The sequence below is a fragment of the Psammomys obesus genome, unplaced genomic scaffold, assembly GCF_907164565.1.
Source record: "Psammomys obesus unplaced genomic scaffold, mPsaObe1.curated_primary_1811, whole genome shotgun sequence".
Lineage (NCBI taxonomy): Eukaryota > Metazoa > Chordata > Mammalia > Rodentia > Muridae > Psammomys > Psammomys obesus.
Window position 1 is genome coordinate 37,153 of NW_026593895.1, and position 71,129 is coordinate 108,281.

General features: G+C 45.9%; 3 protein-coding genes and 1 pseudogene across 3 annotated transcripts in view; 3 read left to right on the forward strand and 1 right to left on the reverse strand.

Moving 5' to 3' along the window:
- Gkn2 (gastrokine 2) overlaps positions 1 to 1,490 on the forward strand; it is a 5,992-nt gene extending 4,502 nt beyond the window's left edge. The window contains exons 5-6 of the mRNA XM_055617426.1: positions 410 to 569; positions 1,411 to 1,490. Of these exons, the coding sequence (XP_055473401.1) occupies positions 410 to 569; positions 1,411 to 1,490 (240 nt within the window). The remainder of the gene's footprint in view (positions 1 to 409; positions 570 to 1,410) is intronic.
- A 2,682-nt stretch (positions 1,491 to 4,172) lies between these two features.
- On the reverse strand, positions 4,173 to 39,191 carry LOC129684310 (gastrokine-3-like). Its single transcript, XM_055617428.1, has 9 exons — positions 39,113 to 39,191; positions 35,434 to 35,475; positions 34,554 to 34,753; positions 9,604 to 9,675; positions 8,206 to 8,259; positions 7,894 to 8,028; positions 6,286 to 6,393; positions 4,970 to 5,111; positions 4,173 to 4,267 (listed from the first exon to the last, which is right to left on the reverse strand). The coding sequence occupies exons 1-9, from the start codon at positions 39,189 to 39,191 to the stop codon at positions 4,173 to 4,175; spliced, it is 927 nt and encodes a 308-aa protein (XP_055473403.1).
- An 8,183-nt stretch (positions 39,192 to 47,374) lies between these two features.
- Positions 47,375 to 52,955, forward strand: Bmp10 (bone morphogenetic protein 10). Its single transcript, XM_055617434.1, has 2 exons — positions 47,375 to 47,710; positions 51,301 to 52,955. The coding sequence occupies exons 1-2, from the start codon at positions 47,377 to 47,379 to the stop codon at positions 52,248 to 52,250; spliced, it is 1,284 nt and encodes a 427-aa protein (XP_055473409.1). The 5' UTR covers positions 47,375 to 47,376; the 3' UTR covers positions 52,251 to 52,955.
- An 8,319-nt stretch (positions 52,956 to 61,274) lies between these two features.
- Positions 61,275 to 62,715, forward strand: LOC129684311 (huntingtin-interacting protein K-like; annotated as a pseudogene).
- The last annotated feature ends 8,414 nt before the right edge of the window (positions 62,716 to 71,129 follow it).

Genomic DNA, 71,129 nt, shown 5'->3' on the forward strand with positions numbered 1-71,129 from the left:
TCCATGGCTACTTAACAAACTACAACCAACAGCATCCAACCACCAACCAGCCACACCCATTGGAGCCCTAGCATTTATCTACCCTCTGAAAAGTCCCCAGAATTCCAAACATCACACACTTGCAGAAACTATCTGAAGCTGGCAAAACCAAACACACCCCTACCAGAGCACGAGGCAAATCATAGTCAGCTGCCACAAAACAGCACCATATCCCATACCTGGGATTAAAACGAAACACAGTCCCATAACATTTCTATCTTTTAAAGAAACCAAAATTACACAATTCTCACTACATCCCTGAATGTCCCTTATTTAACCATTGGACAGAAAGAGCCATTCACAATTTAAAGGAAGGTCCACCAGGCTTACCAGTTTCTTCTACACTGTTCTGCTCTGTCATGTCATCTAGACGATGAACACCATGGCCTCCAGAGAGTACACCTGGGTCCGGTACAACCCTCTGAAGTCCATGCTCATGAAGGTGGACTGGTTCCTGTTTGGGTCACCTATTAAAAAGCTGTGCAAGGACATCCCCCTGTATGAGGGGGAGGTGGTTACAAAGCCGCCAAGTGAGTACCAACAGAACCAACCTAGTTCTGGAAGCTGCGGGATGCCCCACTGTCGGGAGGGGGCTGTGTGAAATATGCATAAGTGAAAACATGACTTAGTTCAGTTTACTTCAGGAACTGGCTTTCTACCATTTGCCTGGATCGTTAGAGACATTAGGAATACAGAAATAGGCAAAGCTCTGCCCCTCTGGGGTTCAGTGCTGTGGGAAAGCAGCTGAGGGAAAGCGAAGGATACGGTCAGAAAGGGTTCCTGGGAGTCAAGAAAACCCCTGTTATTCTGTTTTGTTTTGTTTTTTTCATACATAAGTGCTCCATGTAGAAAATCACTTCCAGAGCATCTTTCAAACAGTGTTTTCTGGAAATGCTAAGAAAAGCTGCCAGGATCTGGCATAGAGTGAGTGTCCCAGGGAAGAGAAGGCAGAGGACAGCAGCCCGGTGTTACCAGTGATCATTGCTGAATCCTGCACTGACTGTGACAATGAGGCCAGGACCCGTAGACAATGAACTCAACAAAAGGCATTTGTCAGGGTAGTAGGAGGTAAGGAGGAAGGTGTTAGCATTTGCTGTGTGTTAGCCTAGAAAGTCAGCATTCCTAATCGCTTAGAGAGGAAGCAGGGCAGGCCATCAGCACAGAGCCATAGGGCATCCACCAGACCAGCGCCTGCAGAGCCGTTGGTCTTATGTAAGTTAATTTACTACTCCAACTACACCTAAGGCTAAAATCTTGGGTGCTGTGAAATTATAACGCTTCCCCTACCACAGTCAGGAAACCTTGAAAATATTGTTTTTTTTTTTTTTATGCTATTTCTTTACTTTTTTTTTTTTTTTCTATTTGCAGAAGAGGCAAATACTGGAGCCTGCGCAAAGGTGGGGCTCCTGGGGCTGCTGGGATTCTCCATCTGTGCAGGAATTCACATTTAGGATGTTGCATCTGCTGGCTTCACCTTTTCAAAGAAACACACCTGTGGGTTCCACTCAGAAGCCGAACTAAATTCTTCCCAACATTCCATCTACTTATGAGATTCAATAATAACACATATATTTACAGATCTCTCTGTCTCTCGTGTTTGTTCCTTTCATGGGCACAGTGGAAAACCAAGCAGTGTTGATTGTAGGGGGAACAGCAAAACAGCTTTAGAATTCACAGGACGAGGTCCATGCTTTAGACAGCCATGATGTGCAGCAGAGAGGCAGAGCCCCGAGGAGTATGTCTCGATGACCTCATGCTGTTATGGAGCATCTGTCTGCTGGTTGCCCTCACCATCACTACCTCCCTCAGAATCTAGGAGTTGTATAAGAATCCTAAGGGGGCTCTTGGCCCCTCACTGGGCAGTTTCACTGGCACTCGCAAGTATTGCTCCTGGGGCAGATTAATGATTCATTCGCCACCCTCAGAAAGAGCTTGGAGTTGTAGATTTTTAGCAATGTCCACCACCCTTAGAAAGAATTTGGAGAAGCAGATTTTAGGGAACTTATATTAAGATATTTTTTGTTGGTGGCTCTGATGTAGAAAATCGTGGGGAACAATTTGAAACTCAAAAAGGCACACTATTAGTAATTGAGGTAGGGATTTTTTGAGGCCAGAGAACAAGAACAATGGCAGCCTGATTAGCACTGAGCTAATTAGTCACAGGCATGACTATCTTGCTAAGGTCGGGCTGTTGATCAAGATGATGATTAATTTCTCATACCCATTTTTGAGCTCAGCTTCCTGATACGGTGTAATGAAAATTGTTAGTGAGTAGATGAGCATGCTGAGGATTTAAAGTAGAAATTACTTTTTTTATATAAAAGTTTAGATTTGTGATTCTTTTAAGGTTTTTATAAGATTACTTTTTAAGATAAATAATAAAACAATTGATCCTTTCTTTGGAACTGCAAAATTCAGCCTGCCAGCAAGAGAAACTGGCTGAGAAAATTGGTCATCTATAACAAGTTGCTTAGTTAGGAATGTATGTGGGTTCTGGAAGCCCCATGTGAAGATACTGGGGAACACACTGTGTTTTTTTTTTTTTTAATAATCATTCACAGAAGAAAATAGAATGTAATCACATTGTGATTTTTTTCTGTACTGCTTGAATTGTTTTTCTGGGAAAAAAAGAAACAACATTGTTAGAGCCTGTTGGAGCTTTTCTCCACCCACAAAAATGTGTGTGTGTGTGTGTGTGTGTGTGTGTGTGTGGTGTGTGTGTGTGTGTGTGGTGTGAGTGTGTGTGTGTGTATGAGTGTGTGTGTGTGGTGTGAGTGTGTGTGTGTGTGGTGTGTGTGTGTGTGTGGTGTGAGTGTGTGTGAGTATGTGTGTGTGGTGTGTGTGTGTGTATGTGTATGAGTGTGTGTGTGTGGTGTGTGTGTGGTGTGTGGTGTGAGTGTGTGTGTGTGTGTGGTGTGAGTGTGTGCCTGCCTCACATCATCACCCACCCCGAGTCCCCTCCTTGAACACACTGTTGGAGATGGCCTTCAACGGTTGACCTCAGGATATAGAAGGACTTCAATTAAGATGCACAATGGAGGAAAATGTCCAGGTGATGGAGGTGAGCCGAGTGCAGCCTAACCATGGGGACATGGGCCTCTGTCTCTCTCCACAGCTGCCTGCAGACCAGCTGTCCACCTGTGATGTCAAAGCTCAGACAGTAGAGTTGAGTGGGGACTTTGGCAGCTTTGATTGGGAAGAGGGTGGGCGTTCTATAGCCCCAGTACTTTATTACAGATTTACCTGTCAGGGTTATGGACTCAGTGAAAGAATTTGGCATTATTTGGTCAAACATAATGAATGCATTGGTGAGCTAAGATAACTGGTGAGCTTTTGGGTGTCTGATAATGTAGAACTGAGAGGTAAGTCCAGCTTTCCTACCATGAAAGCAAATGCACATGAACGACATAGGAAAAATGGCTTGTACCACACGGACTGGTACAAGGGCCACGGGGAGACGGTCTCAGAATGAGGGCTGAATATCTGGATCCTCATTGCCTCGCAATGGGACACCTCTCTAAGGGACACTGCTCCTGCCTTAGAGTTCTAGAGGGAGGCACCAGGGTCTCTCCGTGGGTTGTCACTGTGTGGCTGGGCCACATCCCGGGACCTCAGTCCCAGCTTTCAGGAGGCAAGTGTAGTCTCAGATCTGGCTGTCCAGACTGGGCTCCATTGCTGGTTTACTCGTTTGTGGCCGACAATCCTCAGGGGATACCTGAAGAGACTCGGAAATGAGAGGTTCTGGAGGAGCCAATTCCACGCTGTAGGATGTTCTGGGAAGCCCGGGACTGGGAGTGCACAGAGAATGAGGGGATTGAGAGGATGAGGGAACCTGCAGAGGATGAGGGCATTGAGAGGATGAGGGCATTGAGAGGATGAGGGGACCTGCAGAGGATGAGGGGACCTGCAGAGGATGAGGGAGCCCAGAGAGGGTGAGGGAATCCATCTGCTAGACCAGTGACGTGAAAACTTTATTCTTTCACAGAAGGTAGAAAATGTACTTATTCCCCCCACCCTACCCCCCAGACTACAGGGCTGGGTGCTGCGTGGGGAGCCAGAATGCAGAGGACTGGAATCTCACAGGCAGAGGCTGGACCAGGCACGTTCAGTCTTCACACGGCTGACTTAGGGGTTCAGAGGCCAGGGATCTCACCACAGATGGACAGTCCCATGAAGGACAGAAGCTGGAGCTCAGAACAGGAGTCTGGGTCAATCGCCAGGGCTGTGCCTTCAAGAGGAAGGACCCACACTTTAGAGACAAGTTCAGAGTCAACAGGTACCTCAGGCCCCTGCGTTGGATGAGCGCTCAGGTCCGCCCAGGCCCGGCCCCTCTCACCAGCCCCTGCAGTAATCACCTCGTTCTCTTTCACTGTTCCTTCATTATCCCTCTTAACCCCCAGCCCTGCGTGCTGTTTCTCTCCTGGACCTTTGTGTTTTGAAGAACTCTGGCTTGTGGGGAAACTTAGACCAAGGCGTAAGAGAGGAGCAACAGCCATGTTGTTGACTGCTTTTGGGCTCACAGGCAGGTCTTGGAATCTTAGCTTCTAGCTACCCCAGCTCTTCGGGTCACTGATCCCCCTCACACCCCGGGCAAGACTACCGGCCACCAGCTGCTCTTCATAAGTGCCAGGCTCCAGGCACCTTGAGAAAGACTAGGACCAAGGACTCCCCCTTTCTTCCACTACGGTGGGCGTGGCAAAGCTTGAGTCAGGGCAGGGTGTCCACCAGCCAGGAGATGACTGGCCTTGGCCTTCTGATAAGGTTATGGCTGCTTCCCTCCTCTATGAGCCCTGCAGGGAATCCCCCTACATCCCAGGCCACGTGACTTTTCTTCCAGCGGAGAAGCAATGGAATCAGCTGCCATTACAGTTTGCCGATAGGTCCCGAAACTCGCCCCGCGCATCTTTTGATTCACGCCTAGTGAACACACCTTCTTTTTGCTGCCGAGCGAAGTAGGCGGGCACCGCTCGGCACAGGTCCTTGACCGCCACTCCGTATTGGGCCAGATTTTTGACTCGGCTGGGTAAAACCGTGTAGGTCAGTCCGCGGGTGGGTGGGTAGTGACCGGAAGCCTGGGAGAGGAGGGTGTCTCAGATAGGGCCTATCCAAGAAGGGCAAGTCGTGACGGTGCAAGGGCGATTCAGTTAACAGCCAGCGTCTTGCATTCCGGCTCTCTCTAGCGGCAATATTTGATCAAGCCGCAAGAGGGCGAAAGCGACTCTGACAAAACTGCGTCCCAGCGGCTTTTCCCACGAGCCTTAGGCGCTTTCTCCTCCAGAACGCGACACAGAGCACTTTAAAACGTTTGCTGTGCTTATATTTTGTCAGTTTAGGTGAACGGGACCCTTCAACTTCTCTGTGAAAGACTTACGCAGTTTGATTTGATGTGTGGGAGTGTTTAACTGAAGTTACAGGCTGGCGTGGGCCACCCCGTGGTGGGCTGGGAACCAAACCCGGACCTCTGCGAGAGCAACCTATTAGGGGCCTTGGGTCGGGGCGTGGGAGGAGCAGAGGGAGGAAGGGCGGGGTTAGGAGGGGGGAGGGGGCTACAGCTGGGCTACGAAGCGAACAAACTGTAATGAACAAAAAAGCGAATCAATTAAAAATATATCATCGCTTTAACTCCTTCCGTTTCTTTGCCGGAGTTGGTACCGCCCAGGCCCTGAGCGCTGTCCGAAGGCGTCGCTGTCTGAGCAGAGTCTGAGTAGATGCCATGACTTGCCAAGGATCTCCTCCTGGCTTTTAACTTACTGAAGGTCCCGGCTCGGTTGAGAGGGTGGCCAGGGGTTTCAGCAGTCTTGGGCTGAACTGCAGTTAAGAGGTTGGTGATGGTAATGGTAACGGCGTGTTTGGGCGAATGCCTGAGTGTGCGTGTGTGTGTGTGTGTGTGCATGTGTGTGTGTGTGCGTGTGCGTGTGTGCGTGTGCGTGGGTATGTGTGCGTGTGTAAGTGTGCGGTGTGCGTGTGTGGGTGTGGGTGTGTGCGTGTGTGCGTGTGCGTGTGTGTGCGTGTGTGTGGAGGGCAGGAAAGACAGGAAGGAGAGAGGCAGGGAACATGAAACATGCAGTGTTTGCATCCAGCTGCTTGTGGCCTCTAGCACAGCCTGAACCCATTGGGAATGCCTCTAAAGGCATAGGGTGCTGACTGACTGGCTGGTGATTTGCCCTGAGTGGGCCACTGGTGTCCTCCTGTGAGTGGAGCACGGTCGGGGAGACGGGCTGCGAGCTGGAAATCCGACCCACTCACCTGTTCGCCCAGGGCCTGGGTGATCTCATCCAAACTTGGGAAGGCCGCGGGCTCCATCTTGGCCAGGACACAGGCCATCTTATTAAACAGCTTAGCCGCCAGGAGGGCCTTAAAGTAACAGAGCGGAAACGCGTCGTGTAATCTGTCTCAGTGCGAGGGCGCTTGCCCCCCCCCCCCAGGGGTCCACCCTGGGCGAGTCTGACCGCCCAGCCGCAGGGCTGCGCTGCGGGGGGCCGGGGCACAGGTGAGCGCGGAGCCGAGCGGCAGGAGCCCAGCGCTCCTGTCTCCTCCGTTGCTCCGGAGAGCTCAGACAGTATGGATGGCCTCAGTGCCCGCCTGATACCCAGCGGCTCCTGGGGTCCCCAGTGACCTCACGGAGCCTCAGTTCCTTTAATGTAAAGCAGGAGGAATGCTCCTTCTTCATGGCGTAGCCAGGAAGATGGGGAGAGCTGAGACCCTCCCTGCCTGGGAGAATGCTGTGTGAGCGGCAGAGGGCTCTCTGAGGACCCCAGAGCAGTTAGGAGGCCCGTGTCAGGACTTGGAGTCCCGAGCTGACTCTCTCCTGGATGTTCCTTCCTTGTGGCTTGTTGTTTGTTCTTTCCTGGCTTGGATCAGAGTTGCAGTTTGCTGCTGCCGTGCTGACCGAGCCCCCGGCCCAGCTGCGAGACACTCAGCCTCTAGATCAATAGTTCTCAACGTATGGGTGGAGACCCCTGAGGGGGTTCAAACAACTTTTCATAGGGTCGTATATCAGTTATCCTGCATAGCACCTATTTATATTATGATTCATAGAGGTAGAAAAATTACAGTTATGAAGTAGCAAAAAAATAAAAAAATAAACAATTTCTGATTGAGGTCATCCCAATATGAAGACGTGTATTATAAAGCCCCAGCATTAAGGTTGAGAACCTCTGCTCTGTCAGTAATTCTGCTTTCTCTGCGCCACCTAGTGGTCGACTGTGGAGTGTCTCGTGGAGGAAATTTTTACTTGGGTTATAAATAGTCTCTATCAGAGGCAACCTACAGACTGGGAGAATTCAGGGAATCTCCTTGGAAAATTAAAACTTAGGAAGGTGAAAAGAGAGAAGGTGTTCCAGGAGGAGAACATGGCAGGCACAGGGAAAGTGGCGAGGACACCTGGTGAGATGTTTGTTCTGAGTTATCCAGTGCTGGGAAGCAGGTGACGGAGGTGGGTGGAGAGAGACTGGCAGTAAAGGGCAGAGCGAAGAGTGTGGGTGTGGGCTACATTTCACCCCTCAAAGTCCCACTAGGTGCAGGAGGAGCTGCTTTGCAGATATGGTAACTGAGGCACGGCAGGCAGCCAAAACACTACGCTCACAGAACTTTTTTTTTTTTTTTTAAGAATTTGGCCAACGCACAAAGTTTCTTTGTCTGTGTGTCATCCTAACGGGTCTTGCTATTGAAAGAGGTGGCAGTTCACGCCAGATTCCTTTAGAAGTCAACATTAAAATATGGAGTCAAGACAAAACAACAAAATAGCCTGCCCCAGTCCTGGGAGAGGACAGTGAAGACGGAAAAGAACTCTACTTCCATTCGGATGAGACAAGAGTGCCTTTGGCCTTGTAATAAGTGAGTTTCCCGTCTTACATTCCTGTAGTCCATGATTCCATTCCATTCACTCAAAACGTTGTTGTCTTGGATGCTGACCATACGTTGAGAGGCATCAACACGGATGGTCTGTGTCCCCACAGAGCCAACCAAAGAATGGCTGTCACTGGTGTTCTAGAAAAGATCCATCAACACCGAGAAATGTCAGTGGCCTCCAGCATCTACTTCTCCACTTCCTGAGGGGCTAAAGGGAATCCGTGAGAAACTATGGAAATGCCACTCTTGCTTATTAGCTTTGAAATGTTTCTGCTATAAGAGTTAGGAAGACTGGACACTCTTCACCATACTCACCATGAGGGCCAGAGATGGAACTAGAAAGATGGTCACAAGAATGGAAGGTGTTATCTGAAATGGAACAAAGATCAATGGGCTTTGTCCTTAGCCTCAGATGAGTTTGGACCCCTGGGTCTGCCTTGCTGGGGTAGGTCCTTCTGACAAGGGTCTCAGCTCTCCCCCTCTCCCATCCCTGAGGGCCCCTCAAAGAGGCTATAATTTACTGTGCTCACACAGGGTGTGCCCACTGCTCAGGAGGCAAAGCTTTATCACACAAGGATGCCTCCTTTGTCAACCACAGGGAGAGGCTGGGCCTGGACCACTGCAGCGTGGGTCCCTCTCTTCCTCTTTGCACCATTCTCTCTGCTTCTAGGGCTGGGCACGTCCTCTGCTCCAGCTAGCTCCTCATCCAAACCTGAAATCTCAAAGTTGGCTCTGCTCCACCATCTGCCCACCCTCCACCCCTCTGGAAACAGAGGTCCCCCCAGGTTTCCTTTTCTCCTTATTCTCTTACCCTGTCTAAGAAGGGAAGATACTCACCATTTTTTTCCACACTATTTTGGGAAAAAGTTATGTTAGAATGTACCTAGGCCTTCAAATATTTCATTTGCTCCATTTCCTCAGTGTGCCATGCCCTGTCCATTGGGGAACTTTCTGTGTCAGACATTAATGGAAGCATTAAGGGCTGCAGTAAAGCTATTCATAGTTTACCAAGTGACCCATCATGTCAAGGTAAACTGACAGGATCTTTCCGTCTCTGCACACCTATGTAAAGTCTGAATTCGAAGTGAGCTACACCTCAACGGCAAAGGAAATGGCTATTCTACACTGTTGCCATCACCACAGTGCAATGAGGTCTGCCACAAGCACAGAGCTGCAGAGGGCGAGGCTGCTTTATCAGACCATCGAAAGCTGCATGTGGTCCTGACTGCCTTCGATGCCAGCCCTGGGAGTTTGAGGAGGAGTTTGAAAGGCTGAGGCTAGTCGCGGTGGATGCAAGGCAGCCTGTACTACAGAATGAGGCCTTGTCTCAAAAAACCCAAAGGAACAAAAACACACCATTCCGGTCGGCGGCGGCGCCTATATCTAAATCATCCCCCCCCCATCCCCACTAGCAATTTGTGAGTGAGAAGAACCATTGACGACAGGACTCTAAAAATATGAGTATCTACCTAGCCCCCAAAGAGTCTTGACTGTTAAGAAATTACCTACTGATTCCATAGAGAACACTGATCATTCAGATTCTCCAGAATAGAGCATTGCCAACAGAAGATTGATTACACACCAAACCATGGTTTGAAATTTTCATTTGGGCTGAATGTGAAGATCGTCTGGGGGAGGGGGAAACCAGACCTCCTGGGCTGTTTTGACTATGCGAATAGAACCATCCACATTCAAAGCTAAAAATGTACTCACAAGGCGTTTCATGTTGTCTCTCAGGCTAACGCGACGGCATGCATAATACGATTTTCTACGACCCACGGACTCCTAAGTTCAGTTTATATAGCCCTCAGCCTCTCAGGTCTCACTTTGATAAGGGACTCTGCGACCCAGAAACCATTAACGGGGAAAGCTAGTTATATGATTCCAGTTATCATTTCCCTCTGTAAATCTGAGTGTTTTTCTTTCTCCCATGAGTGCTCCAGGTTCCAAGGCAAACACTGGATGACAAGAGGTCTTTGTGGCTGGTGTACTCATGACCTCAGCCACTATGCAAGGAGCAGATTCCACAGAAGCTCCCGATACAAAACCACAGCGAGTGCTGCCTTTACTTCTTGATTTCTGAAAAGTATTTTGTTTTCCTAACACTGAAGAAACCTCATCAAACCCCAAGAGAAAAACTGAACTACAAGATTGAACTGATTGACAAGCAGTCTGGCCCCTTCTTCATCCAAACATAGATTACACCCTTTGCTCTGCACTGCCCTCTGCCTCCGTCAAGCTAGCCTCCGTTCTTCTCCTGGGACCTGCCGAGCTCAGGTCCTAAAGAACTCTCTGATGTTTGGTCCCTCTAGGTGGCTTTTCTTCCTTTTCTCTTCATTTCAGGGCACTTTTCTACAAAACAAAACAAAATAAACAAGCAAAACTACTGAGACATGAGGAATATGAGGAACCCTCGCACCGTTAATAGCAAGTCAACACCACATCCTCTCAGGCTCTGATTGGTGGTGGCTCAGATGTCCGGATGACATTCAAATTCCACAGAGCCAGCGCAAGTCAGAGAGGTGGATTACACAGATGACCCCGGGCACCAGCATGACCAGAGGAAGGGAGGCAGGCATCTCAGTCCTGACTGGGATCCCTGCAATTCGGCTGTGGGAACAGCAAATAGACAGACGTTGGGAACTGCCAGGTCAGCCAGGGCCGAGATAACACCATAATCTTATCTCCACAGAACACAACACCTAGCCGGAGTACTCAGCCACCACTGTATCTGTAAAATAGGTTAAAGAAGGTTAAAAGGGCATATAATTACATGTGTTTATAAGCACCTTATAAATAGAACTCATAAATCACCATCACAGTGATTTCAGAGTCTTATTGACAGCTGTATGGGTTAGGAGGAACAGTACAATCAGCCATTTTGCAAATGAAGACAGACTAACTGTGCCAACCAGGTTCAGCTCCCACCTCTGCACAAGCCAGGTCTGTGACTGCACAGCTAAGATCTGAGCTCAAATCCTTGGGCTTCTAAGGATCAGGCTATATGTGTTTCCTTCCAACTGCCTTTTGGAGTTAATTTATAATCCAGCTGCAGTTTTAAAAGGATAGGGTCCTGCTTCTGTGTCACCATCCAAGGTCTTCTGTTTTTCGGTTGACTATGTGAACAACTCATTTTATTGGTGTATCTCTTCCTGAAAATGGGTACCAGGAGCCGTTCAATGGACAGCTAGGTACCCCACCTCTTATGCTAAGGAGCAAAGAATCCAAACTCCAGGCAGCTATGTACTAGAGGAAGAAGCAGGAGATGATCCCAAGGGTCCATTCTGGAAAGATCTGTGAGAATTCACCTAGACAGGGCTCCAGACAGAATGGAGACGCTTGTCTATAAAGAGGTGTGAAGAAACGGTCTCAGGGAACCAGAAAACCACGCAGAGTTGGCACCCCCTGTCCTTCCCCAGCACCCATCTCGAGAGGGGCCTGGATATGGGCGAATCTAGCAGTCACTTTGCTTTCTCCTCTAATGCTCAGTGAGAACGATCTGGGCTTGTGCTCCCTAACTGAATGGAGTCTCTGTTGACTGAAGGAACAAGGTTGTGAGAGCTTCACAATAAAGCACCTCACACAAATGGAGTTCATATAAGCGTGTTTGACTGCTAGTTAAATGCTGGCATTTCAGCTGGTGACTAAATGAGGATCTACCCACATTCAGTCCTACAAAGGCCAGGAGCCACATGTCTGGAGGAGCGGCCAATCCATTCAGCCACAGCCTCTTACTGAGCTGTGATGCCCACTAAGATAAGTTTAGAAAGTACCTCTTTTTAAACTGACATAAGATCTCTTGATGTGCCTCAAGCTCTTCTGGACCTCAGAAGGATTTGTCTACTGCTAATCTTTGCCTCCTGTCTTCAGCCTCTTTCTAGATTTGCCCTAGCCCTGCGGAATTTGAATTTCAAATGAATTTAGCACACACTAAGCATATCTGGCCCTCTGCCTTCCACATGTGCAGCCCTGGCTTTCCTGACTCACCCTTGTTCATGACTGGAGACCCTGATTTCTCCCTTCAGTGCCTTCTTCAATGCCAACTTTGAATACTGTTCTTTCCTCTCACCTTCCCTCATTCCCAGCAAACATCTTTGTGAGCATGGTTCTCTGCCTGTGACCCTTGCTGTGTATGTTTCCCCTGAGTTTTAATTGTCTGTAGAGTTGTGTGACCAGAGCATTAAATTGTACACCTGTGTCACTCGACTGCCAGGTCCATAAGTTAAAATTTTCATTTTGTTTTCTGCTGGAGCTGCAGCATCAAATGTTTAGAGCAATACGTACCCCAGAGAAGGCATTTGGGAATCCATATGCTAAATTGCTGCATAAATAGATTTTATTCACCTGTCCTGGTTAGTTATTTTTCCATTTATTTCAGTATTTATTTATTCACTTTACATCACAATCATAGACCCCTCATACTCTCCTCCCAGCGCCACCTTCACTCCCTCTTCCTACTCCCTCCTCCCCTACTCTTCACAAACGAGGAGCCCCACCACCAACCCAGGAGAGCACATCGTCCTGTAGACTGGCCTGGAGGCAAACCCATGGAGCTTTTTTAAATCAGAGATTGATGTGGGAGGGCCCTTCCCCTTGCGGGCAGAGCCACCCTGGGCTGAGCAAGGCCTGGACAGCAAGACAGTAAGGGGTCCAAACTCCTCCATGGCCTCTGCATCAGCTCCTGCTTTCGGGTTCCTGCCCCATCTGAATTCCTGCCCTGACTTCCTTCAATGATGGACAGTGATGTGTAAGAACAGGGGAACAAACCCTTTCTTTCTCAAGTTGCTTTTGGTCACAATGCTCTTCTACAGCAATAGAAGCTCTAAGGCACCATCGTTATGTCTCCTGGAGTTCTCAGCAATGTCTGGTAAACAGTATGGAGCAAATATTTGTTTAAGTCAATGGCAAATAATGAAATCAATTCTTTAATGACAGTGTGAACAAGGAAGGCAATTAAAATGTGAATAGAACAGCCGCTCTTTGTAACCCCCAGCCACAGGTCAGCTTAGGCTATCTGAGAGACATCCTTAAGACTTTTGTGTGTGGACTTGTGGGTAGGTGGTGAAGGGGAAGGCCAGGAAGGCCAGGCATCCACAACACTGTTTGCCTTTTATCTTGCATCCTGGAGCCTTGGCAGGAGCCAGATTCTTTTTGCCGGATCCCTAGTCCTGTTGGCGTTTGATCAGCGCACTTCGATTTTCTGCTCAATGCACACACTGCCTGCTGTAAACCAGAAACTTTCCCGTGTGCTTTGCACTCTGCAGCTTCAGTCTGGAAGCTGGCCTTCTATTCTGATCTTTTCACCTCTGCAAAGCCAAGTGCTCATCACCAGTGAAGGCTTCCCTGTGCTGTCCATGCTCCCCAGTTCCTATCAAGGGCAGAATGCCAATCTTTAACCCTGCCCTGTCACATGGCCACCAATCCCCAGAGGGCCTGTGTTCCGTATGAACCTGCTCTTTCCCACACACAGTGGGATGCACAGTGTATCTGGCCTTCATACATTCGCCACTTGCTTTCTATTCCAGTTTCCATTAAGCAGTCGCTCCTCCTCCCTCTTGTCCGGAAGCCTCTGGTAACTGCAAGTGTTTTCACCAAAAGGGCTTGACTTGTTCAGGATATCCAACAAAACTGGGACCCTGGGATCTGGGACTTCTGTGTCTAGAGTCTTTCCTGCTTAGTGCATTTTCAGTCCATCCATGCTAACATCCACCAGTCCCTCATTTCATTCTGCAGTTAATATTCGTCTGCATCCACAGATCACAGTGTACTCCTCTGGTGATAGGTATTGGATTACTTCTGCCTTTGCCTTTGTGAATGGTGCTGCTATGAAGTGTGGACACATGCTTCTTAGGGCATTTGCTTGTAATTAGTTTGGGTTTGTACTCAGGATTGGTTTTGTTGGGTCATATAGTAATTTTGTATTTGACCGCCCGAGAGAGGACCAAACTGTTTCCATGCTGCTGAACACCTTTGTGTTACCATCAGTAACAGATCAGGGCTTCTGTTTCTCCATATCCTCTCCAACACTTGTTTGGTTTAGGGTATAGCCTTTCTAATACCTGTGACCAGATGACAGCTTTGGTTTCCATTTTTGCAATGATAGAATATATTTAAAACATTGTTGTTCTGTGCGAGCACTGAAACACTGGTGTGCACAGTCAGGGATTTGCTCATTCATTGAACAAACATTCTCTGAGCATCTTCCCCATCATGGGCCCTGGGTACCACAAAGGATGTAAGAAGAAGCCATTCACTGAAAGCTTTCTGCCAGCTTGAAGCAATGAGGTGCTTCACTCAGTATGAATTTGTGATCTGTTCTATCGTTCCTGTTCTGCAGAGGGATAAGGAACATGGAAATACACAGAGACACTGACACACACACACATGCACACAAAGAGAGAGACAGACATACAGACAGACACAGACACATATACCCACACAAACACACACACACACATGCACACACACACAGACAGACAAACAGACACAGACACACATGCACGCATGCACGCACATGCACACACACCAACCTGCTGCCTTCAGTCTTTTTGTCTCCAAGCAGATGAACTATCTTCCATTCACTCAGGCAATGGTTTGGGTCCTGTGGGTGGGAGTGTTAGAGGGTGAGAGGTAGAGAGTTGGGGTGAAGAGGTGATAGTATGGAGTTAGAGCTGGGAGTGGGAGTTGGGAGAGCCCTTGCAAATCTATTTTTCTACTTTCATGTAAGGACAATTTGTTGGAGGTGGTTTGGTGATGATCATTTTCCATTGTCAATTCTGTTGCTTTAAGGAATGCCTAAGACTTTACGGAAAACACACTTCCGGGTGTGTCTGGGGGCTTTTCCAGAGAGTATTAACTAATGAGGAAAACCCTAAGTTGAGTGTGATGACACCATCTTGGCCTATGAGCTGGAGTCCTGGACTGAACGAAGGAGAAAGAGAGGGAAAGTGATCGGCCGTAGCTGGCATGGCTCTCTTTCTGTTTCAAGACACCTGAGCAAGCAGCCTTATGCTCCTACCACCACAGACCATGTGAGCCACAGTGCCGCCCATGCCACTGAGCAGCCTCCACTCCTGTCTTTCCTGCTGTGATGGATAGGATATCCCCAAACCCTGTGCCCAAAAGAACTGCACCGTTGTTGCTTCTCGAGCTGTTCACCACAGTGAGAAAAGTGGCTGCTCCGGTGTGAAAGTGAAGCCCGCTGTCTCCAGGGGATGCGTGTCATGATCCCAGTCTGGGTTTTGTGACCATCCAGGCTGAGGCTTGGAAATGGGTATGGAGGTTAAGTTGGTGCTGCCTGGCCTTGGAACTAGACAGAGGCTTTATTCTGTGGATACAAGCAATGCTCTGGATGGCCAAGCAGCTGAGCCTGAAGTGGGTTTTGATAAAGCAAGAGCTTGCCAGAGGGGATCTCTGAGCTATTTTCCCCATCAAACCAATAGAGGTGTTAATCCTCTACCTCGATAACAGACCCTGGCACTGAACTCTGAGGCAGTCAAACCACCATCAGGCAGGCCTTGCTGCTCAGGAAATGTCAGAATCATGCAGGAGGGACCAGACAGCCCAGCACTGGCTCCTCCCCACCAATGGTGTAGAAGGGACCATGAGGGCTCTGAGTATTTTATCTCCCCATCCCTGCTGCCTTCACATCCCAAGACAGTAGCAAGAAATCGTCCTTGTTCCCGATCACAGGGTGGGGTTTCCTCACTCTGACTGTTGAAGGCAGAATCAGACAAACAAGCAAACAAAGCAATCCTGTGATCGAAGGAAAGAGAAGAGCTTTAGATAAGCATCATCAGTGCATTTTTTTTCCCTTTTAAAAATAAAAACTCCATGAGTTCAAGTCCAGCCTGGTCTGCACAGAGAGTTTCAGAACAGCTAGAGCTGCATAGAAAGACCTTGTCTTAGAAGTTAAAAATAAATAAAATAAAAGCTTGGGGCTGGAGTTTGCTGCCAACCCTGTAGATCTGAGTTCAAGACCCAGACCCAGATGGTGGAGAGAGAGAACTGACTCCCACCAGTTGTCTCCTAATCTCCACGAGTGCCGTGTGCATACTTGCAAAATGTGGACACACACACACACACACACACAGAAATAAATTTAAAAATTTTTTTAAACAAAATGATGACATTACTAAGTATCTTGAGGCCACCATAATGCTGTGGCTATTCTTACATAATCTTCCTTTGTATTTCCTAAGTGACTTACTCCATCAGTATAGTTATGAGTGTGACATCACAATGAACATCTTTGTGTGAAAATGAAACTATGGGCCATGGTCCTTGCTGAGATGGATTTCCAGAAGTAGATACAAGTCAAAACAGATATAGAGTGACATTTATGTACCATACACTGACAACTGGTTTGTAAAGTATGGGTCTTTGCTTTCAATCACGGAATATTAATATAAAAACTTTCTCTAAAAACCATTTTATATTAATTTTTATTTAGAAGATAGAACATCATATCTTTCTATCAGTTTTATTTCTGTTAGTATAGTTATGATTTTCATATAAAATGTCTTCTCAAAAGGCTCAGGAGTTGGAGGCTTTTTCTGTAGCTGTTGGAAGCTTCTGGAAGACTTAGGAGGTGCAGACCCAACTGGAGGAAGTGTGCCCCTGGGGAGCCTGTCATTCCTTTGGAGCTGTGTTCTATCCCTTGCCAGATTCCTTCTCACTCTCGCTTCCCTCCTCTTCCCCTTCTCTATCTTCTCTCTTCCATTCCTTTTCCTCTTTCTTCCTCCCCCCCTCCTTATCCTCTTCCTCCCTCTCCTTTTCCCTCTTCTTCCCCTCCACTACTCTCTTTCTTTATCAGCTCCCAGGAAATGTGAAGTCAACCCCCTCTTTTGAAGCCATATTTTCTCCCACCAAGGCCCAGAAGTAACTGAGCGAGTTGAACAGGTATGTGGGAGTGAACTCAGCTCACACTGTTTCTCCTCACATCTCGGTCTTCAGAGAGACTAATGAAATTACTAATGAGATCAAATATTTCCTATAGAACATTCTTCTTTTCCTCCCTCTCTTTTCCTCCTTCTTTTTCATCCTTCCTTCAACCCTCTTGCCATTCCTTTCTCTCTTTGTACTTATCATGTACAATTTGCAACTCCTGGTTGAGCCCTCTGTACAGAGGGATTCTGCAGTACTACCCAGTTGGGACGGTTTAAGAATTGATTAGGTAATTCTGCATCGACTTAATGTGCCAGAGTTGGTTGGTACCCATTCAGAACCTCCTCCTCTGAGAAGGAGAGTGGAGAATAGGGGGTAGGGATGTGTTGAGGGGAGACTGGTAGGAAATGAGGGGGCCTACAACCAGGATGTGAAGTGAATAAACAAACGAATTTTTTATTATTTATTATTTATTTTTATTAATTGCACTTTATTCACTTTGTATCCCTCCATAAGCCCCTCCTTCCTCCCTTCCCGATCCCACCCTCCTACTCCCTTCTTCATGCATGCCCCTCCCCAAGTCCACTGATAGGGGAGGTCCTTCTCTCCTTCCTTCTGATCTTAGTCTATCAGATCACATCAGGAGTGGCTGCATTGTCATCTTCGGTAGCCTGGTAAGTTAGCTGCTCCCCCCTCAGGAGGAGGTGATCAAAGAGCAGGCCAATCAGATTATGTCAGAGGCAGTTCCTCTTCCGATTACTATGGAACCCACTTGGACACTGAACTGCCATGGGCTACATCTGTGCAGGGGTTCTAGGTTATCTCCATACCTGGTACTTGGTTGGAGTATGAGTCTCTGGGAAGACCCCTGTGTTCAAATTTCTGGTTCTGTTGCTCTCCTGTCCTCTCCAGATCTTACTATTTCCCACTTCTTATGTAAACAAATAAATTTAAAATAAAAAGAATTGATTCAAAAGAGCAGTGTGGGTTCACGGTGACAGGCTGCCTTGGGCACCATCATATTGGCTTTGGAGGTTGGCTCTGGCATTTGAAAGGCAATAGGAGGTGGGTGGGGTCGTATCATCATAATCTCAGATGATGTTAGAGCTGTTATGTCTCTCTCTGAAAAATACCACCCAGGACAGCAATTGTTTTCTGTCTTTAGACAAATTTTTAGTTGCACAGAGAATGCCCCCTATTAAAGCATTAGTGACAAAGAAATTCCCTTTTCACTAGCACCGTAGTTGTGACCCCCTCTCAAAGGCCACCACCATGGTGGGCTGACATTTATCTAACAGAACGTTGGACATACATATGCTCATAGGCACACACGTTCTCATATGTGTCTGTGTAGCCATAGTGCTTCTATGTCTCATGTAAACAGGATCATGTTTACTTCAATACACTTCCTGCTCATGATGTTCAGAGAGTGATGTTATTCTTGAGACCCATGTCATCCTCCTACGTCTCTGCTCGTAAAGTTCCAGAATGGGTTGTAAACTCCCTTCTGCATCCGAAAGAAGCCAGAGTCCTTTGCCCACTGTTCTTTAAGAAGCATCCCCTGCTTCTGTCAATCAAACCGATAAAAGTGGCACAATTACTTTGCATTTTACTGAAATGCCAAAAAGTGAAGATATACATCTTTTCATATTTATATAGTCCTTTCCCTTTGCTAGAGGGTAGCTCGTGTTTATACTTTGTGGCTTCTTAAATCAGTAATTTGAACTTCATCAATAGTTCTCTCTCTCTCTCTCGATTCTTGAGACAGGATCTCTCTATAGAACCCTGGCCGTCCTGGAACTTACTGTGTAGACCTGACTGGCCTCAGCCTCACAGAGATCTCCCTGCTCTGCTTCTCTTCTTGAGTGCTGGGATTACAGGCCTGTCCATGCCTGGCTACCGGAATTTCTTCATGTGCTCTTTTTTTGTTGGTAAAATTTCTTCTTGGAATTTTACCAATCGCTGGGCTTTTTGTTCATACCCCATTATTACACAGAGTTTTCACTATTTCGGTGCAATCAATGAATCTATTTAAAAGTTACTAAAATTTTTGTTGAAAGAGCTTTCTTATTAAAAAAAACAGATTTATTTATTTCTCTGTGTATGTCTGTCTCTCTCTCTCTCTCTCTCTCTCTCTCTGTGTGTGTGTGTGTGTGTGTGTGTGTGTGTGTGTGTGTGTGTGTATACCACATGTGTATACAGGTGCCCATGGAGGGCAGAAGAGAGCACCTGGAGCTAGAATTACAGGCAGTTTTCAGCTTTTCATCGTGGGTGCTGGGAACTGAACTCAGGTCCTATGCAAGAGCAACAGGTTATTTTAACCACGGAGCCATCGCTCCAGCATTCTAGAAGCCTTTCCTGTTTATTAAAAGCTTTTCTTTAATACTACACAGTTATATTTTAGAGTTTAAATATAATTTATTTAGGATTTGCTTATGTAAAGGTGTGGCTTAGGTTTCAATGGGCAGCCTTATGTCAATGCTATTTGTTAATATAATTCTTTTCCAGCTCATTTAAATGTTACCTTTGTTGCATGCTTAATTCCTACATATACATTGATTGCACTTTACATTGTGTTATTTCAATGTTTTATCTATTCTCATAACATAGTGTATTTGTAACCATAGCTTTCAAACACCGTTTTTCCTCATCTTTCCTAGTTTCAATTTTGTCTCATCTTTTCTTGATCATTTTCCCAAATGAATTTTAGATCATCTTATCCAGAACCTTTGATTGACAATGCACTGAATACACTAATTAACTTGGGGGAGAATGAACAAATCATTTTCTACTTGCAAATTTGATGATGTTTCCTTTCTGCTCACCATCCTCACAGTAGCGTGCCATTCTCCAAGTGCCCACCAGGTGGCGGAGGAGCAAGGCGATTCTTAGGGGCATTTGAGAACCCCAGTAAGGGACGCAAAGAAGGAAGGCGGTGAGTGTGCCTGCACTCTTCAGAGGTCTCTCCTGGGGTGGAAGGAGAAGGTGCTTAACAGGAGAGTCCAGACAGGCAAGACCCTTCCTTAGGATCTGAAGAAGACTGTGTCAGCTTTAGTATCCGAAAAGAACGAAAACCTAACGGGAACTAAAATTCAAAGCCAACGGGAAAATCGCTGCTCAAAATCTTAGTGTCCCCTTCCTGGCACCACTCTCATCTTTGCTCACCACGTGGGAGTCACCAGGTCCTTTAGGGCATACGTCATACCTGTGTCTTTCTTCCTCATGCTGTCATCCTCATTTGCCCTCTGGTGGCTAGCCATGAGCCTCAGCTTCCCTTCCAACTCATCCCTTAACCAACACAAGTGTTTCTATCAGGGGTGATGAGAGCAAAGTAAGTTAGGATTTCAAGATGGGGTCCCTGGGGCTAAGTGAGAAACCGGGACATCAAAAGCTAGGTGGGTTGTTGATTGACATCAAGGACATGCCCATAGTGCTTATGTTGGTTCCTTTTGAGCCTCTGAAGGGCCTCAAAAGACCAGAGCACTAGCATCTGTCGACTCCGGGGGCTGGGGGACAGTTAGAGACAAGTATTGGTATAAGCTCCAAGCAACTGCAGGAGCTCGGGACAGCCACTTCCTCTCCATCACCAGTCACAGGAAGGCTGCTGAAGAATGAGCCTTGATGACTCTTGCTAAGTCACTGAGGAAATCAAACTTTTGGGCATGACTCTCAGAACCTCCTGTTTCGACTTCCTGTATCCTTAAGAAGAGGAATTAGAAGCTTCGGTGTTGCCCGATAAGGCCAATGGAGGAAGCATCATTGTAGGAAGGCTGCAGAGGGGAGAGAGGTTGTCAATGTGCGAACCAGGAGCTTACACACAAGTGACTGGGCATACACTGTCTTTTTGTCTTCTAACCACAGGATAGGGGACAGGAGGTAGCACAGCCACAGAACACTTACCTGTTATACTTGAGGCCCTGGGTTCAATCCCCAGCACTGCCAACTAAGCCACAGAGTGTGTGTTGTCTGTAATGGGGTGATAATGGTGGGGGGCTGGGAAGGTGTTTATGCCCATCCTCCAGGGAACAGTACCCACTGAGTTGTGCCGGACACAGCTTACAGAGCATCCAAGGCTATGCCTTATGACGCATGCCCGGGACTTGACACCATCCCAGAACAAACTATCTTTGCAATAAAAAAACTGAGATTTATTCTCTCTCTCTCTCTCTCTCTCTCTCTCTCTCTGCATATATGCGTGTATGTCTGTATGTGCCCGTGGAGGACAGAGGGGCCTTCGATTCCCTGGAGTCCACTGTGAGTTGCTTAGCCTAGGTGCTGGAGAATGCACACCAACATTTGACACTCCACCGCCATTCTTTCTGCATTCCAGATCACTGTCCCCACTCTCGTGTCCTCAGACACCCTGCTCTGATTCACCGTGGCTGCTACCCTCACTCTGCCAGCCCCCACCCTGCACAAGAATGTACTCTGTCACATATAATAGGTCTAGAGAAATTGTTATCATGTCTCTCAGGAAGGAGACTTGCAGACCCCCCCCCCAGCCCCTAGACGGGAGGTGAACTCCCCCAGCACAGCATTGCACTGTGGGAATGTTCTCTATGACGACTCTTTCAACTGGCTCGGAGTTTAAGAAACTAAGTCCAAAACGTGTGTCCCCCTCCCACAAGAACGAGCTCAGCAAACTGCAGTGCTGTGACCCAGACTGGGCTCTGTGAAAACCTCTGTGGTCCCCTTACCTTTGAGCTCACACAGAGGGACCTGGGGCCACTGGGACTCCTATCAGCTCTCAGTTCTAATCCTGGCTGCACAACTCATAGCTGAAGACAAAATTTTTGCTTATAGTGTGTGTGTGTGTGTGTGTGTGTGTGTGTGTGTGTGTGTGTGTGTGTTTTAATTGTTCTCCCTACCCACCCTTCTTGAAGGCAAGGGCTGGCCTGGTCTGTGTTTCCACTGCACGGGTCTGTTGCAGGAGTTTGGGGTTCATAGCTTGCAGTGCATTAAGCCAGATTTCATCACTCATCCTCAATAAGCCAGTTAAAGGAGCCAAATTATTAGCAAAAAATCAGGAAAAGGGTAATTTAATGCATCCATACAGGGAAGATCAGGCACCCCACCCCAATCCTGACTTTATAAATCTTTCCCCAGGAGACAAGTTCCACGTCTGGGTACCTCAGGACTCTAGCATTTCCTCTCCCAGCAGGGGCTTCTAGAGGAAACTGTTTCCTGGGACCCCTCTTTAGTCTGACAGCCAGATAAGGGAAAACAAATGTCCCTTTAGAGTATATTCAGTCCTGACACACAGGCTGGTTACTCATCTACCAAGTGCAGGCAGCCCAGAGGGTCCTGAATGGCCCTACCCTCATAGGGCCTCCCTCTTTGGAGAAACCCCAGATAGTGCCGGGTCCGGAGCTGTGCGCATCCGCATAGCTTCCATCCCAGCCCTCATGAAAAGGCCCCGGTGATAAGCAGAGGAAGTGGCTTGCCTCTGGAATCTCAGCTGCTGTGGAGGGAGCCTGGTGTGAGCTTGCGATGAGCAGCCACTTGTTGGAGGAGCGGGAGCTGCTGCAGGCTCTAAGGAATGTGTGTCCAGCATTTGGTGCTGAAAAGCTGGAAAGAGAAGCAGAACCCAGGAAGTGTCAGAGCTGCTGGTCCTTGGTGATGAAAGGGTCTGAACCATGGACTACGAGGGATGTCAAGAATGTGGGGAGGACGGGGGGTGGGGGGTGGACCTGGTCCTTGGTTCTCAAAGGAATTAGAAAACCTGTTTCTCTCTCTCCCTCTTTTTCTTTTTTTCATGTGTGACCTTCAGAAAGTGAAATAAAGGTCCTTAGCAAGCAAGGGCTTTGCTCCTATTACCTTTAAGGTCTTTTTTATCTAAATTTTTATTTTTTTCTATATTAATTACAGTTTATTCACTTTGTATCCCAGCTATAGCCCCCTCCCTTATTCCCTCCTAATCCCACTCACCCTCCCTCATCTCTTCCCTGCCCCTCTCCAAGTCCACTGACAGGGGAGGTCTTCCTCTCCTTCCATCTGACCCTAGCCTATCAGGTCTCATCATCACTAGCTGCATTGTCTTCCTCTATGGACTGGTAAGGCTGCTCCCCCATCAGGGGGAGGTGATCAAAGAGCAAGCCACTGAGTTCATGTCAGAGACAGTTCTTGTTCCTCTTACTAGGGAACCCACTTGGATACTGATCTGCCATGGGCTACATCTGTGCAGGGGTTCTAGGTTATCTTCATGCATGGTCCTTGTTTGGAGTATCAGTCTCAGAAAAGACCACTGTGCCCAGATTTCTTGGTTCTGTTGCTCTCCTTGTGGAGCTACTGTCCCTTCCAGGTCTTTCTATCTCCCTCTTCTTTTCTAAGAATCCATGCACTCTGCCCAAAGTTTGGCTATAAGTCTCAGCATCTGCTTTGATACACTTTTGAGTAAAGTCTTTCAGAGGCCCTCTGCAGTAGGGTCCTGTCCTGTTCCCTGTTTTCTCCCTCTTCCAATGTCCAGCCCATTTGCCTTTCTGAGTGAGGATTGATCATCTTACCCAGGGTCTTCCTTCTTGCTTATCTTCTTTAGATGTACAGATTTTAGTATGTTTATCCTATTTTATAGGTCTAGTATCCACTTATAAGTGAGTATATACTATGTGTGTCTCTCTGCTTCTGGGATACCTCACTCAGGATAATCTTTTCTAGATCCTACCATTTGCCCCCAAATTTCATGATTTCCTTCTTTTTAATTGCTGAGTAGTACCCTGTTTTTCTCTTCTTAACATTTCCTATCTGATTCCCTTAAACTCTCACAACCCCCCTCCCATAAAAATAAAAACAAATGTAAATAAAGCTTCAACAGAGTGCCATTTCTTTAAGATACCAGCGCAAGGTGCCCGCCTGCTCCAGCTTAGCAGAGGTGAGCTGGAAGGACAAATTCCCAGAGGCTAAGGACTAAGCGTTTCCCCGACCCTTGCAGAAGAAAGGAAGGTTTATACTAATGAATGAAAATACTCCGGCAGGCATGTTATCTATCCTTTTAGATCAAGTATTAGCAGAAGAGCCCTAGACCAAGGGGCTGAAGGTCCGGGACACTGCCCAAACTTTGCCACTTACTGGTTCTGTCTAGAGAAAGAAATGTTCTCTCCTGAGATCCAGCTTCTCTGTCATATAACAAATATCCAAGATGAGACCACTGTCAGGCCAGAAGTCAGAGACTGTGCAAAAGGCAAAGGTGGAAAATAAGAAGTGTTGTGAACGGCTACTTCTCCTTCCAAATCCAGGGCTGGAGGGATGGTTCAGCAGTTAAGATCACTGGCTGCTCTTCCAGAAGAGCCAGATTCAATTCCCAGCAGCTCCATGGTGGCTCCCAACTGCCTGTACCTCCAGTTTTAGGGACCCTGCATCTTCTTCCGGCCTCCGGGGCACCAGGCATGCACAGATACGTGTGCAAGCAAAACACTCAGACACATAAAAATGATAAAATAAAATATTTTTTTAAAAAACTAGGGTTTAATCCATTCTCATCCACTCCTTAGTGTTAATTATACTATTTTCCTCCAATTTTTAACAAGTAATACAGAAATCTGAACTTGGTTTCAGGGGAACCTCAGACACAAGCTGACAGGAAGACAGGTTCACAGCAGACAGCTGTCAGGCAGGCGCAGAGAAACAGCTGTGAGAGTCAGGGCAGACATGCTCCAGCTTCACAGAATCAGGTTCAGTTCTGAGCCCTGGGGGTCCTGCAGAGTTGGATACACCAGCCAAGGACAATGCATGGAGAGGACCTAAAACCCCTGCTCAGATGTAGCCCACAGCATATCCAAGTGGGTTCCCTAATAAGGGGAGCAGGGACATTCTCTGACATGAACTCAGTGGCTGGTTCTCTGATAATCTCCCCCTGGGGGGGGAGGGATACAGCCTTGCCAGGCCACAGAGGAAGACAATGCAGCCAGTCCTGATGAGACCTGATAGACTAGAGTCAAATAGAAGGAGAGGAGGACCCCCCCCCCATCAGTAGACTAGGGTAGGGGCATAGGGGAAGAAGGAGAAGAAAAGGTGGGGTTGGGAGGGGGACACAGCCTGGATACAAATTGAATAAGCTGTAATAGATGATAATAATAAAAATATTAAAAAAAAATCAGAGCCTGCCATCTGCTTACACACCGAGAAAGGCAGGTACGGGACAGAAGTGGTGGGATGGGGAAGAAGTCGCAAGGTTTCACTTTTTGGCCAGAGATTGCTCTTTGTTCAGTGCGAACAGAGAACGGTGAGCAGTGAGTAGAAGAATGTCAAGTGATCCAAAAACACCTCTTAGGGCCAGCTGTTCCCAGGAAGCTGCAGGGGATGGGTGTGGAAGATTCTAGGCCAGCCATTACCCGAGGTCTACAGCAGGTATGTGGCAGGAATCTAGGCTAATTCCTAGGAGTAATCACAGAACGCTAATTACTGTGCTGTTGGGAAAACTGCCAGAACTCTTCACAATGGCACTTCTCAACATAAGAGCCCTGAATTCTACCCAAGGAAAGGGGCGGTAGGTCCGTCAGCGTTTAAGCCCGTTAGTACTTAATGTCAACTGAACACAACACAGAGTCATAGGCAAGAGAGGACCTCAGCTGAAGAATTTCCCAAATTAGGTTTGTCTGTGGAGGTTTGATTTGTCTGTGAGCATTTCCTTGGCTGCTGATTTCACGCAGGGAAGCAAATCTGCCAGCAGCGCTCCTCCACGGCATGTGGGCCTCCGACTCTTCTCAGCAGTGGATCCTGACTGGGAAAAGTACATCAAAGAAACTTTCCTCCCCCAGGTTGCATTTGTTTGTAGTGTTTGTTGCAGGCATAGAGACGCAAACTGGAACTGTTCCTTCCTGCTGAACAGGAGTGCTGTCCCTTGTTGGGGAGGGGTGGGTGGGTCTTGGAACAGCTTCTGATTTGTAATTTTGGAGGTGGGGAGGGGATACTCTGAGGGGTCCTTCCTCTTTGGCCCCTGAGCTTGCTCTTAGTTAGCTACCTAACATTATTGTCTACCTACCATTGTCCACCCGAGAGTTGAGACCCTAAAATCATTTACGAGAAGGGCACTGACTGTTTCTGGCTGACTGTCTCTGGCTGATGTCAAGGACACAGAGGGATTTACTCCTGTGACAGTAGAGAGCGGTTAAAGTGACCCAGATAGACAGAATTAGATTGTTAGAGAACCACCCTAATGTGATCGGCTGTAAGCAGGAGGAGATAACGTTAAGACAGCGGTTGAATGGACAAGAATAAATAGTGTCACTTCTAAGCTTATACTAGATTTGACCCATTTCACTATGACGGTCCAGAGATCCCAGTTTAAAGCTGTCCACCAATGTGATAAAGCATTTAGTCTGACTTTGTAGACTTTGTAAAGCAAAACGACAGCAGCAGAATTGTTAGAAATATACAAGTAACAGTATGTTTCTAGCTATGGAAATCCCTTGATTTGATTAAAGCTGGGATGGCTGTGTTTACTCCATTGAGCGTGTTAGCAGCCATATCAGAGGCTGATCAATTGTCTGCTTGTTTTATATTATTATAAATTCTTTTAACTTTGATTATACATTCTTGCTGCCTATTTAAGGCCATGCAAGTGGCCAAAATTAATCACTTTAAAAAAAAAACAGTTAAAGCCAAGTAAAGTTCTGGTCTTCAGGGAAGGACCCTCTGTAAGGACAGGCCAAAAGCCTGTTTGACTGTGGCTTCCCTTGAAAGAACGGAAGGATGTTCTCCTCTATGTCGACCTTCATGTCTGCAGAAAGGACAGTGATTAATGTTCACCCAGTGGGGTCTTTGTGGCTTCTTTGAACAGAGGAAAAGTGATCCACCACAGCTATATCCTTCATGTCTGTGGGAATTAGTTAACCATGGAGGGCAAAGGGCAAAACATTTAACCCCTCTCTCCACATCAGTACAGGCCTCTGAGAAGAGTGATTAAATACCCATGACATCAGTCACACCAGCCTGGTAGTCTGAAGTCCTGGCTAATATCTAGATAAAGCTTGGACAGAAATAAAACGCTTTTGAATAAATCCTGGTGAGAACCGTGATTCTTACCTTGCAAGTACTGCCAAGAGTAGATCAATAACTTATGAAAACTCAATTAATTTAAATTGATGCTGCATTGAATTTTGACCTTGAAGCTTCCGCTTCCATTGCTTGCTTAGGATTTGCAGCTCTCCTTCCCACCCTGGAAAAACACACAGCCATCCTAGGGCAAAGTCACTCCATACAGAGGTCCTTCCCTACAAACACCTTCCTGCTTACACACCCCAGTGTTTCCTTCTGCTTCCTGCTTCCCTTTAACTTTGTTTACTTTCTTGACACCATGTGACATAGTAACAGCAAGAAGTAAGTTTGGCATATCATTAAAAGAGAACTGAACCCAAACAGAGCATAATGTAAAAAATGGAATGAGTCTTTGTAAGTTCCCAGAAAAAAAAAAAAAAAACCCAAAAAAAAAAAAAAACAAAAAAAAAGTGTGGTGTTTTTAGTAGCCCACAAAAAAAAAAAAAAAACCCACAGAGAACAGAAGACATCAGGAAATCTTTGTGTTCTGTGCAGCCTACAGAATAATTTACTACATCTGTAAATCAGAATGAGTTTTGGATGAGTATAAGTAGCAGACAGATAGCTGCTGACAAAGAGCAAAACATATCAAGCCGATGTTCACAACATCCAACACAATCAACTAAAGAAGCCCTTACCACTGTGACGCCAGGGTTAGTTCCCTCAGTGTGGAGGCTTCCCATCAGCCATTGCAGCAGTTTATACCACAGAATAATCAACAACAACCTCTGAGGGAAATAATTTACCTTTCGGTGGCTCTCAAGGGCACAATGCTTTCACTTTGTGCTAGTTTGTTATTCTCTTCTCTTCATGATTACAGAGTCAGGGGAGTGTGCAGAACACTTTGAGATACATATACTTGGGTCTGACATGGGAGGGTCAAATCCTAGCTCCTGAACCAGCTTCTCTGTGCATTAAAGGTACATGGTAATTTACCAGTAGAGCGTGTATGTAAAAGATCTACTTCCGTGTATAACATCCGAAGATAAGCAAGTGGCTACAAAACGATTAGAGAAGAGGAGGAACTCAGCCTTGTAGGCCGGAAAGGAGATATTTTGAGCCCAGTGATAGACACAGAATATTTAGCAGAAGTGACAAAAAGTGTGGATCAAAAAAGCCTTGTAGTGGGAGAGAATATTCAGTATTAGCCAGAAAGAGGCAGGCTTGGAAATGCTGGGCAAAGAGAGAAGGCATTTGACCTGGTGGAACTGGATCGCCAGTGTCCCATTTGAGTAGGCTACATACGGCTGGGGGAACTCTGTGCTCCTTTTAGAAGTCAGTAGACACATTATGTAAAACTAAAGGAAGTTTGGTAATCAATCACGGGGTCTGGGATTGTCTCCTTAGTCTGATACAGGAAATGTATTGGCCTTGGTACACGGCAATGGCGACATTTAGAAAATCTCGAGTAAGTGTGGAGCAAGACCACCAAGAAGGGTCTTTGGATGGGCCAGCCTAAGTGGTGCCCAGTAAGGAGGGAATATTTGGTAAGGTAAGAGGGTCCAGACAAGGGAGAGAGGTCAGACAAATGTCTTTGTGAGGCCTAGTTTACCTTTTAGAAATGAGTGACCATAGTGAGCAGCGAGCGAGTGAACAGGTATCAGGAAGAACTCAGAAGTTTATCAGAGTGCAGGTAGGGAAAGGACAGAATTCCCAGTAAGGGCAAGAGCCCAGAGAAGAGGCTGTAAGAACCCTGAGGGCAGGGTTAAAAGCTCAGGAAAGAGGAAGGGCCAGCAGAATCCCAACAGTAGGACTAAATTCACTAAAACCTGAAGTCACCAGAACCCAGACAGAGTAAGGCTGTAAGGAAAAACAGAAGATGAGGATTCGGAGAGACACAGCTGTAGATGGGCTCCACCTAAGCGTCTTTCAGGATCAACAGGAGCATGAGGGTTAATGACAAAACCAAGAATGAGTGTCTGTATGATCTGAATTTATTATTTTAAAGTCAGTTGGACAGAAGCATCAGAGTAAAGACAGGTTTTAATAGGGTTGTTATAGATGTCCTTAAAGTTAATCTCCTTAAGTAGTTTTTTAGTTTGACTTAAAAAAATGTTGGTGTATACACAAGAAGGTAATAAACTTTTTATTAAAAAGATGAAGATAGTTCAAGATAATTTTGGCTTTGGACCTGTAACTGTTTAACTCTTTACACTTAACATTTTCACAACACAGGTACGGCTGGTTGGCATTCTAACATACATGTAGCAGGGAGGCGTTCTATTTAATATTGAAGTAATAGAGAACTTTCAAAGAAGCAAAGACAACAGAGGAAGGAGAGAGATGTGCTGGTTTAGATTAGAGGAGTGTAAATCAGGTATCCCGCAAATGGTGTAACTAAGACGGGGGAGGCGTGGGTGAACAGTTACACCGGAAAAACCCAGTATCGTCTTTATTTGCAGTCTCAGGAAAATCAAGACCAGGCATCTTTATCGTTGAGGAACAATTTTAACATCTTGTAAAATTTTAACATCTTGTAAACATAACAGCATTCAAAAATAAGAAGTCTGGGCCTCTCCATTTAAGCTGGAAAGCGTCTCATGCCATTAGTGGCAACTGTTCAGTATTAATCCAGAGGGTAAAGACCAAAGGCACAACCAAAAAAAGATCACAGGTGCGATGAAATTTTGTCTAGTGGGTCAGATTTATAAATAAGCATAAAGTTTGTCCAGTAAAATAAGACCTGTCACTCAACTATGTGATTTACCCAATGAGAAACCGTGAAAACAATCTGTAGAGAAACCTTAACTAGATGTTATCTCATTTAGTAAAAGGCTAAAACAAAATCCTGTTTTTTGTGTTTTTTTTAAAGTCTTTCAACATGATCACTTTATAGATTTTTTTTGATCAGCATTTGGCAATATGGTTTATAGAGATATTGGTATTTTATAACAGACTAGAGACCTTTTAAAATCAATACAGATAATTTAAACTTTTAAGGATGCCATGCATAAACCGAAAACATTCTGAGTAAGCTAGGATATCTGACCACTGCTCCTCTTCTTTCTTAGCAGAATTTCTACTTCCTTACACACAATCTATCACTTTCCGTCCTAGCTATGTATCTGTCTCTCCCCCAGTGGGACTGACATACCCCATTGTTCAGCTTTGACAGCTACACTGCAAACTCCTCCGTCTCCTGCCAACTGGCTCAGACAAACACCTGTCCCTCCGTCCCTCTCACTGCCCTCTCAGCTTGTACAAATTCTGGGTTTTGTAAGCCAGTTTTATAAACATTGCTAAGATTTGGTAAACATTAGTAAGGAGAGTTGAATACTTAGGAAATCCTTATTGTTTTTTATACATTTCATGTGGATGTAACAGAATTTGACCTTATGTATTATAGTCAATTAAGCTAAAACTATGTTGTAAGCATTCTTTATAAATTTTGTATAAAACATTTTATGTAAAACCATTTTCTTATCTTTAATCATTTATCAACTATGTGCTTTATATCTGTTAAATTTTAATGGTTTGATTTTGTGTATAATAAATTTTATATATAGAATACTGTTGGTTTAAAGACCCGTCATAGAGGCCATGGAGGAGTGAGTGCTGTTCACTGGCTTGCTTCTCATGGCTTGCCCCGCCCACTGTACCCAGGACCACCTGCTGGGGGTCAGGGGTCGCACTGCCTATAATGGAGTAGGCCCCTCCCACCTCAACCACAAATTAAGAAAATACCATACAGGCTTGCCTGCAGCCAGATCTTTGGTTTTGTTTTGTTTTGAGTCTCGGTTTTTCTGTGTAGCCTTGGCTCACTTGACTCACTTCGTAGATTAGGCTGGACTCAAACTCACAGAGATCCATCTGCCTCAGCCTCGGCCTCTGCCTCCACCTCCCCCTCCCCAAGTGCTAGGATTACAAGCTAGCACCTCCCACAGCTGGCAACAGCTGGATCTTATGCAGGCATTTTCTCATTTGAAATTCCCTCCTCTCCGATGACTCTAAGTTGTGTCAAGTTGACATAGAACTAGCCAGCACAGGCGGCATGGGAACTGAATGATGACATTGGTCTGTGTGGCTTAGGTTTGGAGATTTCAGCTATCTTTCCAAACCCCAGCAGGTTGACTCAAGTCATGAATACTGGATATGCATTGTTTTTATTATTATTATTATTAATGGGTTTACCAAGTTGATCATAAAGATCAGAAATGGAATTTTATAACCAAGAAACCAAGTTTAAGATAGTGCTTATTTTGTAAAGCTCAAATACCTCACTCTTATGATGTTATCACTGTGATTTATCACCAACCCCCTCTGTAGAAGAAATAGTGAAGGGCAATGAAGGCACACTAGCACAAAATCCTTTCTGTGTCTTTCTTTCATATCCAGGGGAGGCAGACCCAAGCATCACCCTTATATTGTAGCATCTCTCACTGGCCCCAGCACTGTGTCTGTATTTTAGAAGTTCTAGGAAGATGTCACCCCCACTTCACTCCCCTTCATTCTGAATTCTACCCAGAACCCTTAGCTTGTTGAACAAATCTTTCATTTCCCTGTTGCGTTCCTTTCTTTCTAACAGGCCGTCGCAGTGCCCTGTCCAACCGTCTGCTCCTGAAGGTGTGAACTTGAAAAAAAAATGGAAGAAGCACTGATGGAGGGGCTATGAGCTCTGAATAGGTCCCACCCTAATATGTTCCTGTTAGAATTCGTATCATGTTTTTGTTCAGCCAAGAAGGCGTTCCCTCTGGTAAGGACACGTTGACTTACCAACAACAGTCACCCCAGGATAAAATACCAGCATGTCACTACCCGACCACATCTCATGATGACTACCCTTTCCCAAAGTCCTGACATTGTAACTCACCATGCTGTAAGTTCTGAATGGAAAGTGTGTGCTGGCAACTGCTTCTGAATCCTGCTCTCTTTGAATCCTGACATCTGTCATTGCGCTTTGGGCAATGGAATGGGATGAGTCATTCTTGTAAGTCATGGGTACCGAAGGGTAATGCTAAGTCCTTCCAAAGCATCTGAAAGAGCATCACAAAGCCTCCCATTGCTGCTATCAGACACCGTGTGCCTCGTGAGAGGAGATAGAGGGAGCATGACAGGGACCGGCATGCACATAGCGACTAAATTTAGTTTCCAATCTGAGATCTCATTTCTGCCTTCTCTGGAATCGTGCACAGTTTTTCCCATACATGGTCCATTCTGAAAGAATCCCCAACCAGAGGTCCAAATGTCAACTGCCCTGAAATTCTGATGGTGAATGAATGTGTAACTCTCCAAACAGACACTGTGGAATCTTGTCACCACTACCGGGAAGAAGCCAGGGAGAGCCATGGCCATATACTGAAGAGCGGCCTGCCATCTGGCCTTGTAAAGCAATGCTGCAAACACACAGGCTTGTTCTGCGAGCTTGTTCTGGTTTCCACTCCAACTTGGAATCCTCCTTTCTCCCTACTGTCACACGCCAGCAGCCCCATTTCCTTGGAGGTTGGAGTTTAGGGTTAGAAACAAAATTTAAAACTCTCTGTCAGCCACTGCTCAGAGGCCCACATGGGGGCAGGGTCCCCGTATTTTATAAGAACTCCATGCCTGAGGCTTGACAAGGTCCTGCCCTGCCGCTGTTCTGATAACCCTTTTTTAAGTGTCAATAACCTCGGTGAATGTTTATTGATGTCAAACTATTTTTATAATAAAGGAAAAGAAGATGCAAATTAAAACCATATTTTACAGCTCTTTCTGACAGTGTTGCTTCCCTGCCCAACGGTTCAGCGTCGTCCCATTCCCTGTAAAACCTCCCGAGGATTGCTTCAACAAGTAGTGAAATAATTACCTCAGGCACATCACAAGTCTATTTGCACAGGATGGCGCTTTCCACTGGTGAGTTAATACAGAGGCACCAAATGTTACAAGTGCGTATAACACTTTCACCCAACTTTTTTGTTGTTATCTTGATTTTTTTGTTTGTTTGTTTTTTTAAAACAAGCTCCCACGATGTAACCCAGGTTAGCTTTGAACTCATGGAAACTCTCCTAACAGCTTCTGTCTCTTGGACACTGGTAATGCAGGCAAGAGACACCTTAGATTGACTGGAACTATTGATTTCAACTTCTCAGACTATTAGCAAAATGCCTCTGTATTTGAATCAGCCTTGAGCATCTGAAGCTGTTTTTGTTTCTAATATTTTATTTATCATTTTTATCTTACGTGTATGAGCTTTGCCTAGGTGCACCACGCATGTGCAGTGCCCTCAGAGGCCAGAAAAGGGCATCAGAGGCTCCAAGACTGGCTTTATAAATAGCTGTGAGCCACCATATGGGTGCTGGAACTGAACCTGGGGCTCCCACAAGAGCAGCCAAATGCACTTAAATTGCTGAGCCACCTCTCCAGCCCCAAGTACCAGAAATTTTTAAACTATTAGTCAACTACTAGATTCGTCCTTACAGTGCTACTGAGGATGTTTTCTGTTTGAAAACAACCTCTTGGGTGAATTCCTCACTCACTGAGATCTGGTTTAACTGTCAGCCTTCAGCCAGTTTCTCCGAACACTGTGAGAAGCACTGGCCAACTTTATCTGGTCACAATTATGTCCCCTTGTGGGGTCTGGTGACTAGATAGTTGTCAGTCCCCTATGGCTGGGGTTGTGCATTTCTGGGGCCTTTTCTGCTTTCTTCTGTCTATACCGGTTCTTTCACTCCTGTCTTCACATCACTGGAATGACAGACAGATGAGAGTTATGTTTCTCCAAGTTGCTTCGACTTCAGTTTTCATGACTTCCCCACCGTGTACACAGTCAACAAGGAACTGCTGGAGCTATGGCTTGGCCTTCTCTCACAACTACTTTGTCAGTGGGAGTGAATGGAACCTGCCAGGGAATGAGACTGTGTAGTCATTCAGTCATAGTTTGCTTGTTTGCTTTTTAAAATTCTAAGCAGTTCTCAAATGCATCTGAATAGTGGGTTAAGGCATGACAAGAGATATAGAAGACACTAAATTTAAAACAAAACTTCTCTTGAAAGGAAAATAGTTTCAAAACCCAAATCTGAGTGAATCTCTGCCTTCACTGTAAGTGTTCAGAATTAAGCCTAACAATGAGAAGTAACGTTACTCCTCTTTGTAAGAGACAAAACAAAGGCTTTGGAAGCTATGAGTAAGGAGCCAGGAGCCAGTATTCTGACCATAGATGCCACAATCTGGACAGTGAGGAGCCCTAAGTTGGGCCATGAGATTCTGGCAATAGGTTTTATATGACACTATTAAATTGGTTCCATGTTTGTTTGTTTTATGTTCATTTCCTGAAGGCAAATGAATAGAAATGTGGCTACAGATTCCCTTTCTAGCTGAAGTAGGAATTACCACTTTGCCACCCACGTAGTGACTGTTAAAGATATCTTAGAGGAATCCCTGCCCGGAAAGGATCTCTCGTTGAGAGCCCTGGAGGCCTGTCCTTGCAGCTGTGCCCTCCCGAGGAATGTGAATATGTCTCCTTGAGTGCACAGCCAGAACCCGGGGTCGGGGAGAAAAGGGGATTTGACTGAATCCTGGAGAGGAACAGGCAGGAGTCTGTGGAGTGCCAGCTAAAGGCCAGAGAAGTTGGTGTTAAGGCCTTGACCAAGGGCATGCGGTAGTCACCAAAGTGAAGCGTCTCCGTGGGTGCCATTGTCGTTTGCAGCAGTTCAGCAGGAAGAGGAAGATGATTCCTCCTCCGGTGAGGTTTGTCTCACTGATGCGATGCAAGGAAAGGGAGGTGAGCCGCTCCGAGGGGAGCAGCACCCGCCATCTGAAAGACACCCTACTCCTCCCAGGCCCGCTGCCATCCTCCGCGTCACCGGGAGGGCCTCGTCAGGGACAGTCAGTGCTCCTGTGCTCAGGGTCTGTGCTCCTTTTCTGGAGTGCTCATCTTCCATACTGAGCAGACCGCCTAGGCGCCACCATTGCTGTGGCCCTGCAGGGGGCCAGCTCTGCTCCTGCCCTTTGCTGTTGCGCTTCCTAGTGGCTGAAATTCAGTATCAGAATTGACATCAGTGGCTGTAGGAATGGCTCTGCACTTAGTATATAGATAGAAGATTCTGAAAGTCCTTAATTTTTTTTTCTATATGATATTACATTTACTTGGTGGAAGTTATGCTTTAAGACTACCCATAAATGTTGGGATTTCTACATATTGTGAGTAGTTTCTCAGTAAGCTGATAATTCTTCTTACTGCTAAAGCTCTGCACCCAGTTTCTTGGGCCCCACTTTCTGCATTTCTTCCTTTTGACTTTTTGTTACCACCTTCTCATTTCTACTCTGACGTTTCAAACTCAAAACTTCCCTACCAACCACTCTTTAGACCACGGGTTTTCCAGTTTTTATCCGTTAGGTAAAACGTCAGTTGTGGGCCATGTCTCCACAGCTCTGAGCACCTTCTCTGCCTCCAGCAAGCCGCCGTCTCTGAGCCGGAATCCTAGTCATATCCTGTGCTCCTCAGTGTGGGTCTTCCGGCTCTTCATTGAGCCTCAGTTTTCCTGGGTGCAGAATACTATTGGCCTCCAGAAACCATGAGGATTAAGAGGCCATGACTGTAAATAGTTCAGTGTACAACCGAGCATGTGCATTGATACTTTCTGTCTTTATTATAGTGTCTCCACTCTTCCTTCCTCACACTTTTACACTTGCTTTTCTCAATAGTCTTACCTCCTGCGCAGAGCTCGGGGCACCAGAAAGGAAGTTTCTCAGCTGTTTCAAAGGAGCAACAGAGAGTCACTTCCTACATTCACTTTCCCCTCCACTGAGGCAACCTTGTGGGGGCACAGAGCCTGTGTCACGGAGGACACATGACAATGGCACGGAAATGCTTGGGGGTTGTTAAGCGGGGATCATCTTTGATCTTCCTCTCCCTGACTTTTTTACAGCGCCCCCTTCTGTTTAGTGGGGATAATGACAATCCTGAGGCCATCATCTGCTTGGAGGACTGGATGAGACAACAGACAGAAAGCCAGGGCACTGTTGTCTGGCACAGAGCGGGGCTTGAATGAATGGAAGCCGGCTATTGTTACACTGGCTGGCACTGGAGCATCTTTCCTGGCAGCCTCGGGCCACTGTGCACTACAGAGTGGAGGTGCTTGATGAACATTTGTTCCAGCAGAGGTGGGGAACGGCGAACTGTCGGCTGCGATAACGTTGCCTCTGGCGGAGGCTCAAGATTCCTGGCCTCCTTGGGGCTGCTTGCCTCACCAAGGTTTCAGAGAGCACACATTGTGAAGAAGTGGAACTCTGGGCAGTCGTTCTGTGCCTGTGAAGATTTCTCCTAAATATAATGTAGTGCCCTGATGACCTGGACCAGACAACACAGTGGAACAATTATGCTCTGGTTGGAAGCAGCTTTAAGGCTCAGAACCAATGGCATCAGTTGTATCGATGGTTCCTTTCCCTGGAACAGTACTTCTGTCCACTTAAGAAGAAAGACAGAGTTTAAAGTAAGCACAGAAAGAAAACTAAGAGGGTCGACGAAACTGTGTGGATAAGGGGGGGTATGCCCTTCTGACTGGAAGAAGGTCTGCCCTTCTTGTCCCCTCAGTAACTGGAATGGCCAGGCTTTCCAAAAGGCAAGCCTTGCCCAGTCTCCTGGCAACACTGTCTAAAGAGAAACAGCCAGAAATGAAATGTTGGTGATTCCAAAGCTCCAACAGGTGACAGTACTGCGTCACAGCACCCACGTTTATCGGCTACCAAGCATCCTTCGTACCAGCCTCCTTTCCGGGTTCAGGGATGCATGAATGAAACACACTCCTGCCCACAAGCTGTCTGTGCTATTTGAAAAGACGGACATTCTAACCTTATCGCGTGGAAGCTGATGCAACTCAGAACTATGTCAACCATGCAACAGAGAAGGGTCACTCTTCTTTCTGGAATATAGATTGGGAGCAAATTTTTTGAATCCTTTTTATCACATTTTTGGCAACTCGGCTCTCTCATACACTGTGCTGGGAGGTTCCATCTTACTAAGCCAATGACCGCCGAGGAGCAAGACAGAAGAATCAAAGCAACTGCTGAAATCTTCACTAATAAAGTTGATCCCTCCCACACACACATGACTGAGGGCCTCGTGCAAGGTTTAGCTGTCTGGCTGCCTATTTAGGGAATTCTGCTGTTATCACTCACAAGAATCCCTCTCAGGTGCTAATATCAAGCCAATCCTTCCAAGTGCTCAGGAATAATTAATGATGACTGTTAACATTAAATATTTACTAATAATTTGGAGGCCCTCATGGAGGATCAGGCATTTGATCCTCTGGACACACACAATATAAATCGAATCAAGCCAGGCTGCTTGAAGACCCTTGTCTAAAATCCACTTTGTGGCTTCCAGGTCTGCAGTCACACTGTGGCATAATGGGAGCTATTTCGTTGAAATTCACATTAGAGTGGGATCTGGCCCTTACAAGTCCACCTTTGCAGGGAATGAGGGGGAGAAATTACTTCGAAGGCTTGGGGGGCAGAGGGAAGATAAGTTGCTTGGAAGGCACTGATGACCTCTTTTTATGGATCCAGAAGGCTGATTCTACCAAAGAATTTGTCATCATAATTTTACTTTAAATTATAACTTTAAAAAAAAAAGCTCGTAGTTTTCAGAAATACTTTTTCATGCACAGCATTTGATGAAGATGAGTCACACCTAACTCCAGTTTGATGTGTGACACACTTCAGCCATTGATTGATTAAGACTATCCCTGAGAATCCTTTCTTTTCAAGCTTGTCCAGCGAACATCATCAAAAAACTCAGCTGCCCACTGGTTAGACAGGTCCCAGTTATTTCTCCTCTCACTTCTCCTTTCCTGTGCAGTGTTAGAGGTTTCCTTCCAGCTTTCAGAGCCTAATGCTTCTTAATTACCTGGCTGCCCCAGCCGATTGTGAAAATGGGAACTAGAAGTTAATTTGTGCAGTGCTGTATGGTGATACAGCCTCAGGCTGTGGTGCTGACATCCACAGGCTGATCTACTTGAACTGAATACTTTTATAAAGCCTCTAGTCTCTTCTCACAGGTGCCCAGCCCTGACCTCATAGCTCTGTGGACAGGGCTCTGCTGATGACTCCTCTAAGTCAGCATGCGCACTGCTCCAAAACTCGCATCCACCGAATTCTACGGACATCGCAGCTGTATTTTTTAAGAAAGAAAGAAAAGAAAGGGAGAAGGAGAGGGAGGAAGGAAAGTAGACTTGTAGCCTGTCCTTAAACTAGAAATGGTGCACTTGAAATTGAATCTGAATGAGGAAATAAAACAACGCCAGAGGGTTCTTTCAGCCTCGGGGAAATTACCTTAGCAGACAACCCCGAGAGCCCTCTACTGTGGCTAACTCAGTGGATAACCATAAAAGTTTTATTCCCTCAGAGCTCAGCCCTTTGAACTATCAGCCTAACAAGAACAGTTTAGAGAATTAGGAAGAATTAGTGATAAGGGCGTGACTCCAACTTTTTTCCACCACAGGTAACCCAGGCACTTCCATCTAACCATCCGGACCTCAGCTGTTCCTGCAAAATGAGAAAACAAATAGCACCTTAAACATTGGGGCTTGGGTTTCGAATGCAAAGTGCCCGGCAGGCAGGCTTACTCTGTGTAGCCCCTTCGGGGAGGACTGCAGGCTCTTAACAGATCCTTAAGTAACTCATGTCAGAACAACTTGAAATGTGCTCATTTTCATCCCTAAACGATGACGCCCACGCCTAGCTGCACCTCCTAGATTTTCCTCTCAGCTGCTTTCCTGCTCTGGGTGTGCTGCAAGGCATGAATGGCAGCTTATCTCGCTCGCTCGGAGTGTGGAATAAGCGCTTAGCAGCCCCTGGTGTTAAAGGGCTTGACTTATCTCAGGGTGGTGGCAGAGCGCCCTGGCTGCGTTTGCATCCCTGTCACTGCTCTCCGCTGTTGCTCAGCGCAGCTGCCAAACACCTCTCGTGTGCTAAGAGCACACTGACGGACTGTCTGCTCCACTCCCAGGATATCCTAGGTCAGTGGACGTTTTCATTTTTAGCATTTTTTACTTAAGCATATTTGATAAAAAAAAAAAAAGTGTTTACTCTAAGAACAACAAAGTTGTTTCTTAGACTACAGGTAGTGCAAACTCTCGTCACATTGCCCCATCCCTGGCTACACAGGTGCAAAAAAGCGTGGCAAGAGTACTCAACTTGATTTGAAGTATGCCCGACTTGCTATTCCAAAGTGACATCCTCATTGGCAGATGTTTGGAATTCATGCGAACCTCTTTTTTTCTCTCTCTCTCTCTCTCTAAACATGACCTTTTTTTCCCTCCTTTTTCTTGAGAAAGCTGACTAGGACAATCATTCTTGTCTTCACTGGCCTCTAGGGTTGGAGCAGTACCGGATGTGAGGGCAAAAGGGACGTTCTCGTAGAACTTCTCCCTAATAGTCAAAATCTCTTTTTCATAAAACCCCTCCATCGATCTGAATTTGATATTTTGTGTAAAGAATGACACGGGCAATCGGTATTTCCAGTACGTGACCCTTTATTGTTTATTAAATGCTTGTTGCTTCCTAGCTGAGCTGCGGTATCAGCTATTTTTTTAAGCCGGTTTTCTTACTTGTGAATCTTTCCCCTGGCTCTCTCTGTCTTTTGATCTGTACCTACAATACAGTGCTGTTTGGAGTGCCACTGAGTTTTGATAGATCTTAATATTTGGCATGCACCTCCCACCTAATGTTCCCACATTTACACAGCTGTTCTCGTTCTGTTCTGCAAGTTCTCCTCCCTGTGGAGTCTCCAGGGTGAGGTGGAAACAGAGATGCTCACCCAGAGCCCCACATGTCAACTAACACCTGCTGGCAAGGACATTGATCAATAAAACCTTTGCTAGACAGACAAGCATGGGAAATCTGTTCAGTAGTCAGTCTGCTTCTGGATTGCCTAGTAACCTGAATAAACTCTTTCATATAAGGTCTGTTGTGGCATCATTTTTAAAATAACATTGTTGTGTTGGGCCAGGAAGGACTCTCCTGATGGCATCTGGGTCTGGTCACGCTAGGACCCATTAACCCGAACCACGATACCTGCAACAGACTGGTCTTCTGTTCCACCTATCACTACCCAGCACTCAGCGGTGTATGCCCGAGGCCCCTCTGCCCATGGCCGCTCAGACCTGAGCAGCCTTGGACGGATGATGGGCCACTCACCCCCCGCCCCCCAGCCCCTCCCCACCCCCACTGCACGTTGGCTTGGTCTAGGACCTCTGGATGCTGCCCTACAACCAGCAGGAGATTGGACCAACAGGTCAGAAACAAAATAGCACACAGCCTGCATCGCTGTTAGGTAAGCAAATTTACCTGCTTGCTCTCACGCTTATGCTCAGAGGACCATTTTTAATTGTACAGACACCCACTCAGCCATGCCAGGAGAGGAGCGTTTTGAACCATCGCCAGGCCAGGAGGGCCATCTAGGCGCCACTGAAGCTGTGTTCAACACATGGCGAGCCACCAAGTAGATTTAGGATAGGAAAGCCATGCCATGCACTGGGGTCTCATGGATGCTCACCCCTCCCCCACTCCTGAGGACTCCAAGCACTGTTCTAACAATGGCTCTCAAAATCTCTGATCTCTAAGGCCCTACTTCCAGCTTTAAAGAAAATCTTTTCTTCCTAATTTCTGTACGCTCTGCTCTTTAAAAATATTTTAAAATGCCATGAAGTCTTATCTAAGGATATATATAGTTTGCTCATTGGGTTTACATTTATAAGGCTTCCTTAGTCATAATTAACTCTATTTTATCTCCTTTTAGGCTAAAATCAACAAGCTGTATATATGATCCAGCTAGTTCAAAATAATTTTTATATGATGATAAAATTTCAAGGTTATAAAGGTCTGCTCAGATTAGCAAGCTAATTTAAAATGTATGTCCAACTGCCTATGTCTTTATCAATTCCTGAAATAATGAATAAATGTTGTTTCTCCCTCCATGAGCTGCCTATGATCTGGATTCACCACAGGCTTTCTGGCCAATAGACTTGGTATAATAAATTCTATTATAATTTTTAAGTTGTTCTATACTGTTCTACTATGTTGTTTATTCTAAAACTAAGAACTTGGGGATTACTAGATAAAAGTTTTTGCTTAGATACCCTTAAACTTCATAATATAATTCCAAGGATACTCTAAATTGAGAGCTATTAATTTAAAAAAAAACACTTATTTGTTTATGTTAAGACTTGGTTTTTATGCTATATTTTTCACTCTCAGAAAGGTTAAAATATGCTTGGTCTTGTTTTCTGAATATGATAATATTATTAATCTATAATATAGGCTTAGACTTTTATAAGCTGTGGACTTTTTATATATGAAATCCTGGAGAAAACTGTCATGCCCTCACTTTAAAGGACTATGCTTGTTTTTTTAAGGCTCCAGCTTAACAGAAATTAAACCTAAGGTTAAATATTTGATGGTCAACAAACGCAAATTAATATTCAGTCACCTCATACATGAAAAAGCCCTTTAGCGTGTCCAAAAATATACTTACAATCTTACAGATGCAAACATGGTCTCACTGTCTCACGAAACATCCGAGGATGGTCCCTGAGCCCCCATCCAGGAGTTGGTAAAGATAAATTTTAAAGCCCGAGAGCCTTCCCAACAGGCTCAGATACAGAAAACAAAACAAAAAACCCACCACCTCCGCCACCCTTGCCAAGCCCAGCTAATTCTGCAGGTCTGTTTTAATCTCACACTCAGGTCCCATGGTCATATTGCCAACTTCTGTCTTAGAAGGCTACAGATGTGGGAGACCAGGCCTTAATCCTCACTCCTAGAGCTTTTACTGTCAGATCTAGACATAGTCTGCTTTTTTTTTTTTCTTACCAAACTCAAAAAACAGGCCTCAGATGTAACCTTTCACCACATCTTTAGCTAAAGGACAATGAATGCTCACAGCTGTCTCACCTATGTCTCCTGTAAATAATTGGGTACAAGGCCTAAGAATACAGAAGTTTAAGTTGTGGGCCTCTAAAAAAAGGGTTTGCGGGTCTAAAAAAGTATTTTAAGGTTGGTAAATGGATGTTATAAATGTTTGAGGCTCTAATAAGTTCCTCCAAGGTTGGTACATGCAAGTTATAAAAGTTGAAAGTTCTAGGGTGCTTTAAGGTATCCTAACTAGATAAAAATGCTTCCTACTTCCTCCTGTTGCTATGCTACTGTTGCATGGACTGTCCAGAGCTTTATCACCAGAGCTCTGATCTATTAATCTAACTCTAATTAAAAATAACGTTTCACTATACCAATCACCGGCATGTGTCCAAGCTCAAGATTTTAAATCTCCTTTGGTTTTCCCTTTAAGCATAGACTTAAAACCTATTTCTCATTATGCTAGATCTATATCCGCCCAGTCTTTTGGATAGAGAGAAGGAGCCTCTCTTCCATGACGTGTAATCATACTAAAGGTCAAGATCAAGTGAGCTTTTGCCCCTTCTACTTCATGGAAGGCTTCTGCCTTCCCAGAGCGCACCTTAAAGAGTGCTTATGCTGTTAGCACAAAGCTGTATGTCTGCTGCCTTTTCTACAATGTATGTTTCACTGCAGATTACAGTGGTGATGCCAACATGTCTGAAGTTTATCTCCTTTGTAAAATGTAAAAGGGATTCTCGTAAGCTGCAGGAAATCCCCCTGAACCCACCCCACAGGTCAGATGAAATCCAGAGAAGTACTGCCAGTCAATAGCCTGTTTCTACCTATCGCCTACCTCAGAGGCTGGGATTCCTCCCCCTTTTCCTGGTTTTGGGACTCCCTTTCCTGGCTACCTGATCACTACATTTCTGTACCCAACACCAGCTGATCGGTGAGACTCCACTTCTGGTTGGTGCAAATGCTTCCTACTGCTCTTGCCAACTACATCCAAACCCTCCATCTAGGGCCTTCTTCTCCCCTGGGTGAGATTTTCTCTCTACCAGCACAGTTTCACTCCCTCCCCTTCTCCCATGTCTACAAAAATCCTGGCTAGGTAAACCCTGTCTGCTATGGGCCACTGTGCCCTTGGTCTGGGGCCAACACTGACGAGCTGTTGGAGCAGATTGTACCATACTAACCTACTGAGCCAAACCTCACTCTTGGGACCCCTTGACAAGTCACTGATCCTGTCTTCCCAATGAGAATAGTCCATTCGTCCATTCCTCCAGATTCTCCTCTGGTATGCGTCTAGAGAATTTCAGATTTCTACAGCTAGCACCGGCTTTTAGGGCCTCTAAGCTTACACATGTCTGCAACTAAACTTGGCCTCAATATTCCATAGATGACAGATCCAAAGCAAAACCTTTTTAATTACTGTCAGCAATCAGGTAAATGGAGGTTCCCATGTTCAAGTCTCAGCCTTGATCCAAACCTTCCATCTCTGTTCAGTCTCCTAAAAATTTTAAATGTATGCCTAAGGGAATTTTCTCTGTAACCTACTTAACTTTGTCTTCTGCCTGTATAAGCTACAGTATCCTGCCAGACCCAGGTATTTCCTACATCTATCACACGACAGCACCAAAGCAGCTACCATAAGTGTTCCAGTCTGACCTCGCAGACTGCGTCAAGCTGGGCCTGCACTTTTTCCTCCCAGCGATGGATGTCCTCACAGACTCCTAGACAGCATCAAAGCAGGCTGTTCCTCCTGGACTTGGCCAACATTTCAGCCTTTTGACCTCCCTACAGCTGCCCTAGTGTCAGCAGGAAGTAGCCAGAAGAAAACCTTCACCCGTTACCCACTTATTATCAACAGAAAGCTAGAATGGTGTGCTTCAGGCCCAAGACAAGTAGCTCCAGGTTCTCCCAGCATTCCTCAGTCCGTATCTGCTGCAGTGCATGGCTGGCAAACTCTACCCTCTACCCTGAATTTCCACTGCAGGGGCTTCCCCTCCTCCTCACCCTGTAATCTGGACATTTTGGTGCTCTTATTTCTCTCTCCCTCTCCCTTGCATGGCGACCAGGAGCTGCTTCCAATGAACCTACATTTATATACTTTAACTTTCCTCACATGAGGAGCAGTCCAACATCCTCACTTTTATAGAAAAAGAGAGGAATGTTAGCAAATAGTCAGCCTGCTTCTGGGTTGCCTAGTAACCTGTGATGTCAGCACATGTCCCCCACCAGGTGTATGGCAGACATGCCTGGCAGACACAGTTCTTTCTCTCCTGCTCTCTTCCCCCTTTCCCCTTTGTCTGTCAGGGTGCCCCCTCCCCTCCATTTCTGTCCCCCTGTCTCTCTCTGTCTCTGCCCTCATGGCTCACTCAGGCCCTAACTTTCTTCTGCTTCCCTTCCCCTGAATAAACTCTTTCATATAAGATCTGTTGTGATATCATTTTAAAAAGAATAACAAAATCTATTCAGTAAAACCATTTGACATTTATATAAAATTGGAAGTCTTACTTTCTCTGGCCAATAACTCTACTCTCATGTTTATTTTTATGGAATATAATCCAGGCCCACACAGTCACTCGCTAAATGTAGCTATTGAAATGCCAGCAGTTAAAAATGAAAAAAAAATAGATTAATAAAACTCTGGCACTTTATCTGTGGTCCAGAACCCACCATCCAGGCATCTCAGGGACTGTGGGGAAAGACGGAATGCTCTAACAGATGTCACTCCTGGAGACTCACCTGAGCAGAAAAACCACAGATCGTTCATGATAGGGCTGGGTAGAACACTAAGAAGAGAGTTCAGTTAACAGTAAACAAGTAAAACCTCATATTTATAAAACTAATGAGAATTTAAAAATGAAAACCAGTGAACAACAGCCAGATGTAACATCCAACATGCGTGAGAGAGAAGTATCAGCTGGAGGCAAAAGAGAAAGACATGAAAACGGAAACCTTTCAACGGCTATTTGCCAAGACAGACAAACCCACCATAGAGCTGGTTAAATGTTTTCTTTATTATATGACATTTGAAAGGTATCCCAAGTCTTGATCACATCTGAGTAAATAGCCAAGGGGTATGTTCCAAGAGCCTAGAGCCGTCTTCGAGGGGCTGCTAACTCCATTGGCCTCGTGTCAGTTGGGGGATATTTGCTGACTGCGTTGTTTACAGTCTGATGATTCACAGGAACGGCAGGAATCACAAGGATCCTGTCCATTGTGATCCTGGACTGCACCACAAGGCCTCTGAGACAACAAAGAAGCTCAACATTAGCTCCTCCGTGCTTGTGGAGTTACGGACGTAAACACAGGACACTTTGCACCAGCTTGGAAAAACATGATGTACGGTTGGTACTTCATTTCCATGAGATACTCTGATTTTTATCTACCTGGCTCAGCAGAAGAGTGATACTCAGCCCACTGTGAGCGGAATATAACACACTCCAAATGAGCGGAATAACAGGATCGGTTAAAATAATAGACTGTGCCAAGAAAAAAAAAATCAAGATGGTAAAAGGTATGTGGAGACATTCAGCTCCTTTGGAGGCAGATCAAAGTCACTAGGAAGAGATTTCTAGAGAGACTTGCCTGATAAAGAGGCCCTGTGACGGAATGATCGTGCATCTCAGGGGCAGTAGAGGGAGGCGATTAGTGGCTCCTTCCTGCACGCGTGAACCTCTGCCTCCCCCATCCACACAGCCCCGGTACAGCGTATAAGAACCCTTACTGAGCACGTATTTCGAGGCGGTGCGGGCAGCGGGATGTAACCGTGCTCATTTTCCCAGCGTCTCTATTCATGATACGAACACGGTGATGGAGAAAAGGTCTAACTCTTCCATCACCTTCTCCATCACCAAGTAGAGGGAACTCTACTGCACGTTTTTCTGCCTGAGGTGTGGTGAGCACAGAATCGTGGGGTATGTGTTTGTCCTCTGACCCTTTGGGATCAGTGCACCCCGGGAACTGGAGTGCAGCTGCGTGTTCTGCTGTTCTGTGGCAGTGGTGCGGGCATGGACTGTGCACTGGCGTGCCTGTGCATGTGTGTGCGTGTGTGTGCGTGTGTGTGTGTGTGTGTGTGTGTGTGTGTGTGTGTGTGTGTGTGTAGATAGGCAGGTGATTGTCTTAAGCAGGACACGGTACAGGAGACCTGCTGCCTTGCTTTTTGGAAACCTCCCGTTAAAACCCGTGAGCTCACTTGGGACTCCCTCGAGTGTATGGCTCTTAGGTACCATCTTCCAGTCTGCGGTTGCCATTTTGCTGCAAGAGCAAAAACATTCATCAAAACGTTGGATTTGAACCAGCTGTCAGACAGGTGGACAATGAGCAGGTACTAGAGATACGATTTTAAGATAAGATAGCTCAAAATTACTGTAAAAAATCTAGGAAAGAGGAGAAAGAATCAAAAGGTACTAGAAACTTGGGGAAGTGGGGAGAAGGGTGAATGGTGGTCGCCCGTTAGGAAGAGCTTAGCAAACCTTAATCAGGAAACTAAGCCAGTCTTCTCGTGTAGCGAAGGTTTAGGGACTTTCCTTAGAATGCACCGAGGAGTTGACAGGGAACACACTGAGCGAGCAGAGGAGATGCCATTGTAATTGCCCCTCCAGGAAATCACCCTCGGAGCGCGCTGCAGACCCACCGTGACAGCGCCGCGCCTCCCGCTGCCGCCAATTAGCCTGGACCGAATGGTCAGCCTGGTTTGTTATTCCTAAACTGGACACACAATCAGTTATGCCACCCCACCCCACCCCTTACCAAGATGCTTGGCATTTTTTATCTGTTTAGTAATGCCGTTTGCTCAGCTGGTGGAGCTTTGGAGTTAGGCTTGAAGGTGAACTTGGCAGAGAGTTTGGTCATGTAACGGCGTCATAAGCACAGGACCTGAATCCACAGTCAGCCACCTGCCCCCTCGCTGACTACCGGGTACGAGTGGGCTGGGGTCTAGCTGCTATGGCTGCACAGCAAAGTGACTCAGGCCACTGCTGCAGGACCTTACGTGTCTATGCACATGGCAAGGATGAGAATAGGCTGTTAGGTGAAGCACGTTAAATGGTTTCTGAAAGCTTCTTTGCAATGCCACACTCCAAAACTCGCTCTAAAGGCGCTGGTTTTATTTCAGCCTAATCAAACCTGTAGGAAAATGGCCGGGACATTCATTCTCTCCTGTTTCTAGAAACAAATGCTTCAAGAGTTATTTATGAGTCATTTGTATGTACTTAACTTGAAGGGGTTGGATAATTAGTCCATCTCTGAGCGAGGAAGTCCCGTCGCTTGAATCAATACGCATTACTACTAACGTGTGCACTGTTGGTTCTTAACATCTCCCGTGCACGTGCAGAACTGAGTCCCGTAGGCACAGAATCCAGACATTCCTACCCAAAGGAAGTCGAATGAAGGGCCTTTGCAAGGAGAAAATTGTCCTGTCTCTCACCAGTGTCAGAATGTGGAAATGTTTATAAAATGCTCATTAAAAGAAAAAGGGGTTGCAAGATAAAAATGAAATCTGGTGTACAAGTTTACACTGGGGAGATAAGAAAGGCTAGGCCCTATAGGGGATTTTGCTATCCAATTACTGAAACCTGACTTTTGGCGGGGGGTGGGGTGTGGTGGGGGAGGGGAGGAGAGAGGAAGAGGCTTCCAAACTTGTGTCGTGTTCAGTGACACAAGACATTTACGCTCGGCGAGATAAAACTGCCACTCAGAGCTCAGGGGAGTTAAAGCTTCCTAGGTTGGCGTGTGGAGCTGAGCAGAGTCATGGGTTCTCTGGTCCTCCATCTGAGCGCTGTCTTCTGCCTGGTGGCTCACTCAGCTTCTGGCAGCCCCATCATGGGGCTTGAGCAGTCGCCCCTGGAAGAAGACATGCCCTTCTTTGATGATATTTTCACAGAGCAAGACGGTATTGACTTCCACACACTGCTGCAGAGCATGAAAGACGAGTTTCTCAAGACGCTGAACCTGTCGGACATTCCCCTGCAGGACACAGGCAAGGTGGATCCGCCGGAGTACATGCTGGAGCTCTACAACAAATTCGCCACGGACCGGACCTCCATGCCGTCTGCTAACATCATCCGGAGCTTCAAGAATGAAGGTAGGCTGGCTTGTGTTTTCACCTATGAGGCTTGGGCTGTGTTTTTCTCGGGAAGAAATAACTAAATGTCTGTGTGGGGATGATGTAGGAGGGTGCACTCGTGGAAACACACTTCTGGGACACAGCGCATAGACGGTACCACATGGTCCTCCTGGAATTCCCAAAATGCTATAGAATAGCCATTGATGAAAGCTCACAAAACACTTATCATTCTGACATCAGGTTCATGATAGTGTTTTAATCTAGACACCAAGTATATAAAAAAAGAAAAACTATCAACGTTGATCTGTTGCTCTGTCTTTTCTGCCACTTTCTAAACAGGACTCAGTTTCCACCTCAGGTTGACAAAAATTTGTCAAGTTTTCCTTAGATCAAAGATGATGAAAACAATAAAAACAATAAGGAATTTGAGCTTCGTAGTTTGCTCAGACTCTGGGTGAGTCTCCGTTTGTGACCTCACTAGACAATGCCCTGCTAGAACAGAACTGTATTTGGGAGACTCTTCTAATGCTGTGCTGTGCCTGATGGTATGGCTCATTGCTTAGAGTGAGACTCCAAGAAGTGTTCAGTACCCAGCCAAAGGTCCCGCTTATCTTCAGGAAGAGCAATATACATATTTCAAAGTATTACTTCTTCCACTCAGATCTTAAGATGAGCCAGCAAGCTAATCCTATGTTTAAGGAGAAAAAAATATAATGTTGATGGTAGAGGCTGCAGATAGAGAGAAGATGGTTGTTTATTATTTACTAATAATAGTAACTCTTACAGTCACTGGGTGAGTAAATATGAAGTTTGACCAGTATTTCCAATACGTGCTATATGCTATTGGAAGCAGAGGGCAGTGGAATGAAACAGCTCAGGACTGCTGAGGGCCAGCTGTTTTGGGAAGTTGTGAATAACTAGTCATAGTGAACGGAGCCTCAACTTCCTCCGTAAAGTAGAAGCTACATGACACAGATGAGGGACTCACAGCAGCTATAGGTAACAGAGGGCTGTTCACGGTTAGGAAATGCTGGTCAAACCGTATGACTTTTAATGAATTACTGTTCTAGGTGCTGAAGTAAATGTTGAGTGGGTAATCCTCAGACACCAAGACAGTGTTAAAATTCAACTGATCACCATCACTTCTATTTAGTAGCATATTTCTGGTGGAAACAGCAAACTGATTCCAGATTTCTTTGGAGGCAATCTGAGAGGAAAAGAGCAATCTCCTGAAGGAGCCTGCCTCAGCTTCCCACTCTGAGGCATGCATGATCTAGCTCAGACACAGGGGGAATGCAGCCTAGCTCAGGCATGGTGGGAATGCGTTATTCCACTTTTGTTCTTGCTTCTCCCATGGAAGAGCACATGATAGAGATGAGGAGTGACCAAGCTTGCCATTCCTGAAGATCACAAGGGAAGGAAGGGTCAGACCTGGAGACATGCACCCTTTGCACTCCCGCCAACCTAGAGGAAGATAGCAGAGCAGAGGACATGTGTGCCCTCACCAGGCTCTCCCTGCTGGCTGCTGTCATCCATCTACACACCGTTTTGTGTTTGCTCAGTGCCATGCCCTAGGAGGTAAAGAGCAAGAAAACACCAGACCTAACCCATCTTTGAACCAGTGTCACATGCAAGGTGGAAAATGTGGCTTCAGTCCTCACCTTGGCTGCACTCTCCATGTTGTTTAGGAAGTCAGATATGCAAAAGGTGGTTTCATTTCTTCTAGTGCAAAACCAGCACAGGATCCATGTGTGCACTGTGTGGGGGGGGAGTGTCATTGTCACAGGCATACAATTTGCAGAGCGACTAGCATGTGAAATCTGTCAAGGACATTATTTCTCTAGCTCTGAAATTTTTCTGGATTTTTCCATGGATCTCTTGTTACATATGCAAAGAGTTGTGGGTAGCACTTTTTTTGCACTTTCTCATGCAGGAGCAATGTGCTTGCTCTGCCATTTTGCTCTTCCATGACGACAAGCACATAGATGACTCCTAGTGGGATAAACTTTCAGAGAGAGACTTAAAGGCATCAATGACTCAGGAGAAGGGGAGTGGAAGGGAGACCAAAGATGGAGAAGTGGAAGTGAGACAAGAGGGTTTTCTTTCCAAGAATCAGGAGCACGTCCTCAAAAGTACTCAATACAGAGAAGGCAGGTGTGCTTTTCTTTTCAAGTGGGAAAACTATTACTAAACCAGGATAAAGTATTCACTCAATTGGTCAACAACTACCTATTCTGTCTACTGTAAAGAATGGACAGGAGCCAAGGCTTGATCAGGATTTTAGGCCCAGTTACAGTTGCTCTGGCCACACCAGTGATGCTAGAGACGTCTCATAAGTCAGTACCCTCATCGCCAGTCTGAAAATTATTTTAGTTAGTAGCCAGAGGAAGCTGTGAAATGTGCAAAGTAACCACATAGTTTATTTATGTAAATTTTAAAAGCCCATAACACCTACAAGCTTAAATTCAAAAGCCTGTAACACCTCTCAGCTCTTCTGAGAGAATGAACCAATCAGCTAAAGGAAGATGTTGAGAATCCACTGAGGTCTCACGAGCTGGATATACAGTTAGGGAAAGGCTGCCAAGGACAATAGAGGACCCTCCGCTGTAGGTCCCTGACAGCTCTGGTGTCCCAGTCCTTTGCATACGCTGATGTCAAATGTCTCGGTCCCTGGAGAGACAAACCGCTTGACGCAAGCACACAGGAGCTCTGGGTTCACTCCAAAATTCTCACGTAAAAGGTTACTATCAGGCCAGGTATGGTGACCCAAGCCTGTGGTGTGCCTCAGGAAACAAAAACTAGAGGATTTCTGGGAGTTCCAGGCAAGCCTGCTCTACATAATGAATTACAGACCAGCCAGGGGCACACAGTGAGACCTTGTCAAGAAAAATCAATATAAAATCATTTGGAGACACCCTTCTGACACAAAGACCTTTAATGAGCTGTTTTGTATAGGTGGCTCTCACTAAGGCAATCTGTCTACCTCAAGACCCACTTTCTCTCTCTCACTCTCAGAGAGGACTACCACACTCCAGAACCAGCTGCTCGTGACTCCTTTTAAGGTTGGTCTGCTGACCTTGCTAAACTTTGTTATTAGGGACAGGGTCAGCAAACTTCCTGTAAAGGCCAGATAGCCCGTATCTAACCCTGCCCCTGCAGGGCAAATGAGCCAGAGGCGGAACAGCCATACCCGAGTGGGGCTGTGTGCTGGTGAAGCTCTTCTTTCCAAAGCGTGTGACAGTCCCAGCTTGGCCTGTGGGTCATAGTTTAACAACCCCTGTTCTACGGAGCTCTCTCGTGAAGCCCAGGGCCCAGTCAACTTCATGGAGGTCACCACCCACTACAAACATAGGCTGTGGAGTCTTCAGTCAGGAAAGAGAGAGAGAGAGAGAGAGAGAGAGAGAGCATTTTCCACACTCTATTTCATGGCTTGTTACAGGTTGGAAAAACAGAGGGCTCATCTGTAGCTCTAAGATTCTTTTCCACTCTACCCTGGTGAGGTTAACTCAGACCAGCAAGTCTTCTTTCCTATTACTCCATAAGTAAGCATGTTTTATTACAAAGCATACTGGGAGTCTGATTTCTCATAAATATCTTTCTTTTTTTAGGTCTGTTTTCTCAACCAGTCAGTTTTGAAGGGCTCCGGAAATACCCTCTCCTGTTCAATGTGTCCATCCCTCACCACGAAGAGATCGTCATGGCTGAACTCAGGCTGTACACGCTGGTACAGAGAGATCGCATGATGTATGACGGTGTGGACCGTAAAATCACCATTTTCGAAGTCCTAGAGGGTGGCAAGGGTGGCGAGGGTGGCGAGGGTAGCGAGGAGAAAAGGAGCATGCTGGTCTTAGTGTCAACAGAGATCTACGGAATCAACAGTGAGTGGGAGACGTTTGATGTCACGGATGCCGCCAGACGTTGGCAGAAGTCAGGCGCGTCTACCCATCAGCTGGAGATCCACATTGAAAGCACACAAAACCAAGCTGAGGACACCGGGAGGGGACAACTGGAAATAGATATCAGTGCCCAGAATAAGCATGACCCTTTGCTTGTTGTGTTTTCTGATGACCAAAGCAACGACAAAAAGCAGAAAGAGGAACTGGACGAAATGATCACCCATGAGCAGGATCTGGACCTGGACTCGGATGATTTCCCAAGCAGGCCTGACGAAGAGGCCCTGCTGCAGATGAGGTCAAACATGATCGATGACTCGACAGCGCGAATCAGGAGGAACGCCAAGGGCAACTACTGCAAGAAAATGCCCCTCTATATCGACTTCAAGGAGATCGGCTGGGACTCCTGGATCATTGCTCCGCCAGGGTACGAAGCCTATGAGTGCCGAGGGGTCTGCAACTACCCTCTGGCGGAGCACCTCACACCCACAAAACACGCCATCATCCAGGCCTTGGTCCACCTCAAGAATTCCCAGAAAGCTTCCAAAGCCTGCTGTGTGCCCACCAAGCTGGATCCCATCTCCATCCTCTATTTAGATAAAGGTGTTGTCACCTACAAGTTCAAATACGAAGGAATGGCCGTGTCTGAATGTGGCTGTAGATAGGAGAGGTGCCCCGCGGCTTATTTAATAACTGCAAATCTGTATATTTTGTGTCCTATTTAATGAGACTATTTAATGAAGGTGTACAGATAATAGAGGGTGCCACCTTAGGGAAGCGGACAGGTCAGCGTGCTGTAGAAAATGTGTATTTTGCTATACAATCCAGTCCCTTCCGCTCATCTGCTTTGTACTCTCATTTCCTAGTGATACCATCTCTAACAACAAAACATAGGCTGGTACCCCTTACCCTCTGTCAGTTTGGAAAGAGCAGGAAATAGCCTCAACACACAGATATCCGTGCATATTAATGCAAGAGTACATGGACTTACAAAAATCTTCTTGTTCAACAGAGGCAGACTCCTCACACATGTGAGTGGCTTCCTCCAGAATGTATGTATTCTGGGACATGGGACTTAGGCTAAGCAAGTTCATATCAGGAGTTTAACCACTTACAGAAGTATATTTTCCCAATGTTCTGGGAATGTAAATGTAGCAGTTCTTTCCCGTTGTGTCTGCCATGGCTCAGACCTTCAGGCTCAAGAGCTGTGTGGGGTTGTCAGATACACAAAACAAAATGGCCTTCATGGGCAACGGTCCCAGAGACGTCTTTGTAAAGAATGGGCCTCTGGGTCATGTACTCCAGAGGAGAGCGTCTGACACCCCCTCAGTCAACAAGAGGCAAGGCCATTTGTGCCAGCCTTTACTGTTGCAGAGAGCTATGGAGGTGGTGGAGGGAGGGAAGGGAAAGGGCACAGATATTGTCCTCACGTGTGATGGTAAAATCACCACAATTTTAATGGGATAATAAGTCTTTTCAAACAAAATAAAATGATCCAAGACTAAGAGGACTATGAGAAGGAAGTTGTTCAATGGACTGGATTGAAAATATTCCTCACTTCATGACCTCCTTCCCTGGCTGGCCACTCTGCCTTTTCTCCTGTCTTCTTCCCTTTGGTTAACTTCCTTCCCATCGTGCCTCTTGTTTCTTGTCTTTCTCTCCCCTTCATTACCCATGACATGGGCCATGAGTGCACCCCTGAAAGCACTTTCACTTAGTGTGACATCAGTTACTGATCCTACTTCCAGGCTTATTCTGGACATTCAACTTGATTTGATTGTAGCTATATTCTTTATGCTGTTTTTCATGAAGAGGACAGAACACAAGACTAGAGTCCAAGTGACTATATTCAAGCCCATGAATTAATAGACACATAAGCACATGACTCAAACATTGAGCTTCAACTTTGAACTCAGTCTTGATCTTGGGAGAAACCCTAAGTTGTCCCCATTCTTTCCACTCTTCCCTCCTTCCTGTTTGAAATGATTGTTCATCACCAGGTGGGTTGTAAGGACACTGAGACCCTGGTCCTTGTCCTACAGCTTCCTGTTATGATCCTAGACTCTGTAGAGGGAGCCAGAGCAGGCAGGTCCTAAATCACTGCAGCATTGGCAGAGAGGTGACACAGTGATTCACATAGAAATATGGTCTTCAGCACATTGCCCAACCCTACCCTGAATATATATATATATATATATATATATATATATATATATATATATATATGAATATATATATATATGAATATATTGAATATATATATATTCTGGGGTAGCTATCAGCTTCCTTTCCACAAACTTCTAAGGGCTATATGTTCTGTCAAGGAGAGGTATTTTCTGAATTTGTTCTTCAAATCTGTCTATCTAGTCAGTCAACATGCAAATCTCAGAGAAGCTGTTGCCCTAGAAGAGGAATATTTTGCTCATCAGTGGGGACATAGTGAGGGGCATTTTGTGGCTGACAGGGCTATTCCGCTAAGAAGCCTCTGTGTTAGACTCTTTCTGATATCGTGTGTTTGAGCACATGCGTGACTCTGTGCATGTATAGCCGGCATCGGCTAGCCGCGCCAGCAACCCTGAGGAAATGGTACATCCTTCATACTTTATGGTCCACCACACATACTCATACTCCATGGTACTGCCGGTCCTTTCTCAAGGATACCGTCCTAGAAAAATAATAACATTTTCAGCTCATCAGGAACAGTTTATTCTAAGTTCTGGTCATGGCTCCACAACCAGCCCAGGACAGAAAGAAGCCCAGCTTTGTACTTTCAAGAGTTTAGATGTGTCGTGTGATGCCAAATGGCTGGCAAACCCAAGGAAAACATGACAGCCAGGTCCCCGGAGCTGCACGCTTTCTGGCCACAGAGCACCACTGACACTCACATTCTGACACTAGAGGCGTCAGCTCTTGAGTCCTGCCATGCCCATCGCTGCCCGTGCAGCCAGATCCGGGGAGACCTCGTGAGCTACTGAAGAGAGGTGACAGCTGAGGCTGTCTGCCTACCCCACATGCTGCTCCATTTACTGCAGTGCAAATCCAAGCTGTGTTCTCGTGATGGTCTTCTTGTAGAAAGGTGTGCAGATAGCCAAGTATTGGATAGTCAAGTGTTGCTGCTTTCATTATTGTTGTGAATTTTGCTTCCTTATCAGAGAGCAGAGTGACAAAAGCCATAAATAGAAGCATGCTTTTGCCTTCTCCCAGCAGCTGCCTACGGCCTTTCTGCTTCACTGCCTTAACCTGAAGCCACAGGGTGGGTTCTCAGGAAACTGAAACTTGTGATACATTTCTTCAATGACATATCTTCCACTATGGCTTGTCCATACCAATCTTGTTCTCTTTTTCTTCCTTTCGCTCTGACACCAAAGCTGATAAACCTAACGACTCTTGACAGAAACTCCAGCATGGGCACTCAGGCAGGCCACCACCAGCACAGCATGGCCATGTAAAAGTTCCTAGGCTTCTTACTATTTATTGATTAATATATTTATTTTTGTAATATAGTGTAGAATATTAAATATTTTATTTTTATGTGTGCGATTCCCTCTTGAACAGAATAGGTTTCCCTGAAGTTCATAGCATACTCTTTCCAGAAGGGTAGCTTGCTTGGAATTTACACCTATATGTCCATCTCTGTTTTTTGTTTTGTTTTGTTTTGTTTTGTTTTGCATCAAACTGTCCTCTTATTTTAAGGGATCCGGCCATAACTTTGTGTATTTGTGTCTTGTGTCCCTGTATCTGCTGATTTGTGAATAGCAGAGTTTAACTGAAGTACAGATGTTTCCAATGTATTTTGTCAATAAATGGCAAGCCATCATCCTAAGCCAACATGGTCACTTTATCATGACATCGAAACATTGTCAGCCGTAAGTGAATATAATTACTATTCCATTAATGAAAGTGGCATTTAACTGGACCCCTCCAGCAAAGAATGGGCCTCTTTTCTGAAAACACCCATTACCTCCCTGATCTGCCAGTTCAGACAAGCAATTGTATCAAAAAAATGTCAAGGGTATCAATATAAAGATTCCTCAGTCACTCTGGCAGTAACCTGTCTTTTTCCAGTATAAAATTTTTAACCTGGGGATTTAATGTTGAAATACTTTTTTAAAAAATTATTAATATGATTTTGTCATCTTAAAAATAATTTTTGTTCCAGTGAAGAAAGTTCATATGAAGGAATTTGAGTCTCCATTTTTACCAAATTGATAAAGTGCAGCAGTGTTTGGGCAAACTCTCTTGGCATTCATTTGCAGTGCAGTGCAGAGCCCCTTCCGTCACTGAGCTCCACTCTGTCCCACACAACCTTCCATGGCTCTCCGAAAGCTCGCTTGTGGTAGAAAAGAAACACTGGATTTCCGTGTGTGTGCTTACCTACACGTAAACACCCCGAGAAGAACGGCCGTTTGCTGTAACCGGTTCATTTCTATCACACGTGTGCACTGGTGTCTCTGAGCTCCTGGCCTAATTGTGGTGGGGAGACTGATGTGAGCTCTCACCAGCAGCCTCCGAGGCATCCAGGAAATTAACTGATATCTGGACACGCCGATTCAGCTAAGCAGTCATGTTCTTCAGTAAAGCCAGTTCACAGTTCATGTCCAGACCTAGTAAAAGTTAGACTAAAATGAAGATGGAAATAAATATTTCACACTCTGTTTATTAAACAAATGTGTACAGTAGAGTCATCTTGTTAAATAAAATGGAAAAATTATTTTGACAATAATCTTTAGCAGTGTGGTTTTTTTTTTTAGATGCAATCTCTCTCCCTCTCTCCTACCTCCTCTTTACATCTCCACATCACAGTAATTCCAGACAGAATACACTTCTTGCTTAATTAGTAGGAAAAGTCCTAAAGAGATAGCAAGCTGTGCTGAGCTGCTTCTGTAATCCTCTCTTTTTATATACTTCTGTGCAAACTCCAGGAATACTAGATTATATTATATTTATTATATTATATTATTATATATTAAAGAGCAATTAATTTGGGAAATATTCAGGTTAAATATGATTAATCTTCATATGATCTCAAGTTTGAAAGGGGGATCCTTAAAGCCATCTGGTCTGTTCTGCTCTCTTGATAGATGTCAAAATACATCCCATCTCTATGTCCTGGCTTCTTAGGGGACTCCATTGCTGTTCTGTGCTCAGTTGAACAAACACTTTGGGTCAGTAGGCATGAAAGTCACTGAGGAGGCACAGAGGATCTTCAGTGGAGCCCTAGGAAACACAGTGAATGTCGGAGCATGCCAGACATGTGGCCTCCTCCTATGCTTGGGAGAATGGTGGGAGTTCAGGAAGGAAGTACGTTCCCATGGTAACATACAGGGCTTGCGGGCAGGGAGACAGCCTACAGAAGGATAAAGCTCCTCACAGAAGACGTTTTTCCCTCCTCAGTGGACTCCAACATCCCGGCTGGCAGGGTCATCTGGCATGTGTGACAGGGAGCCTAGCACTTGTCCTTGGGTGAGCACTGACAAGGTGAGGCAGAGGTCAGTCCTGGAGGGGAGAGAGCAGAGCATGCCTCAAGGACTTGGGCCAGGCCTGGACTAAAGGGGAGAGGGAAGCTGCACTTATGACTTGGACTTGGGCAAGGCCATTCTGATTGACCACTTCATTCTGGATGCCTTTTTTTTTCTTTCCTAAACTGAGCCAACTGGGATGCAGTGGGCAGAAACAGAGGGGCAGGTTAATTTAGGAGGTAGCTTACAACAATGTGTAAGAAAATTATGTTGAGAGCTCATATATCTATACAAATGTGTTAAAATTCTGAACGCTGGTCCTTGTACGATCTTTTGTGTTGTGAGAAACAAGCTGTGGTACCCCAGCATGTGACTCTGACCACTTTTGCACAGAAGTGATTCTTTGTAAATAAGGGGTATATTTGGAGGTGAGAGCTGGGCAACTTGGCAGTTATAAATGGATTCTGTGATCATCTTGGACTCACACTCCTCAACTGTCAGCTCACAGAAACAGCTCCTGCCCTCTCTTTCCCTTCCTCAGTCTGTCCACACAGACCTCAAGTATCTCATTCACTCCGAGAAAGCTGGGAAATACACGGGCACATACACAATCCATTTTTCTCTTTAAAATGAGAAGCTAAGAGTCTGACAGTGGTTCAGACCACTTAGCTCAAGGTCACATCAAGAGCAATTCCACATGCAGAACACCAGGCTCTTCTCCTGGAAGGGCCCCAGAATGGTTTTAGCAAGTCTGACTTCTAATTACTGTTGCTGCCTAAATGTATAACCGTCTGGTTAATTATGAAGAAGCATCAGAAGACTCACTTGAAGAACATTCTGCAAAACAGACTGTTCTGTTTAAAGAGCAAAGGGAAAGGAAAAAGGCGAGGCAAGATGAGGAACTGTGAGAGGTTGAGAGAGATTAGAAAGCTCTGCTGGCACCGCGCCCTCTGCGGGCACCGCGCCCTCTGCTGGAGAGAACCTTCGAAGGGGCAGAAAGGGTGTTTTGTTGTTGTCATCGTTGTTGTTTCTGTTAAGTTCTCTGCTACTTGGCAACATGTCCAACTCTATCAAATACACCCTCTCAAGTGACACTTATCTTTCCACATCTTTAAGGAGATCGCGGTTGCTCTGCAGTGAATGGAAGCTAAGCAGGAGGTGTGACGAGGCTTCTCTGTGTTCCCTGGGATGCCTAAGCTGTCCTCAAATGGGATCTCTGCCCCGTGGGCAAACCCAGTGGAAAGACGGGTGGAGGGGAGTGTTCTTCAGGGTGGAAAACCTGATGTCTAAAAATGAATCACAACACATTTTTCTGAAATAGCCAAGTTCAGCCCTCTATTCCCCGAAAGGAAGCATGCTTTTCAGGCAAGGGCCCATCTGTTCCAAGTGTTTAGAGAACATGCTCCAATCACTGGGAATTTAAACTTCCTTACACCCGGTTCAATGTTTGATAAGGAACGGGCGCTAACAGGATGGGAACTGAGTTACTATATTAAGAAATCCAGTCGGAACAGAAACCAGCCCCCCGGAGTTATTTTGTTTATGCTACATCTGTTTTAATGAACATAATATTTACACAGCACTGGCTTCTGTTATGTTTTGTTTTTTGTTTTTTGTTTTTTTTTTTTCTGCAACAGTCACACATTTTATTCTTTCTTTCTTTTTTTTGAAGATTTTTTCTTTTTTTTTTTTTTGCAAAAATACAATTGCAAAAAGCATGTGAGGTTTAGACATAGACTCAAAGCACAACATTTTAGCTCCCACAGCCCCCTTTTTGATGCAGTGTGAGGTCAGACCTCAGTTCCACAGGCTGGTCACTGAAACTTCAACCTAAGATAAATAATATGTTTTTACTATAAACACTTCTCAAATATTGTACAGGGAGTACTCACTCTAAAAGTCTTCAGTGTTTGAGTCAAGTTCACATTTAATTGCGTTTTTCTTTGTGGAATCTGGCAGCCTGTACATGATGGCTCAGAGGCTACAGGAATGGGAAGAGGATTGCCTGTGCATTCCTAAGGGGGCCCTTCAGAGGACCTGGTCAGGGCTCACGGCCGAGGAGCAGCTCTGAGATCTGAGGTTGAGTCCCACTTGCCTACAACACAACAAACCATAGGAATTCCTAAAACCTTGTCAGGTCATTTCAGATCATCATTTCAATCCCCTGTCTCCCTAGTGAATTCTTTGGAAACTTTCAGGCCCATGACCTGAGGGCTGTTTGCTGACCCCTGCAATGTCCAGCCCAGATTCTTGTGGACGGGTGTCCCAATCTTGCCTATAGCCCTATCTCACTATTGCTGCCCATCGCAATGTGACAAGCCACACCTAGGAGGCCCTTCAGGTGACGAGAACCATTTTTTCTGCTCACAAGCCTTGTGTTGACTCAGTTGTGAGAAGACATCTCTCAGATGTCTGTGGTCTGATGGTGGCAGAGATACCATCAGGACAAAGGCACCCGGGATAGAGCCTTGTGGCTCTCCAGACTCAAAGAAAGAGGATGTAACTGTGCCTCCTGCTGACAGGCGAGTTGATGAATTCTCGCCTGTCTCTAAAACACCAACAGTCTGGAACTAACGGAACCCTTAAGAGAATGCATCAGGCACGGTCACATGTGTGAGCTCCTTGCAATGACTGATCTTGAGGAGGGTCCTAAGGTCCCTCCATTTTTCCACCAGTCCAGGTCACTGGCCTCTTCTGACCCCAGATTTCCTGGCTGGGGCTTCGACTTAAATCCTTCAAGTCTCTTCTGTTTCCAAACACAAGGGACCACACTCCAGGACCTCTCCTCTGAAGCAACACTCACTCCGCTTGAACTGATGGACAGCTGCCAGTTTGCCTTTCATTTCAACAGTTAGCTAAGTGAATTAAGATACATCGGACATGAATTAGTAGTCACGAAAATCAACTTTAACAGACTGTCTATAGGCATGGAAAATATTTTCTAATAGCACAACAGTTTCCCTTATATCAAATCTTTTTTTAATTTTTGAATTCTTGGTAACCCCAAATATCTTAAAAATACATTCAAGCCAGAGGTATAGACCCTTTTCAGTTTTTTGTTTGTTTGTTTGTTTGTTTTGTGTGTGTGTGTGTATTTTAAGTCCATATTTCTCATTCTTCCTTTTTGAAACTACAAAATAATGATGAAGAAGAAGAAGTAAAATGTCTTCCATCCCCTTTCCAGTCAGTAGAAGAGTCAGTCCTAACACTGGATTTCTCAGCACCTAAATACAAGGACTCAGCCTGGCAAACAGGACGTTTCAGTGAGGCTTATCCCGACGTCTACCTCATCCTTTTTTTTTTTTTCTTTTTTCTTTTTTTTTTCTGACACAACATGAAATGAAGGACTCCAGACTCTATACACTGTCTCTCTCGTTTCTCCAAGCTCCTGTGAACATTTTTGAACAGATGCCAGGGTTATGGAATAAATCCAGGCAAATAATGTTTTGTTTTAAATAGGAGCCACACAGTGCGGTGGAGTGCCAGCTGCTTGAGAGCTTGCAAAGCAGGGCCCAGCGTGCCTCTGAGACAGCCCAGGACGTGGTGTTGAAAAGCTGTGTGTGGAGAGAGCAAGGGCTGCAGGCCGCGTGGCCCCCGCGACGTACAGCAACCAAGTCCCATGATCTGTCACCTTCGCTTTGTTGTGGTTCGCCATGACAACTTCTTATCTCTGATAGATGTTTTTGGATCCAGAGCTGACACTTGAGGAAGTGGCTCTACTTAACTAGCTTGACAATGGGGACTGAATGTGAAGAGTCACCGACGGAGAAACAGATTTCTGTAGGGCGGATACTCTGGGTGCCCTGTGAGCCGTGTCCCCATGGTCATGCAAGTGACACCAAAATAAGGCGTTGATGGGAATCTGATTACTCCAGGGTCTCAACATTCCCTATTAAATGCAATCAATCAGTCACCGATGACTGTAGCTCACCAGCTGCCTCTCAAATGCATTCAAGTTCTTGCTTTGGTTATTACCCAAAACCTTAAAATTAGTGGTTGATGGGCGGAACGAGATGCCACTAGCTGACTCCTGTCCCGGGTGAGTCAGATCTGAGGTCCTCGAGCAAGGCCGGGCTCTTCTCTGCTGCTCTGAGGCTGCCAGCGGGCTTCCTGCTGTCGATACAGCTCTCCTCCCTTCTGAGACCAGCAAGGATCCGGGGCTCTTAGGAGCTGTCAGGATAGGCAACCCCAGCAGGCAGGTGAACAACAAAAGTGAGGCAGCCTGCGGCCATGGGCCCCTGGAGAGCACGGGGGTGCAAGTCGGGTAAATGCCAAGATCTCCCGATCTTAAAGATAAAGTAGAAACAGAGGATTTAGAAGTTGGGACCCTTTCAGTCTGGTTCCAAAGAGTGGAATTCCGCAACACCCAAGAGTACACACCTGAGGGCACAGCTTGAATTCTGAGTCTTCCTTTCCATCCTGGCCTGGGGTGAGGACTAGGGAAGCCCTCTGCCTTCTGACTCCCCACCGCTGTCCACACCAACCTGTTAATTTCGATACTATACATCAAACTGCGCTGTCCCTTCTTTCCCCTGCTCTTACACTATGGTAAAGCACCTATAATCGAATTTGCTCTTAATCTCTTGTAGGTGTGCAACCAATGATGCTAAATACAATCGTAATGAGAAACCATCACCCCTGTCTTCAATAACTTATCCTGTGAAGCTGAAATTATATACCCATTAGATGCTGTCTCTTCATTTTCTCCTTCACCCTATCCCTGTAACCTACCATTCTACTTCTGGACACTGAAGTTGGGACTATTCTGCTGTGTGTGTGTGTGTGTGTGTGTGTGTGTGTGTGTGTGTGCGCGCACGCGCGCTTGCGTGCACCCATGTAGGCCAAAAAAATAGAGGTTGGGTGTCCTTTCTCCATTGCTCTCTACCTTATTGTTTGAGACAGGACACTTACCAAACTGGAAACTTGTTAACTTAGACAAACTGGCTGGCCAGTGAGCTTCTGGGGTCTGTCTGCTCCCTCCCCTCTCCCTGAGTACAGGGGTTACAGGCACATGGGGGTGGGGATTTGTGCGTGGGTCCTCATGCTTGCACAGTGGGGACCTTACTGGCCAAGCCATCTCTGCAGCCCTCTTTAGACCGTTCCAAATGCTTTGCATGAATACCACACAGGGGTTCTCTTGTTCTTGTGGATTATTTCACGTCTAGTGACGTCTCACGGTTCACCCATGTAGCTCTCCACATGTGAGAATTCTGATGTTTCGAGGCTGACTAGCACTTATATGCTACACACCCCACGATCTGCTCATCTCCTGGTGGGCACAGGGGTACTTCCATATTCTAGTGATTATAAGTCATGGTGCTGCAAACGAGAGTTTACAAATACCTCTTTAAGGGCAGCCCTTGAAGTGGCACGGTGAGATGGAAATGACGACCGAGGTGACGTGGATCTGGAGTCGGAGACTGAGACCAGCGGCCCGGAGTGGCCTCCAGAGAAGCCACAGAAGCATGACGGCAGCTGCTGGCCTGGAGCAGGTCACTGACGACGCAGAGAAGGAGATCCAGACTTCCAATCTGGAGACGGCTATGTCAGTCATTTGAGACAGAAAGTCAAAGGCACAGAAGGACACACGGGAGCAGGAGAAGGGACTGGCGAAGGTCACCGTCAAGAAGGAAGATCTGGGGCTGATAATGGCAGAGATGTTGATCTCTAAGCAGCTGTAGAAAAGAGCGTGCGGGAACACACGGGCAATGTGGCGGAGACATTGCCCTATCCAAACGGTGATGTGATTTTTCAGACATTCTGGACTGATTTACTGAAATAAATAAAGCGTTTGGTTTTGCTGTGTGTGTGTGTGTGTGTGTGTGTGTGTGTGTGTGTGTGTGTGTTTTCAGTTTTATCTCAGATCAAATGCATTCTATATTTTATTTCGTTGTCAGTTTCTATGCTGGACCTTGATGAAATTATATGAGCAATCAATATAAAAAAGTACCTAATGTTCAAAAACAAACAAGCAAAACCCAAATCCCTCTTTAAGATTCTGCTTCCAGTTCTTTTGAATATATATCCAGAAGTGAATTGGTGAATCAGACAGGAATTTTATTTTATGTTTTGAAAAAGAGCTGTGTCTTACATAGGGTTCTAATGCTGTGAAGAGACACCATGATCATGGCAACTCTTATGAGGGAAAACATTTAATTGGGGGTAGCTTACAGTTCAGAGGTTTAGTCCATCATTGTCATGACAGGAAGCATGGATAACCATGGTGGTGAAGAGGTAGCTGAGGGTTCTACATCTGTATTGACAGGCAGTAGGAGAGAGAGAGAGAGAGAGAGAGAGAGAGAGAGAGAGAGAGAGAGATAGATAAAGAGACAGACAAAGAGAGAGAAAGAGACCCTGGCCCTGCCTTTGAAACCCCAAAGCTCATCTCGTGACACACTTCATCCAACAAGGCCATACCTATTCCAACAAGGCAATCTGTTTTCATTCAAACCACCACAAACTGTAATGGCATTTGTATGCTTTTTCATTTCCAACAACAGTGCACAAGATTCTCTCTGTAAAGTCTTTGTTATTTTATTTCATTTCAAAGATCATAATAACTGTAGTAAATGTGAAGTAAAATCTTGTTGCTTCAATACATATTTCTTCTAGTTTCATTCACTTTCTTGCAAGCAGTGTAACTTCAATCCCTCAGGCTGTCTCAGGGTTACTATTGCTGTGATGAAACACCAGGTAGCAGTCCAGTGCCGAGGGAAGTCAGGGCAGGAACTCAAACAAGACAGGAACGTGGAGGCAGGAGCTGATACAGAGGCCACGGAAGGGTGCTGCTTAGTGGCTTGCTCCCTGTGGATTTCTCAGCCTGCTTTCTTGTAGAACCCAGGACCACCAGCCCTGGGGTGGCCCCAGCTCCCACATCAATCACTAATTAAGAAACTGCCTCCTAGCTGGCTCTTACAGAGGCATTTCTTCGACTGAGGTCCCTTCCGTTCAGATAACTCTAGCTTGTGCCAAGTTGACATAGGACTAGCTAGCACACTGAGGAAACGGGCAACCTGCCGTGGCTGTGGCCAGCACAGACCCCTCCCACTGTTGTGGTTCACTCCTCTGTCTGATTCTCAGCAGACAATCAGGCATGGGGGGGGGGAGGTCCTGGCTCCCCCACCTCATTCTAGGCTGTTTGCCTGTGCAAACATTGACTACTGCCAATGGCATCTTAACATTGACTACTGCCAACGGCATCTTCAGCGCCTCCAGTAAGCCTGTTGAGTACCTTGATCCTTGCACCTCTCCTACCACCAACACGAGTGGGTCTCCCTGAACCAGGCACACCACGTCAGTGGGGGTTGGTTTTGTTTTTGTTTTAAGCTATTTAGTGATTTGGAACTATCTGAGGAGGAAAATTCTTATCTTTTTTTTCTTTTTTAATTTTTCAAAATTAAAATACAATGACATCATTTCCCCCATTCCTTCTTCCTCTAACGCATCTATCCTCTCTCACTTTCCTCTGAGGAAGAATTTTCAAAGTAGAGTCCTGCTCACACAAGGGAAATCACTCTTACTCATGTACACACGATGTAGGGTGGGAATCTCTAAGGCACTTCCCGCTCAGGATTCTTTTGCCTCTTTAAAACTTAAATTACTCACCCTAAAGAGTCTGCACTTATGAGGATTATTTTCTTTGACATTTATTATTCTAAGAGCTAAAATTTTCTAAATGTACTTGTTAATCCATATTAACAAATTCACTGCACACACACAAACACACACACACACACACACACACAGATACATATATGTAATCCGTTTTGGTAACATTAAATATGCAAAACAAAGCTGATATGAAGACATGATTGGCACTGCTTCGCAGTTCCGCAAACTCCCAAACGCCTGGTCGGGGAGCTTTTCCTACCTGTTGCAGCATCCAACACATGGCAGTCATTCTGAACACAGCGTATGAAGAAATCTTTTAGGGGAAATATTTTAATGACCTGCTTAGTTAACTGCGTCTGTTTCCTCCAGTGATAAACGGAAACTTAGTGAGCGATGGCTTCTCAAATGCTCACTGCAAGGTGGAGTCAGAAAACACGAGTGAGTCCTCGGCAATTAGTTACAATAAAACCCCTTCATCCTCTCGCGCTATTGTAGTCAGACATGACGAGTCCAAACTATCAAATCCTTGACACTTGCAAATTGGTCTGGTTACAGCCGTCTCAGCGCTGGCACATTTCCTTACGCTAACACCACATGTCATGTGACATCTGGAACATTGCAGTGCGAATTCTGTGAGAAAATGAAAGTGATAACAGCAAATTATATCCTAGCATTGAAACGAAATTAAACGCGACTCCAGAGACTGTCTCGTGCAAGGAAAGAGTCTCTTCTTGTGAGACAGTCGTCCCCGTGCAACCGCAGCCTGCACTCCGATAGCCTTACAAAGATTCTTCACTCTGGAGTTATGTTTCCAGCACTTAGGTGGAAGCATTAAGCTTGAGTCCATATTTACTTAAGGGAATAGGGTTGGCATTTGAGACAGAGAAAAAAATGCCATGAAGAACTGTCTGTCAGATTACCTGGTTTTTAATTTTTCAGTCTTCTTCAGCAAGTAACACTCACCCAAACCCCACCTCAGACAAAGCCAGAACTCTTGAGGGAGACCTCGAGAGCTGACATCATCTTTCATTATGACCTAGCAGATACAAGTTTATATTTCTTTACAGTTCTGTAACTAATGCCATCAAAAACTGGGAAAATGACAATTCCTCACACCGTTGGACGTATTTTGAGTTTCTTCCGTGCTCTCTTCATGCATATCTGTTTCTGTGTTACAGGTATTCCTAAATACATGTGACTCGGACAATGTTTGTGACTTCATGGAAAGCAGCAAAATCAGAAGAGCTATGGGTAGGATTAAGAAGGGGAAAATGGGAGGTGAAACCCTTAAATTTCCTGGCCATGATTTTACAAACTAAGGATTCTTGAGGTGTTTAGTAACTGACAGTATTTTGCTCAATGCCTTACAAACCCAGGGGGATGGAGAGGAAAAGCAAGATTCCCCACCATCGCCAAGCTTCTGGAAATACACGGATGGCCACACTGCCATGGCTCATTCTGGCCTGTCTCCTGTTCTGAGCTAAGCGAAGGAGCCTGCCTGTCCTGCTTGAACCCCAGCTTGCCTCCTCACAGCTGCATTTCCTTGTCAAAAGAATACAAGTGTTGGCCCAGTGACCAATTGTGAGGATTAATGGTGATAATCCTCTATGGAAGTGTGTGCCAGTAGTGAGGGGCCATAGTGGAAGCTTGCTCCCTCCTCTGGAGGCTCTGACTTCCTCTGATTTATGCCCTGTGCCCTGTTTTTATTATTTTCCCACAGGGAAGAGCTTAGTTGGAATCTGACTTTATCATACCTTTATTTGTTTTTGGCAAGGTATCATGTAGACCAGACTGACCTCAAACTCACCATGCTGCTGAAGATGACCTTGAACTTCTGAACTCTGGCCTCCATCTTCCAAGTGCTGAGATCCCAGGTATGTGGCACCACACCTGTTTCATGCAGTGTTGAGGATGTAGTCTAGGACTTCATGTATGCTAGGCAAGTACTCTGTTCTACCCAAGTGAACTAGCAACATCCCCAACTTGATTTTTGGTTCTAACGGGACAAACTTCATCATATAACCTTTTTTGGGGAGGGAGGGGCATTGGTGTAAAGTTCTTGTGGAATGTACACAATTTACCCCTCTTCATTCAAATGCTGATTTCTCTCCCCCACTATCTGGTTTCAATCCAGACGTTACATGGTGATGTCTATTCTAAGCATCACCTGTCTCAAGTCTGTGTAAACATGCCACCATTGGTTCTCTTTAATGTCAATGAAACAACCAGCCAGTCAGTGCTGTGCAATGGATAGAGGAGGGTGGTACATCCTGGTCGGGAGGGAAGAGGAAGAAAGCGAGTTGGAGAGGAGAGCAGAGGTTGGCAGGAGAAGACTTGGAACCATGAGGAAGGATGAACCGGACCTGAGATATGACTAAAAGCAAGTATAATTTGTGAAATCTGAATGGTAGGAAACTATGTGGGCTTGGAGGTTTAGGATGGAGTAACTATTGCCAAGCATTGTGCTCTAGGCTAATTAAATTAAATAAATCTTAGTCTCTGTGTGGTGATTTGGGTCTACAGATGGTTTAGAAATAACCGCTGTTAACTAAAAGATAAATCAATAATAAATGTTAATAACCAAAAACAGTGGGGTGTTCAGCAGAGTTCTGGGGGACCTTCTTCTGGGCACTCCCGATGACAACAAAGACATTTTTCTGCTCCATTGAGTAGGTGCCCTGGAGGGGCAGGGACTGGTCTGAAATGTCTCCTTTGGCAGTGAGAGTCCCACAGAAAGAGATCCAAGTGAATTTTCTGGTATTTTCCAATGACCACTAGGCCACTTCTTGTCACTCTCTGTCCCCACCTGTGGTGATGTGACAGAATAGCTCTTATCTGCCACATGTTCCTATTACCACAACGACCAGGGCAAACGTGGAGCCAAGAACCACAGATGAATCCTGTTAAACCAGAGTCGACCAGACCTTTCCTCCCCCGAGCTGTTTGTCAGCCATCTTGGTCTCAGCTGTGCAAAAGCAGCTGATGTCGGTGATAGACCTCCCAAGTGAGCGTCAGAAAAAGTGTGGGCGTGAAACTTGGAGGAATGTGTCCTAAAGCCACTGCTTTCTTCTTAGCCTCCAGGAAGCAAGTTTGGCTCACAGGGCCTGTCGGTTTCTTGTTGGATGCCCTCTTTGGTGTCTTTTGACACATGACTTTTGAAATCACGAAAGGAAAGCGAGTGACGGGGAGAAAGGAAGCATAGACCACCTCTGGGTTCATTGTGGACTCTGTGGGACTTGGCTTCCAGCTAACTCATAGATTCAGAGAGAAAACTGGGGCCGATGTGGCTACTCCTCTGGCAATACATAGACATCATGGTGGAGCGTCAGCTGTCTGTGTCTGAACACGCATTCTCAGTGGCTTTCCCAGTCTGTGTTCCTCATCCCTCTTCTCAGTTCTCTTGGCGATTGTCACTCTTCCCTTGAGACTCTTCTATGACCAGTTTAAGTGTGTTCTGGCTATTGGCCAGATGATTTTAGGATATTTTTTTATCACCCTTTGAGTATACAGATTTTAAGTATTTGTATTCAAAGTGGTTTCAAAATCCATCTAGTTTCATCCTGGAGAGGCTGACTGGATCTCCGAGACCAGGACGCGCTTTCACAGCAGGCCGGCTGGGAACTACAGAAGCATGGTCCGACTATTGATGACTATTGAAATCTGAGCCCACATGTCCTCTGGGAAACAAGTTCCAAGATTCACCTCTGAACGTTTGCTTCCGTTCTGCCCATTGCTCGCACACCACCGCACGCCTAGCACAGTGTCCGGTAGAGCGGGAGCCGGTAGAGCTTTCCTTTCGTGATTTCAAAAGTCATGTGTCAAAAGACACCAAAGAGGGCATCCAACAAGAAACCGACAGGCCCTGTGAGCCAAACTTGCTTCCTGGAGGCTAAGAAGAAAGCAGTGGCTTTAGGACACATTCCTCCAAGTTTCACGCCCACACTTTTTCTGACGCTCACTTGGGAGGTCTATCACCGACATCAGCTGCTTTTGCACAGTGGATAAAGAAATGAGTGTTAAAGAATACAGTGTGGTGCTTCTTCGAAAGCTATGCTTCAAAGGACTGCTGCCATTAGAACTGCGTCACCGAAACTGTCTGGGATAATTATGCAGATGCTAAAACTAGTGAGTGGCCTCAAAGAAGGTGTCCGCATCCCCCTGGAAAATCCTTCTGTTTATCCCAGGTGTCCAGTGTATTTTGAAATTGGGTGAGTGAGGAAGCTGAATCAGCTCATCCTTTCTCTTTCTCTCTCTCTCTCTCTCTCTCTCTCTCTCTCTCTCTCTCTGTCTCTCTCTGAGGCATGAGTCTTTCCCTTCCCTACTGTAGGAATTCCAGACCTGCACAATTTTTTTTATTATCACAGGAACAGAGTCTCTGAACCCCCAGGTTGGGTCAGATCCTCAGGTATGTCGCCCTCTGCACCTGCCCAGCACAACAATTTTCCACACAGTAGGCTGCTGTGTGCCTTCCCAAATACACTCCTAGAGTTTCTTTTACTGCCTAATGTTCTTATTGCCTCGCCAGGTTCTTAAAAATACTATTTGCCTAGAGCAGACCTGAATCCCCAAAGTTATCCAGAATGTCTGGAGATGCCTGAGTACCTGGTCTCGTTATGTAAGCCAACTCAGCCTGGCAGAGGAGGCCCCCCTCTCTTCATAGCAAACACTTGACAGCATTTCTCGTTGCCTGCCTGATCTCCCAGAGCCCACACAGTTGTGTGTCAGATCCAGGAGCTCCCCGCTGTGGCTCAGGTTCCTTGTCCATCTCTTTTCCAGATTTACCAGATTTGCTTGATGAGAAAGAAGAAAGATAGGAGGAAGGAAGAGGGTAGAAGGTGAGATAAATTAGATCCATGTCTGAAGCAGCTTAGGAAAGGATGGATCCGGGAACTGTATCCAGAAACAGAACTGAGTGGCTCATGAAGAGGCGATTTTGTGGGAAGGAAGGTCAGGTGTGAGGACTCCTGGGGGTTCTGAATAGGAATTCTATTGACCAAGACTGATGAACGGCGGAGCACTGTCAGGGTATGAATCCGAAATGTCCCCCTACAGGCTCGTGCTTTAAAAGCTTGTCCCAGAGCTGCTAGCACTCTTTTGGAAAAATTCTCACTACTTCTGGCCTTCTTTACTCTTCCGCCAACTCCTGTGGAGTAAGGTGCTGTGTAGTTCACAGTCTGCGGACAGAGAGACCCAAGGTCCTCCCCAGTCCGTCTCGCACGTCGCCAGCCATCTGTGCAGCCATCGTTATAGGCTATCGTTAAATCCTCCTTGTTTTCATGCGCTATCTGCAGCGTTCATCTGCCCCTGCAGTTTCTCCCGGAAAACAAGGCCCCCTCCTCCACGCTGTACAGAGTGTGGCAAGCACACCCCCAGAGAGAACACGAAGGGCTACGCAGCACTCCCTGCCACCGCAGCAAGGGGTGATGACACAGAATAAAAATGATTAAGATAAAAATAAAAAATAGTATCTAACACTTACTAAGGCTCTTAGTAAGTGCCAGGCAGAGTTCCAAGGGTGACACCTTGCTTAATCCTCATGACAGTGCTGTGAAGTGGCTAAAACAGATTGCCTGTTTATTGGAGCTTCTTTGCTAAGAGATCTCAATTTAGTTCATCACCACGGCAAGGCAAAGGAGCCAAGATTAAACACACAGACCTCCTGACTCTGAGAGGGATGCCGAGGAAAGGGTTCTGAGACCCGGGAGGGAGAATATAGAAGGCTGAAGATAAGAAAGCTGAGGGTGTAGCAGAGTGAGTGGAGTTCACAGCACAGGGCTTCCTGAGTTCAGTCCCCAGCACTACATGAATCCAGGAGGATCAGGAGTTCAAGGCCGTCTTCAGTTACCTAGTGAGTTCTAGGACAGTCGTGGACACTGTCTTTTTAAAAAGCCATTTCATGGGATGCTCCTTAAATATGGAAGCAAGACAGGGATGTCCGCCTTACAAAAAAATGACTGCCTCTTCAGTGTCTCCACTATTCACACAGACTACGGTGGTGAGCAGCCTGGCCCGGGGCGTGGGAAGTTACATAATAAAGACAGGAGCTTCTGTTTGACAGCTACCCCTTTCAGAGGAATCCCTTATTCTCTGGAATTCTCGGTCTGACTCCGTGACTCTCCTCCCCACCTCAGTGTGGAGTGGAATCAAGGCATGCAACAGTGGAGTCGAAGAAAGAGGCAGATGAGAAACGGTGGCACCAGGTGAGATGCACAGGATTTATGTCTTCCTTTAGCCTCCTGTAACCTGCTTTCAGCCGGCGGGTGGCCATAGAACTGGCTGATGGATCTGCTTGGCGAGCCCCATCTCTCTGCTCCAGACCTGTTTCCTCTGAGAGGTTCCATCCACAGTGACAGCTCTGCAGCACCATCAACTCCCAGCAGCCCCCACGTCAGCGCCGGAGCCTCCTTTTCCTGTTTCCAGCACCGGCCTGTATCACAGCACCTCTGGTCTGGAAGCATCTCTGTTTGGATAACT

Bases quoted from the DNA above. Each gene is read 5' to 3' on its own strand.
- LOC129684310 (XM_055617428.1), bottom strand. From the start codon at position 39,191: ATGGAGGGGTTTTATGAAAAAGAGATTTTGACTATTAGGGAGAAGTTC. The intron at 6,394-7,893 runs GTAAGACGGGAA...TGTTACTTTAAG, and splicing joins GAATCATGGACTACAGGAAT to GCCCTCCTGGCGGCTAAGCT. The intron at 4,268-4,969 runs GTGTGTTCACTA...TTCCTCTTGAAG, and splicing joins CGCTCGGCAGCAAAAAGAAG to GCACAGCCCTGGCGATTGAC.
- Bmp10 (XM_055617434.1), top strand. From the start codon at position 47,377: ATGGGTTCTCTGGTCCTCCATCTGAGCGCTGTCTTCTGCCTGGTGGCT. The intron at 47,711-51,300 runs GTAGGCTGGCTT...TTCTTTTTTTAG, and splicing joins CCGGAGCTTCAAGAATGAAG to GTCTGTTTTCTCAACCAGTC.